Source organism: Erpetoichthys calabaricus, chromosome 9 (genome assembly GCF_900747795.2).
Source record: "Erpetoichthys calabaricus chromosome 9, fErpCal1.3, whole genome shotgun sequence".
Lineage (NCBI taxonomy): Eukaryota > Metazoa > Chordata > Cladistia > Polypteriformes > Polypteridae > Erpetoichthys > Erpetoichthys calabaricus.
This window is the reverse complement of record NC_041402.2, coordinates 122,903,474-122,975,562: the sequence shown is the minus strand read 5'-3', so window position 1 is coordinate 122,975,562 and position 72,089 is coordinate 122,903,474.

Genomic DNA, 72,089 nt, shown 5'->3' with positions numbered 1-72,089 from the left:
ATCATTATAGGAACATGTTAAGACAAAAGCAAACAGTTCATAGCCTGTCTTTGGGCAGGTTATCTGTTCACAAATGTTACAGTACATACCATATGAATAGCTGCACTGCACTATGCACTGATGCTTTTGTCCTTATATACAGTATAGATATGAAAACAGATATGACTATTATGAAAACATATGAAGACTGGCAGTTATGGGTTCAGAATCCATTACAGACACTGCAGGTGCTGCTGGAGTATGTGAATTTCCCCTTGGGATTAATAAAGTATCTATCTATCTATCTATCTATCTATCTATCTATCTATCTATCTATCTATCTATCTATCTATCTATCTATCTATCTATCTATCAGAGCATGACAACATTAAAGTCATAAATAAACAAAAGGATTTACTGGATCCACCCTTGCTTGTCTTCGCATCTCTTGCTATCCGGTGCTGAGCCCAAATGAGACACTCAATTACGAGGGGCTTGGTGATGAGCACATTATGCCTGAATTCTGAATTATAGGAACTGACCCAGTATCCCTCTGGTGGGAAAGATTTATTGACAACTATCACTTGGATCTTATTTTTGGGTTTCTTCTTGTCCGGTCAGTCCCCTTAGAATAATGTGCCATGGGTAACTTTAGCAGCTGCAGAGAACTTTTGTTTGAATGAATGTGTCTAACAAAAATTCCACCTTTGTATAGAAAATTGATTCAGTTCTCTAAAATGTGCTTTGGAATCAGGGTTCTAAAGTATACTGGGACAAAGAATAATGATTGGGTTTATAGCTGTGTCATCTAATCGGGATACCTGTATAATGAGAGGTGTTTTGTTTTGTCATCTGTATTGTATTGACCCCCTTCTTTTTGACACCCACTGCACGCCCAACCTACCTGGAAAGGGGTCTCTTTTTGAACTGCCTGTCCCAAGGTTTCTTCCATTTTTTCCCTACAAGGTTTTTTTTGGGAGTTTTTCCTTGTCTTCTTAGAGAGTCAAGGCTGGGGGGCTGTCAAGAGGCAGGGCCTGTTAAAGCCCATCGCGGCACTTCTTGTGTGATTTTGGGCTATACCCCAGTACCCCATAATAAACAAATTAAAGTCTTTCACTAGGATAGATTTACCTGATTTACATAAAATAATTTCTCAAATGAAACCCTCCACCTGTGCCCTTGACCCAATACCAACAAATTTTTTCAAAGAAGTATCGGGCATGCTTATTGATAATGTTCTTGACATAGTAAATTCGTCATTAGATACGGGGGTCTTCCCAGACTGTCTTAAGACTGCGGTAGTTAAACCCCTACTTAAGAAAAATAATCTCGATCCCTCTGCTCTTGAAAATTATAGACCCATCTCTAACCTGCCTTTCTTAAGTAAAATTCTAGAGAAGGCAGTCATTATACAGTTAAATGAGCACCTCAATAAACATGCTATTCTTGAGAAATTTCAGTCAGGTTTTAGAACAAATCACAGCACAGAAACTGCACTCATTAAAGTAGTAAATGACTTGCGGGTAAATGCAGACAGAGGCCATTTATCTGTTCTCATCCTCTTAGATCTGAGTGCCACATTTGACACCATTGATCATAATATTCTTAAGAATCGCCTTAGTCAATGGGTGGGCCTCTCTGGCAGTGTCTTAAATTGGTTTGAATCCTACCTGGCAGGGAGAAAATTCTTTGTTAGTTGTGGTAATTATAACTCAAAGACACATGATATTCTATATGGTGTTCCACAAGGCTCTATCCTGGGTCCACTGCTCTTCTCAGTCTACATGCTTCCATTAGGTCAGATTATCTCAGGGCACAACGTGAGCTACCACAGCTATGCTGATAACACACAGCTGTATTTATCAATAGCACCTGATGACCCCAAATCTCTTGATTCGCTAACACAATGTCTAACTTGTATCTCAGAATGGATGAATAGTAACTTTCTCAAATTGAATAAAGAAAAAACCGAAATCTTAGTGATTGGCAATAATGGATACAATGAGGCTATTACAAATAAACTGGATGCATTAGGATTAAAAGTCAAATCGGAGGTAAAAAGCTTAGGGGTAACCGTTGATTGTAATCTGAATTTTAAATCGCATATTAATCAGATCACTAGGACAGCATTCTTTCACCTAAGAAACATAGCAAAAGTTAGACCTCTTATATAATCGAAAGATGCAGAGAAATTAGTTCATGCGTTTGTTTTCAGTCGGCTAGATTACTGTAACGCACTCCTCTCAGGTCTACCCAAAAAAGACATCAATCGTTTGCAACTAGTGCAGAATGCAGCTGCTAGAATCCTTACCAGGAAAAGAAAATCCGAACACATTTCTCCAGTTTTGATGTCACTACACTGGTTACCTGTGTCATTCAGAATTGACTTTAAAATTCTGCTTATGGTTTATAAAGCTTTAAATAATCTCGCCCCGGCTTATATATCGGAATGTCTGACACCTTATATTCCAAATCGTAACCTCAGATCCTCAACTGAGTGTCTCCTTAGAATTCCAAGAGCAAAACTTAAAAGAAGTGGTGAGGCGGCCTTCTGCTGTTATGCACCTAAAATCTGGAATAACCTGCCAGTAGGAATTCGCCAGGCTAATACAGTGGAGCACTTTAAAAAACTACTGAAAACACATTACTTTAACATGGCCTTCTCATAACTTCACTGTAATTTCTTCCTGATACTCTGTATATCCAATTCATTATAATAACTATTCATTCAAAATCTGTACTAACCCCTACTCTCTCTTCTGTTTCCTTTTCCGGTGTCCTGTTGGTGGTGGCGTGCGCCACCACCATCTACCCAAAGCACCATGATGTTCCAACAATGATGGATGGATTAAAAGCCAGAAGTCTGTATGACCATCGGCATCAAGTGACTCCGTGAAAAACCCGAACTACAATGAGGACTATTTCATTTATGTTAGGTAGAATGCCCAGAGGGGACTGGGCGGTCTCGTGGCCTGGAACCCTTCCAGATTTTATTTTTTTCTCCAGCCATCTGGAGTTTTTTTTTGTTTTTTCTGTCCACCCTGGCCATCGGATCTTACTCCTTTCTATGTTAACTAATGTTGTCTTATTTTAATTTCTTATTTTGTCTTTTATTTTTCTTCTCTTCATTATGTAAAGCACTTTGAGCTACTTTTTGTATGAAAATGTGCTATATAAATAAATGTTGTTGTTGTTGTTGTTATTGTATCTGTAGTAAGATGGCTCCTATTAGACCTAAAAAGTTAGGGAGTGTTGGAAGATGCCTGAAATACCTTTAATCTCAGGTAAGGTCAGAAGATCTCAGTAGCCAAGGCAACATAAAGCACCTGTCACCAGAATGCAATCAATGCCTTTTATGGTAGCAAAACTTTGACCTTTTTGTGGACTCGAACGGTGAAGGAAGCAGTCAGGCAAGAGAAAATGTAGTCTTCCATGTAATCTTATAAGAAGTACCTTCTAAAAGAGAGGTGTGTCACGCACGAGCGCTTAGGGAGCCGCGGAAGGACTCAATAGAGAGCGCGAAACCCGGTGCCAAAAGGGAATGGCGGGCATCTAACTTTTCTCTCTTTATTTTCTCAGAAAGAAGGAAATGCCGACACCCTGATTTTCCCACAATAACACCACTTCCTCATTCTCCTTCCCTCTGATGACATCATTTTCCCAGAAGACCGTTCGTCTCCTTACCAGCATTCCTCTGATTGGCTTCCGGTCCACCACTATAAATGTTCCCCATTTTCTCCCTGTCAGTGTCGAATGTCGATCTGTACTGGACTGTATCATTACTGCTGGTTTTTTTGTTTTGCATACTGTACAGTATACGGGGCCAGAAGCCTCAACCCTTCATCTTGTCTCTGTGCTTTATTTTTACAGGTGCCACCAAGAAAAAAGTGGCTGAGGTGGACACAAGGGTGTGGGGGTATTTTGGTGAGGCCAAGGAGAATGACATTTGGAGACAAAAAAGTTTTGGCAAATCACTTTACAATTCAATGTCACACTTATAATCACTAACATTGTTTCATTATGCGTGATGAATGCCAACAGCAGACAAATCTGAAAAACTGTCAATAATTCAGTTATCTTAATTAGTTAAAGAATGACAATAAACTCACTGGAAATGACATAACAATATTTTCATTTCTTGGAATTTGAAGTACACAGCCAACATCAATTTAATGTGGGAATAGGAAAATAAACAAAACGGTACTTTGTGGACAGGGCAAGCTGTGAGTGAACACTCCACATTTTTACAGACATGGCAGACCTAACAATAAATGTAAATATGAGAGTAAACAGTTGTTTTTTTTGTTTGCTTGTGCTACATGAAGCTTGAAGGTCTGATAGAACATGGAATTTGGCCACGAATGAGGCAAAGTTTAGAAAAATAAAATTATATGATTTGAAAAAAAGCCATCTTGAAATACCAGTGCACATACTCAATAACATATATACACAATCTCATGTACTGAATCACATAATGGTTTGACAGCAGATGTATATACAAACTATACAAAAAAAATCTTATATGTAACCTTCAGGTGTGTCTCATTTTGGAATTTGTCTGTAGATGTTCACACTTGAAGAGAACCTTGTCCTAAAGCTTAAAAATGTTTTTCATATATTGTCCAATATATTTTCAGCAGCTGTTTAAAGCTGATCATCTGGCTAGAATATTGGACATCTCTGGGTCCACCGTTCTTGAGGCTGATCCTCCAGTTAGTTGTGAACAACCCAATCTCACTGAGATTGCACAGGTGATAAACCAGCTGAGTGTAGGGAAGGCTGCAGGCATCTGTGGTATCCGGGGTGAGCTTCTCCGTGCTGGTGGTAAGGCTGTCCTCCTGGCATTGCAAGCAATCTTTGCTTCCATTTGGGGGACAGGTGTTATCCCAACCGACTGGAAAACGTGACTTGTTGTCCCTATATGGAAAGGGAAGGGTAAGCGCCTGCATTGCAGCAAATACAGGGGGATAACAGTTCTCTCTGTGCCAGTTAAGGTCCTCGCTAGGGTCATCCTCAATAGAATATGTGACCACTTCACCTACCAGCGGCCAGAGCAGTCTGGTTTTATGCCTAAGAAGGCTACCATCGACCATATCATAGCACTGAGGGTTTTCATCGAGCGCAAACGTGAATTTTGGCAGAGTTTCTTTGCAGCCTTTGTTGATTTTCGTAAGGTGTTTGACTCAATTTATTGAGCTGCCCTGTGGGACATCCTGAGACTTCGCAGGATCCCCCCAATGTTGCTGGATATCATGGCTGGTCTCAACACTGATACTGTGAGTGCTGTGTAGAATGGAGGCAGAACCTCTGCATTTTTCCCATTTGATACAGGGGTTTGTCAGGGGTGTATTCTTGATCCTACTCTCTTCAATGCTTGCATGGACTGGGTGTTGGGTAGGGTCATGGGGTCCAGAATCTATAGGGCATGGCTCTGATCAGGGCCCTCGAGAGACTGAGGGGCTTGCGAGTGTCCTGGATAAAAACCAAGGTCCAGGCCATTAATGACCTCTTGGGCACAGCCATCAGCAGTGTGTCTTGTCTGCAGAGAGAGTGTTGACCTTGTTGAGAGGTTTACTTACTTCGGCAGTGACATTCATATCTCTGGTGACTCTCCCTAGAAAGTCAGTAGACAAATTGAGAGAACATGGGGGGTCGTGAGGTTGCTGGAAAGTGGTGTGTGGTGCTCTCGATATCTGTGCAAAAGGACAGAGGTCCAAGTTTTTAGAGACCCGGTTCTTCCTGTTTCGCTATATGGCTGCAAGACATGGATCTGAGATGAAGACTGGACTACTTTGGTACTCTATCTCTTCTGAGAAACCTTTTGTATTGCTGGTTTGACTTTTTTTCAAAAGAGCAGTTGCTCACAGAGTCCCGAATGAAGTACATTACCTGCATTGTGAGGGAGCATCAGGTACGGCACTACGTCCATGTGGTGCAATTACCAGAGGTTGATCCAGCTCGGCTGGACCAGGCCAAGGGGACACCCACATAACACCTGGCTGCAGCAGATAGATGGTTATTTCTGGAGGGTGGAACTGGACCGTGTGTCTGCCTAGGGTGTTGCCAAACAGGATCCCAAGCTGTTTCGTCGTGTGGTGGATGCGGCAATGCTCTGTACCGGTGAATGCTCCCCAACCTGACCTGACCTGTCCAGTATTCCAGTTTGAAGTTAAATGCAAGTGGATAAATGTAAGTAAAATCTATGTGTGTATATGCAATTATAGTATAAAAAGAGCATGTATGTCTTCAGCCACTTGAGAGTTTTATTCATAGTCATATTTTGATTATTTGTTGCTGCTCATTACAAACAAGCCTCTTTAATGTATGAAAAGTAGGTGTATTGCCTGGGAAGTGGCAAACTAAGTGTCCCATTTTTGAAAAGGAGGAAAGAATTTTTGTTCCTTTAACAAACAGATCACACTTAGTCTCAAAGAAAAAAGTCTATATCAGGAACTAAAGCAAGTAACAATCCAACCTCCCACCCAGAAGGAACAAAACAGATTACATCCTGGCCATGGAACAGGGGTAGATGTTTTTGTCTCTGCAGTTATGTCAGGGATCATACACATTTGTCAATTCCATGTACATGTGAGTTGATGAGCTGGCGAAGACCCATGGCTTGCACGCAGTACTATTGCATGACAGGTGCTACAATGGGGATCCGGGGTTACTGCTGAATGCCATTCATTCCTGCTATCTGTGGAATAAGACCTGTGTAAATATACTTAGTGATAAGTCATGGCCATTTAAAGTGTATACAGAATGTGATGCATAAGTGGTGTCTATTGTTTTTTTTTTGTGATTTTAGCATTTTAAGTCTTCTTCATAGTTTGCAGAGCCTTCCATTTGAGCACTTGACATTTGCAAATCTCTCTCTGGCAGATAATGTTATCCTGTTTAGGTCATGGGACTTTAACCTCCAGTGTTCACTGGACAGTTAAGTGTGATGTGGATGTAATGAAAATTAGCACTTCCCAATCTCTGAATATGGTCTTCTCCCAGAATAATATGGTTTTCCCACTGTCCTCCTACAGATTAGAGAAAGCATCAGCTTCAAATGGAGTTTAGCTATCTTGAATTTTTGATCAGGAGAAAGGGCATAGATTAACATAAGGCCAGAAATCTAATTAGTTTACCAGGCTTTGGCAACAAAATGAACATCAAAGCCTCCAATGATGCATTTGATCACCAGTCATTTTAAAACTCTATTTCTCTTCTTGGGTCATGTGTTCTACATAGTGCACAAAAGAATGTGATTTTGAGTGTCAGCAGGCGAAAAGAATCTTGTGATCATGGCTGCTGTGCTCACTCTCTATATGCAGTTGAAAATTTTAGCAGTATGAAATGATCTTGAACCAGAAATAGATTTACAGGAGATCAGTGAGGTTGTAAGGTCATCTAGAAAGGCTGTCTACCAGACACAATTCAGTTGGAGAAGATTTAGGGATACTCAAAAAATGCTGGATAGGATTATATCTCTTGGTTTGCTGGACAATACTGGTATTCTTGTAAAGTATCTGTGAACTGTTGCGGAAGACATAAAACAGTAGTGTGCCCAGCTAAATATTTGGTAACTGTGACCCTCAGTGGAACAAATTAACAGAGACCAAAGTGAAGATAAAGCCAAAGAAGACAGAGTTAAAAAAAAAAGGCAAGAGTACTACAGCTCAGGCTCTGGCCACCATCTTATTTACATATTAGAATTTATGATACAGCTCTTTGCAGTCTTTTTATAACACTTTATTCTCCAGTTCCAAGAATACATCATATATTTAGACTCACAGCATGCATTCGGATCGGTTCTTTTCATCTGACTATTTGCTTGGAGTTCCCTTGAATCTGAAATAGAAATGGGTATCAAGACCAAACTGAAGAGTTTAATAACCATGCAGTGTGGTAGATAATATGTCCCTTTTGAACTGCATGACTTTTAGCAAATTACAACAGGTTTAAATTCACTGTCATGCCTGGCAATAAGGACAGCTGGTAAAGAAGTCCAAAATATTTGGACAAACTCTGACTGCTCTGCTGCCATCCTGCCCACCACCATTGCTACAATGTACACAGACTCTCTGGGCTTTACGCCCCTCTTGTTCTGAACCTATTTGTAAACAGACACCATCTGGATGTAAACTCAATAAGCCCTTGGCTGTGTTTTTTCATTGTGAGGGCATAACTTGAATGAAGGATATTTAAATCATTCCTGATAAGTCTGTTCTCCTGAAGAAACTATTTAGTGTTTACCACTGTTAGCATCTAACTTAACACTATAACTGTCAATGGATGGCTTGTGCTCTACACTTTCTGCAGGGACTGGAGGAGGGAGTTCGTATTATGAGATTTAGTGGGTTCACTGACAAGGCTGCACTCGTGCCTGATAGGCTAAAACACTCATGACAGAAAATCTAGAGAAATAATTAAAATTGTATCATATTACTTCCATCTTAGGTCACACTCTTAATGAGAAGAAAGTGTTAGCTCTTTTGGCCTAATTGTACAATTCATCCTGTTTTGGTTGATACAGGTGAGCCAAATAAATTAACCGTGCCAATAAGTATTTCATAACCTAAAGTAATTCTTACAGTTTAATGTGAAATCAACAGATGTTTTCCTACTTCACTGTGGTAAAATTGGATAAATACAGACACCTTGCTCCCTCATGAGCATAAATGATTCAAAATTGACACAAAACAGTACTGCAAATTAAAAAAGAAACTTCCTTACTGTCTATAAAGTATGCAGGAAAGTGAATTTTTTTTAAATTTAAATATCCATTCATCTGTCCAATATCAAATCCACTCAATTCAGAGTAGAGTTCAGGGCATATACTGACAAAATAAGGTGCACTGTACTGAGGTACCAACCTTAGGTAAGAAAGCTAGCCACATACCAGCTTACACTCACTCCCATGATGGTAATGCTAAGCTTCCAAAGAACACATATGGAGAAAAACCTTCATAGACGTAGTGAAGCACATGCAAACTACATAGAAACAGTGCTTGGGATGTTACCTGAATCCAAGGGAGCGGGGAAGCAGCAGTGCTTATTTCCTGTCACAAAATGTTTAACTTGAAATACTTTCGTTTCTGATTTCTTTACCCAGGGCAGGGACTTTGGTACATACAGTCAAACCCAAAAGAGATGGCCTAAAATGGCATTCCATTTTATTGCTGGGTACTAAAAAAGGATGCAATAATATAAACACATGGGACAATTTAGAAACAGCAATAAGCTCCTTTGTATGTGTATTTTGAAAGTGGGAAGCCATCAGACTCCAATATAAATCATCCCAGCTGGAAATTTACCTTATATTCAAGTATTTTGGAAAGTGGATCTGCTTCAATTTACACCACCATTTTCAATAGTATGGCTTATTAAATCATATTTAAATTACATTATAGACTACTCAACAATGAGTTATCTAATATTAGATAAATTCTACTGATCGGCCTGCAATGTATGAGGATGAATATTGGGCCATTGAAAGTGCTAGTAATCTTCATTAATCACTTCTCTCATACACTCTTGTTTTAGCATGACCTAAACTATCAAAAAAATCAAGAAACATAAATAATCAAGGCCTTACTTTACAGGCATAAAACAACCCCTCATGAACTATAGTCCCACCTGGTTCATAGACTGGTTCAAGTAAAGCTACCATAGCAACTGTGGCCACAGTTCTGTCCCTCTCTGTTCCAGTGCAAACAGAGCCAAGACCTTCAGCATGGATCTGTTATGTTTTGTGCTCTATGGCCTACTGTTCCCAGGGTAATGCACATAACAGACGTAAAGTTAATTTATCTTAAGATGCCTTCATTCCAAAAAAGCTGTCAAAATTCTGAAATGTCTCAGTGACCAACTCTATTCACGCTACCAGCCAACGGAAAAATGCAAGCAGTATGTTAGCTAACACCAACTTGGTGAATGTGGGCATCTGAGTGGATGTTATTTCAGGATAAATGTGATCTGTTTTGCTTATGTGCAGGAGAAGAATTTTCAAGCTAAAGCTAATAATTTTTGAGGCAGCCAATTAGTTATGGGACAAGTTGTTTTCTGGAGAAGGTTTGTTGATTGAGAGATGTGAACATAAACAGCTAAACTGAGATATTTAATAATAAAAAAAGAAGCAGCAGGTAACTATAAACTGCACTGCAACTGTTGTGAATTAAAATTCAAGCAGCTCAAAATGAAGTTCTGACATGGTTTGCCAAAAACTTGCAATGAATATTAGCCTAGCTCCAGGGTACTCGCTTTTGGAAAGAGAACCATCCAACTTGCAGGCTGCAGCAGTCTTCCTGAGTATCATTTTATAACATTCTCAAACCCTCTTAATCCAGTTCAAGGTCCTGAGTCTATCCAATGGGGCACAAAGCAGGCAGCACCCCGGACAAGGCACCTTTCCACTGCTACTTCTCATGTTATTCTCTATCTGGGATTGCCAGAGGGTCAGACTGGGTCCCCACACCTTCACTGCTCTCAGCCTCAACACCAGGATGCCGCAGGGATGTGTGTTCAGCCCGCTTCTCTACACCCTCTACACATATGACAGTGTCCCCACTCACCATAGCAACAAGATCATAAAATTCGCGGATGACACGACGGTGGTTGGACTCATCTCGGGCAAGGAGGGTGAGCTGGCATACAGGGACGAGGTTGAGCGGCTGTCAGAGTGGTGCAGAGTCAATAACCTGCTCCTCAACACCACAAAAATGAAGGAGCTTGTTATTGACTTTAGAAAAAACAAAATTGACATCCAGCCACTCATCATTGGCAGGGCCTGTGTGGAGAAGGTCATGGTGTTCAGGTTTCTGGGCATTGAGTTGGAGGATGACCTGACCTGGAGCACCAACACCAACATCTATCAGACATGGTAGTATCTGTTTATTTTTAAAATTACAGGTGGCAAATGACATAGATGACAGGCAGGCTGAAAGTAAACACTGACACTTGTAAATGTAGAAGCTTCATATTGTTTTGTTATTTGGAAAATTTTTTATTTTAGATCATAGCATCCTCAACAATAACGTGGCCTGCTTCTCAGTCTTTCAATGGATTTTTCTAGTGTAACAGAATGCACATGTTCTAGAATGGGAAGTGGTGTTTTAACAAGCTGTCTGCTACTCTATGTACACTGAGAATATAGAAATGACACGTAATATAATTTTTAATTGGCTTTATGTTATATGATTGCCATTGCAAATGGAAAAGCATTCTATTTGTGCATGTAGAAGACCTTATAATAGATTTTAAAGGATATATTCCATCACCACCTTTCACCAAAGCCTCATGACCAGTCGGTTTCAACCAGAATTATCCTATAGTTTAAAGACTGTCATATTGAATCTAGACTGTCCCAGTGACAATATGGATATGAACGTGTCGTGCAATAGACCTTCACAACATCCAGAGAATGTTTTTACTTTGTGCTCAATATTAGTGAGATTGGTTCTGACTGCTTGTGACCCTGCACTGGAAAAGCAGGCTAAGAAAATACATGGATGGATGGATACAACATTTTTCTTTCTTATTTTTTTAACAATGATTTCCATTTCAAGGTAATAGAAATAACAAAGTAACTATATGTATTAGTAGAATGCATAAAATATATCCTTTTAAATAGCATTTTGCAATAGCTATTGTGGTGGCTTTCAAAGGCACTAGATTGTGAAGTGGTGTGAAAATTGATGTACTATAACTCATGCTAATTGTTAGCTGTTCAGTGTCTATGGTCAAATCGAGCTCAAATTTACTAAACAAAACATTTCTGATTGTAGTACGCAATGGAGGCTTAAAATCTAAGTCCACCCACAAAACACACAAGCAGCTGATGCTCCTGACTGCATGAACAACTCTGCAGGCCTTTCAGTGACTTGTACTGGAGATTAGGTTTCCTGTCAGGAGTAGTTATCTGATTTGTTACAGAGGGAAACACACAAGTTTAAATGAGCTTTCTCAAGGTCAGTTTGAAAGAGTAAATAAATTGAAGTCACTCAGAATGTCTTTGATTTTGAAAATTTGTCAATGCCTTTTAAGTAAGAGTTTCTGATATTTCAGAAATTTGTAGAAATGTACACTCTATTCAAGATATCACAGCAAGAATTAAACATCCTTAAAGAATAAATGTATCAAGTTCCAACAAACTCGGTCTACTAGAAGATTATTTGTTTGCTATAGACAGCTAGACATATCTGATGACAGCAAGAGATGTTTTTGCATTTTAGGTAAACGCACATAAAAAATAAGCAAATTTTACTTCACATTAAAATGAGGAATCACTATTGTATCACTTGATGTGTGAAAGATGCTCAGGTCTTACACACATGTTGCTTTAAGCCCAGCATATAAACAAGGCCCAGTCTTAATGCTTATTAATTTTGAACAGAAAATTACAATCTCAAGGCACCTATCAGCAGCCATACCACTTGCATTTCAGAACTACCTGAAGCTAAGCATGTTTGGGCTCTGCCAGTACTGGCATGGAAGACCAACCAGGGAAAGCTTGGGTTGCTGCTGAAAGAGGTGTTCAAAAGGCCAGCAGGAGGCCCACACTCTTTGGTCTGAATGTGGATATCAATGCCCCAGTGCAGTGACTGGGACACTGTGCTGCAAAAATGGTGTCATCCTTTGGATGAGAGGTAAAACCGAGGTCCTGACTCTCTGTGGATATTTAAGATCCCTGGGTATCCTTTGTAAAGAGTAGGGTGCATCCCAATGTCCTGGTAAAACTGCCTACCATGGCCTAGTCATTCTGGCCCATTATCATCCCACATCTTTAATTGTCTCTGTCTCTCACCACTTCACCAGCTAATAGCTAATATGTGGTGAGTGTACTGGTGCACATTAGTAGTGGCTGAAGTAGCTCCCCACTCACTATGTAAAAGCGCTTTGTGTAGTGAGAAAATTGCTATATAAATGCAAAGAATTATTATTATTAGCATTATTATTATTTTATTCTTCATGTATATTTATTGCTATAGACAGTCAAAGAATAAGATCTAAAATAGTTTTAAGTCTTTAAGAATATGTTTTCTCAGTTACTGCATAAACGGAATGGAAGTGACATGAATCAATGATTTTAAATTACACTTTTAGGTAATGTGAGCCAAACACAGTAGCCAGTCACTAGTGCAGAGAAAGACTGAAATGCCTGTTACACAAGAAGCTGTTTTTAGAATAGCATAAAACTAAGTGTTGGCTGAAGTTGTGAAAATGAGTGTCACTGATATTGAAAAGGCTCCCAAAAATGCTTATTCTAAAGCTATTAGAACTGCAAAAAGAACATCAGACATGTGGCAACCATTTTTCATTGTCTTTGAGACAAAAGGAAAACGATACTTTCAGCATGTGGGTGGGAGTAGTATGAAACATTCAGTCCTGCGCAGCCTTCTACTTAGTAACTTGCAAGATGCTCATTTGGGAGCTGTGGCTTTATATAAATTCTTCGACCCTTTAATGTTTTTATTTAGCTTCTAGTATACAAGATATTTACAGAAGTTAAAATCATCCACCCATCAATTCATTTTTAAAACCAGGTTTTTCCATTATAGAGAGGGAGCCAGCTATTCAGGCACTAGGCTGGAACTTACTCTAGACTGAATGGTAGACCACTGTAGGGAACATTCATCCATACTTATTCTTAAAATCCACACAGATACAGTGAGAATCTGCATCCTCAAAAATGACTCTGACCAAGATGCAAATTGCAGCATGTTCCTGGAACTGTGACTTTATTTCTGGGTGAGGGGTATGGAGCACAAATATACATATATACACTTCATAACAAACAGTGGAGGATAACAGATATTAATTAACATTAGAGTAAAAAAGCACTTATCCTTTCATTCTTGTTGAATTTGGAACATATAAGCAGCTGTACAGATAAAGAGTCTCTGATGTGGCACCCGAACAGGGCTCATGCTGGGCCGGGACGCCCAGGAAGACAGGAGGAGGGCTCATTCCTCCTCCAGACCGCGAGGGGGCGTCCGCCCTGGTTGTATTGGGGGCCACGGGTATAGGGCTTGGAAGCCCAACCCTGTAGGGGCCCGTGGTCACCGCCAGGGGGTGTCCCCCTGCCTGAAAGACCCTGGACCCCAGTACTTCCACCACACCAGGAAGTGCTGGGGGGAAGAAGAGAGGGAACACCCAGAGTGCTTCCGGGAGGACAGCCGGCATTTCCGCCACACTGGGGCGTGTCCGCGGGATTGCCGGTGCACACCTGGAGCACATTCGAATATGGATAAAAGAGGCCGCCTCCCTTCATTCGAGGCTGGAGTGGGTGGAAGCAGGACAAGGTGATAGAAAGAGAGAAGGAGGCGGTCCGAAGAGGCAGAGTGGTTGGCCGGGACTTTGGGGAAGATCGGGGTTTGTGGCACAGTAATTGTAAATAGCATTGTAAATAAACGTGTGTTGGGTGACATGAGCGTGTCTGCCTGTCTGTCTCCGAGCCAGTCTCCACACTGATAAAACAGGAATAAGGACAAGTTTGTCTGCTGCTAAACTTGTTAGCTGTGCCCAAGTGGCTTGATTTGGAGAAAAGATGCCCAAAGGCTCGATGGCTGAATTACTTCCAAAAAGACAACACTCAGAAGTTAAACTTTTACAACAAATACACAGCAGCAACAGCAGCAGCAGGTTAGGCTTTCACCTCTAATCTCTTTTCCTGCTTTCTCATTGGATGTTTACATTTCAAAGTACATTATTCTGAAGCTCATACTGTATACTATCTAAAACAGTCATATGAAAAAATTTGGGAACCCCTCTCAGCCTGCATAATAATTTACTCTGCTCTCAACAAAAAAGATAACAGTGGTATGTCTTTCATTTCCTAGGAATATCTGAGTATTGTGGTGTTTTCCGAACAAAGATTTTTAGTGAAGCAGTATTTAGTTAGTTGCATGAAATTAAATTAAATGTGAAAAACTGGGTGTGCAAAAATTTGGGTACCCTTGTGATTTTGCTGATTTGAATGCATGTGACTGCTCAATACTGATTACTTGCAAAACCAAATTGGTTGGACTAGCTTGTTAAGCCTTGAAATTCATAGACAGGTGTGTCCATTCATGAAAAAGTTATTTAAGGTGGTCAATTGCAAGTTGTGCTTCCCTTTGACTCTCCTCTGAACAGTGACAGCATGGGATCATCAAAGCAACTCTCAAAAGATCTGAAAACAAAAATTGTTCAGTCTCATGATTTAGGGGAAGGCTACACAAAGCTATCTCAGAGGTTTAAACTGTCAGTTTCAACTGTAAGGAATGTAATCAGGAAATGGAAGGCCACAGGCACAGTTGCTGTTAAACCCAGGTCTGGCAGGCCAAGAAAAATACAGGAGCGGCATATGCGCAGGATTGTGAGAATGGTTACAGACAACCCACAGATCACCTCCAAAGACCTGCAAGAACATATTGCTGCAGATGGTGTATCTGTACATCGTTCTACAATTCAGCGCAATTTGCACAAAGAACATCTGTATGGCAGGGTGATGAGAAAGAAGCCCTTTCTGCACTCACGCCACAAGCAGAGTCGCTTGTTGTATGCAAATGCTCATTTAGACAAGCCACATTCATTTTGGAACAAAGTGCTTTGGACTGATGAGACAAAAATTTAGTTATTTGGTCATAACAAAAAGCGCTTTGCATGGCAGAAGAAATCACATCGCATTCCAAGAAAAACCTGTGCTACTTACTGTCAAATTTGGTGGAGGGTCCATCATGCTGTGGGGCAGTGTGGCTAGTTCAGGAACTGGGGCCCTTGTTAAAGTCGAGGGTCGGATGAATTCAACCCAATATCAACAAATTCTTCAGGATAATGTTCAAGCATCAGTCACAAAGTTGAAGTTACACAGGGTTTGGAAAATCCAATAAGACAATGACCCAAAACACAGTTTGAAATCTACAAAGGCATTCATGCAGAGGGAGAAATACAATGTTCTGGAATGGCCATCACAGTCCCCTGACTTGAATATCATCGAAAATCTATGGGATGATTTGAAGCAGGCTGTCCATGCTCAGCAGCCATCAAATTTAACTGAACTGGAGAGATGTTGTATGGAAGAATGGTCAAAAATACCTCCATCGAGAATCCAGACACTCATCAAAGGCTATAGGAGGCATCTAGAGGTTGTTATATTTGCGAAAGGAGGCATAACTAAGTATTGATTTAATATCTCTGTTGGGGTGCCCAAATTTATGCACCTGTCTAATTTTGTTATGATGCATATTACATATTTTCTGTTAATCCAATAAACTTAATGTCATTGCTGAAATACTACTGTTTCCATAAGGCATGTCATCTCTCTATTATAAAAAGAAATCCTGTCCCCTGTCCTGATAGTCTATGATACGTGATCTTCTCGGAAGATAATTTAAAGACCCGCGAGACGAAAGAGACCTGCCACAGTGCGTCTCACGGGAACATAGAACGAGAGTCTTGCAAGACACACCCTACTTACAAGCAATATCAAAAAAAAGACAAATCAGTAGTGTAAAGGCAGTCATGCAGCACACACAGCTCCAGGGCTCTCAGTGCATATAAAGTGTATAAGGTCAATACGGTAGAAATGAATAGGGTAGAAATGAAACATCGACGATTAAACGAAGAAGAAAGAAAAGCGCGGAGAAAAGTGACCCTAAACACATGCAGAGCAGGTTAGAGACTATAAAACCAGTGAAATTAGAAAGGCTCAAAAAAAAAAAATGGCGCTATACACATGTGGAGAAAGCTGCCACAGCAGCTACCCCAACCGAACGCGAGCAGCGTTATACATCCTGCAAGAAAGAATTCAACCACACCCGTGGCCAGAAATAAAAGACAGGTATTGCTATTACAACATCACACGAGACCAGGCAGTGAGCCATCATTTAAAACAAGTCAACAGACCTCTAAGCTAGCAGTTGTTGAATTGCTTTTGGCAGGAAAGCATCATGTGTTCCCAGCTCTTAAAACAACGACAGAAGAGGCAGCTAGCAAGCAGCAAATGATCCAAAGGCATATCCTTAGCGTACGTTCAGCCACAACACCCTTCACAACACGAGCAGTATTATACGTCTGGGAAGAAAGAGATGGAACCTCGCGCGGGGCAAGAAATAAAGAAACAAGTGTTGTTTTTACAAAAGTTTTTAAAGTAAAAGTGAAAATAATGCATATGTAACAATTCACAAGAAAGTAACAATCTCTTTAAATTGTAGATTGCCTGCCTAAGGTAAAGTCATCCCTGATGAATGGGGACGTGGGAATGAGGGGTACTTTCATCGGATTAGCGCAATTTCAGATGTGGTATGGCAAAATGGGGGAGGCAGCTTGATGAATGAGGTCTTCAGGACTTAAAACAAATCCAAATCATATTATGTGATATCATCTAATGTGAAATTCTACTCTGTACTTCTAGAATTTTTATTTTTATATTGTATTGAGGATTTATTCTGTTCTATGTATTGTACTGTACGGCTCAGAATTAAAAGACAATGAGTAAAATGACAAAGTAGAACTTCATAATGACGTTTACAAACGTTGGTGCTAAACACATGCAGAGCAGGTTAGAGACTATGAAACCAGTGAAATTAGAAAGGCTCAAAAAAAAAAAAATGGCACTATACACATTTGGAGAAAGTTAAAGGATATGAAAGAAGGAAAATATAAAAAAAGAAAGTAAAGATCGCAGTAGTGCAAACAAACAAACTGCTTCATTTAACTATACACCAGTCTAACTTTTGTTTTGCACAATAATTACTACACTATTGCACCTTAACACTTAATTCTACTTTATTCACATAATTTTACTTATTTATTATGTTCTACTATACTGTTATCTTTCAATCTATGACTTTTTGTTAATTTAACTGATATTCTTCTAACTATGCACAGTTTTTGATAAGCTGATCAGGATGCATTTCACTGCGTGTTGTCCTGTATAACTATACAGGTGACAAATAAAGAATCTTGAGAACAAAAACAGAGTTTTTCAAAAACAGAGTTTACCGCACATGCATTTATTGGTTACTTTGTTCATGTATATATATTTATCTGTCTGCTTATTTAAAAAGCTACATTTACCCCAGGAGTCAAAAACGTTCTGTCTAGCCCTTGTACAAAAACCTAGACAAAAGCTGGGGTATCACCTTGGTAACCCCATGTACTTTTGGAACTGTGAGAGGAAAATAGCACGACTTTACAGACAGGAGTCCAATGCAGAACTCTACTTACTTTTTTACTTTGTAAAAAAAAATTATTAACTACTGATGATGTAGATTGTTTTGTCTGTGCTGAAATTCCAAACAGTGAAACCTATCCTGACCTCATTAAAAAGATTCAGCATATTGGGACTCGCAAGATTACAAATATTGTTTTTACAGAAGTTCTGAAATAAAAGTGAAACTAATGAAATAGCAACAATTCTAAGAAAAAAAAAATCTTAGAAGTGTGTATCTGGAAAATCAAACACGGGGGTTGGCGAGCGAAGCCCCCTAGTATATTAAAAGGAAGTTGCTACTTTGAAAACTCAGCCAATGATAAACAAAAATCCAAAGAATTAAGAAAAACATTATTTTCATATGACTGTATTCCCATTAAAATCTAAAATACTCTTATAGACTGGTATAAATATGTAAATGAAATTTATATGTGAATATAGCAAAAAAAATAATATATATGCCTGCACGCTCACTTAAAGCACAAAACACGATTATATACTAATTATTGTTTATATTTTCTGAACCCAACAGTGATGTATCAACACTACTATACTTTACATGTACAATAGAATTATATCATTAACATGTTTTACTCTTTGAAGTGAACAAAGCTGGGTGGGTGACTAACCATTCATCATCTAATTCTTCCACGTGAAACCTGAAAACAATGAGGACTGATTGAGGTCATTTATGTTAGGTAGAATGCCTACTGGGGGCTGGGCAGTCTCATGGCCTTGAAACCCCTGCAAATTTAGTTTTTTTTCTCCAGCCGTCTGGAGTTTTTTTTTTTGTTTGTTTTTTCTGTCCTCCCTGGCCATTAGACCTTACTTTGAGCTACATCGTTTGTATGAAAATGTTTTATATAAATAAATATTGTTGTTGTTATGCTACTCAACTACTGACATCATATTATCACACCAGCAAGAATGTAATTATATTGCTCACAGCATTTCCTATATAAGTAAGTATGTTTATACAGTATATGTATTATTATGGGTGTGTGTGTGTATTTGACCTACCATCTACTTCTAGTTAAAGAAAGACTACCTACAGGATGTCCAAAGGCAAATTAGTTTAGTTGTGTCTCTTTCCATTGAAAACATCCAACATGGAGTTCATACCGCACAGAGTATAGTAATTTAGGAATTTGATCCTTAAGTATACATCAGTTATTGTCAATGTCTGGGCATCACACCCATGTTCAAATGTCAGATTGCAGGAAATGTGCTTCAACCACAAGTCATGAAATTAACACTCTCTTTTATCAAGAAAACCAATAGTGAATACATTAGTATACCCTTTTCAGACTGCTGGCAGCTCTGTAAAGACTGCAAGCATGTTTCATCTCTTTGGTGTGTACAGTTATAGCCTTTCTTTCAAGGTAAGTCTTTCAAGAGGGCACAGGGCACGCCTGCACTTGAAGGGGCAATAGAAGCTGACAGCAAAGGTGAAAGGTCAAAGCAGCTTAGTGATACTTATTACCATAACATGATGATGGTGTAATGTAACAAACTAAACTCACAAAAAAATTGTAGGAGCCAGGAACTGACAACAAATGTGATCAGGAAGCAGGCAGGAGGCCAAAAACATCCATAAGCAGTCAAAAAAATAAATAAATTAAAGGGCAGTAAAGATGGAATTGAGCAAAACGTAGCCTCATACAAATTAGCCCTAAATGAGTGAGAGTGAGTGTGCGCATGCGTGTGTCTGAGTGTGCTCCGTCACGCACATTGTTCTCTTCCTGTCAATATTTCGATGATTGCTGTTAGACCCCAGCAATCCTGAATTGAGTCAGGTGGGCTTGAAAATGGATGGATGAATGTTCAGGAGCAAAGACCTCAAGCAATTAAAATATAATTAGTTTCTGATCAAGCTGGAATACTAGTATTACTTGATTTTGCTTCTGCAGTCAACTATATGACATTCCTGCTACTACAATTGTTTTTAAAGACTTTTTTTCAGCACTGCATCATAATTGATGTTCCATTGGCTCATTCAAGGCCATTTGTTGCTTTATATCCACATGCCAGAATCACGAACTGTCTGCTTCTTCACCAGCACCCCTCTAGAGTATAATTAGGCTGTTTATGGGAAGGATGTATCAAAAAGGTTTCCTTTAAGCTGTTAAGAATAAGTGAATCAATGTGCTGGGAAATTCTGTCCAGCTATTATCAGTGTCAATGTTAGCCTTTACTTCAAGCAACCAATCACATCATCACTGGATACATGGAGAAGGAATAAAAATAAACATTTTATATATAGTCATTAAAATTTCATTTATTTGATATATTAAAAAGAATTTTATGCTCATATTTTGTTTAGTGCATTTTTGTAAGCTAACATCCAGACTGCTCATAAACATTACAATAAAAGTAGGCCAGCATCTGGATGCTGCATATTTCCACACAGTCTTTAAATTCTCTGTTTCTTTTTTGATGATTTCAACGTTCATCCTAATCTCCATTTGATAAACCCTCTCATGTGGACACCTATACCATCAAACTAAACATAAAACTGGACATTAAACTGGAACATAAAAGAGCATTCTGAGGCATTTCCTCCTTAACTGCAATACATAAAAGAGAGTAGCTGTGCTGTGATTGTGCCAACTGATTCCTGGATTTTCTTATAAAATGCATACTGCTTTCAGTGATACCAAACAAGCAAAAGAAGGCACTAGCATATTCAACCAAATTGACCATTTAGTTGCTTTGGGTCTTTTTCACTTTATTTGATTTCCTGCACATAAAAATGCTTAACTTTCGAGTTCACGTATGTCAGTTGTGGCAGTCAGCATGTGCCTGACCAGACGGAATGTTTCTATGCATCACTGAATGAATGTGTGATTTATGCTGCTGCTGTAGAGTTTCATGTGGCAAACAGATGGCGGCATTGGACTCTCTTATCTTCCTAACATGCTTGTATATTTGAGTAACTCTGGATGAGTTGACTTTCTTCTTCATAGCAACAGACATACAGCAAAATCCTTATTACCAGATATTACTAAGCTTACTGTCCTCTGCTAGCAATGCATACACAAAACTCACTGATCACTAATAAGCCTTGTAAGTAATGATAAGACCAAAAGGCATGGTGTCTCTGTCAGCTTGTCCAGATAGTGCACTTTTGAAAATAATTCTGTGGATGGGCATTAAGAAAATGAAGAGTAATGGATTATCATATAGGTGTCAGATGGATATGTTTCGATATATGCAAAAGAAAGCTTTTCTGAATGAAGATGACTAAAAGTAAGCTACTCCAAATAGCAAAAAAGTTTCACTTAACCTATTATGGCGGTTATTCTTGGGAAATCTATTCCTTCTGAATCTTAACTGCTTAGTGCACTATGCTTATTTAAAATGCTGTGTTGTGGGGTACAAAATCTGTACATTTTGGTTTATATTTCCATTATATTTTGTTCAAGACAAGACAACAGATGAACTACATTCAGGACAAATCAAAGCATGTCTTTTTTCTCAGTTATACCTCACTTTTAAAACAGCTGTTCCAACAAAGAAAGGAAGACATGTTGGTGGCTCAATTACTTTATGACCAGAGAAAGGATGGACATCTAATTATTTTACAGCCTGGGAAAGGAAGATCTGCCGACACCTCAGAGAACATAAAAGGTTTTATTGTTTGGGAAAATGGACAGTGAATTAATTCTTCATATTGACAGCCAGCCAATCAGAATATCTATCAATCACATCTTGCAAAACCCCCTGGTACAATTTTAGAATAAATATGCCTCATCTGAGGAGTGAGTAGGGAAGTAAGGACGTAGGGAAGTAAGTAAGGAGGGAAGAAGAAGAATGGACGAAGACGTCACTGGTCATCAGAAAAGCATCATGAACATCGATTGCTAAATCAAACGCCGCCCTGGGACATCCATCCTTGACATCTGTAACTTTTTCATAAGCTTTTTCTAAAGACTATATATATCCAGACTTTCCTATCAGCACCTATTTTCTATTATTCTTTGTTCCAGTGGTATTATTATTATTATTGTAATAAGTACCTTTCTATGCTTTGTCTTAATGTCTATAAAGTGATTGAAATAATAAGTTAGATTTCTTTGAGCACCTAGTGCAGCCAGAGATTTGCCATTACCGCTGTGCTGTGAGGTTTATTAAAGCTGTGAGTGAGAGCTCCACTCAGTAGTAGGGAACAGTACGTAAAGAAGGCTTTCATGGCTGATAAATGGTCTATAGTCAAGAGTGCGGAGTCTTTGTATGTTTAAATGTATTCTTGTAGACCAAAAGTAATATTTAGGTCTGAGCTATCATTAAAACATCGTATGTTGTTCGTGCCGATAATAAATAAGTCTCTTGAAGTGCTGAGTGACAGGCTGTGTTATTCCTAAAGCACTTGTGTGATTTAAAGTGCTAGAGGTGAATCAGCTATGTGTGTGTCATTCATGGGGCACTGTTGTGGTTAGGGTCTGTGTGTATGCGTATAGCTATGTATGTGTGTGTTCATCTTAAAGTGCATCAGTAGACCAACCCGATAACGAACTCGACGAGTACACTTACCCTTGAGGGAAAACAGGTAACAGGTAAGTAGAGGGAAATACTACGATAATGCAATGCTGGTACTAATTTTACAGAGTGTACTGTAGAAATGTACATATTTACTGGCAAGATACTATACTACTCTTTACATTATTCTTTGTTATTTTACCACTGGAGGAAATGTTCCGTTTATCCTTTTACTGTGCTTACCCAGTTTAGGCTCAAGAATAACATATGCCTATCCCAGTACATTAGAGCAAACAAGACAGGAAGCAATACCATCAGAAGACATGGTCATTAATACAGGCCATTTCAGAGACAACAATTAAGCTAACATTTCTATCTTCGGAACTAAAACTGGAACTCAATATGGTTGATAAACAAAATAAGTAGCCTGCTCATATTTTCTTAATAAAAAACAATGTTTGTTGCCATAGGTAAAATAATCAGCAGAAAGAGCACACCACCAGGGTGGGAATATGGGGCCCCTTACTTGAAAAAGCCTTAAATCAGTCTACATATGAAGGAATTTTTCATTAGAGGCAGGAGATTCTAAAGTATCTGCTCTGAGTTGAGTGTGGCCACTAGGCATCAGTATCCTTGGAGTGAGGGGACTGTACCAGAAAAGAGTCTTACATTAAAAACAATTGTGATCATTTCCCCTTGGGATTAATAAAGTATCTATCTATCTATCTATCTATCTATCTATCTATCTATCTATCTATCTATCTATCTATCTATCTATCTATCTATCTATCTATCTATCTATCTATCTATCTATCTATCTATCTATCTATCTTATACAAGTAGACTCACAGCACATGAGGAATAAAAGAGACAGGTACAGCCAGGAAGGCATTGGCTATACATAAAAACACTTTTTTAACACAGCATCTATCACTTTAGGTTCAAACATGAATTGATATCAATAAGAATTTATCTTAGTCCTTTTCCTTTGATAAGTGCAAGCTTGCTCGTTTACACTTGTCTGCAGACTGTTCTTATACAGTAATACTGTACCATGAGGGTACAGTATAACACAGTTATACTGAAATCATGCTGATTTGAATTTCTCTTTTTAAATTCTGATTGTGCAACTATGAGTGTGCTGTGTTTTCAGCTGATAAATAAAATAAATATTACTTAAGTTTTTGTTTTGATGGTCTTGTATATTGTCCACTGTTTTTGAACTGATTTATAAACTAACCACTCTTAAATTTTGTTAACATCTATTTACACAGCCACATAATTGTATTTAGGTGGTGATCAAATTTATGTGCACATGAAAGAGTGAGTGTGAGAGAAGAGCACTCCTAAGCAAATGCCAGTAAAGTGAACAAGCTTTGCATTGGAAAAAGTTAGGCTCATATGGTGGGTGTTGCCTGTTATTGTTTCGTGTGCTTTGTTTAATAATAATTTATCTCCTCCTGTTGATATCAAGATCAGTCACTCAAGAACTTTGGAGAATTTAAATATTTTGTAAAATGAAATAACTACAGCCCATAAATCTATGGCAAGCTGATTGCAGGATACTGTCCCAATATTGATCAAAACTATTCCGGAATGCCAAGTTTCTTGTCTGCCACATTAGTACATGTAGAGGACATGACTCAAAAAACAAGGTCTGTATTACACAGTAGGAATTAAAGAAACTGCACAAGGGAGAATTCAATGGAGTTTTAGAATAAACTACAGTATCTTTCTCATTCTATGCAATTTCTTTTCTGTAACAGAAACATGAGAATTCTTTATGCCAGAGGTCCCTGATAGTGAGGTTTCTTAACTAGGCTGATCACAAGACACTAATCAAAAAGCCTGGGCAAAAATCATATTCTATTTGATGATGCCACACAAATTCACTTTTTTCAAGATTTCAGCCCAGCAAAAGAACCAGCGTGGAAAGTAATGACTGCAATAATGAAAAGAGAAATATGGGCCTGCATCTGTTTCATGCATGTTCTGATTTGATGATTGGTTCTGGGTTTGTATATTGATGGTTTTGTAGGTGAAAATACTGTGAGTAGGTTACAAGACATGTGCTGTCACCTTGAAAGGGCAGTGGTTATGTGCATATTCTTTAAACTGTTTTATTCTTCTTCTTTCATCACTTGTCCATTTCTGTCTTTCTTTCATCAACCTTATGCCAAACTGAATAAATGCCTTTTGGAATGCCCAGGCATTGGTCATAATGTTTAAAGATCTAGTGGCCTTGATTTTCTGTAGTGAATTCAAATAATGCTTTAATGCAGTAATCTAATTTATTAGCTAAAGATGGTTCCTAATTAGGTAACAGAGGTTATTGTGTATGTTACGTAGATTAAAATTTTGGAACATGTCATATTTTCATAATATGCGATTGAACTGTGCCATTCGGATAATGCAGGCATGCCCACATGAGGAATTACATGATCCTGGTTAGGGGTTAACACTCTGTCTTTGTTTTAGCATTTTAACCTGATTATGTTAAGGTTTAAGAATTAACTGATTTTTTGTAGGTTGTAATCATTTGTACTCACTAATTGCACTACACCTTTTTTCCTGTTAAAATATTCATTTACTATATTTATACACTTTTTTTCCCCAGTGTATCTGCTAGACATTCCTAATTCTTAAGGTGCAATTATAAATATGGAATATCATTTTAATTTTGCAGTACCTATTTCTTATCAAACCTTACACTGTATGACACACACAAATAATAAACACATTACAAACCTTAAAAAAAGCCACAAATGTTGCAAATACATTTATCAAGAAGATGCAAGGCTAATATACTTAACACATTTACAAGTAAAATAGAAAAATGTTGTTAAGCTAACAAGTCTATTATGTACTAAGCAGCAATTTCAAATTCATCTTTATCTAATTGAAAATGTGAGCAGCTATACTTAACACAAACTCGCACACTGGCCAAACTCAGGCAAATGGTGTCTGTTTTAATTAGAGGACCAAAGAAAAAAGTCTGAATTCACTGAAAAAACAAATTACCAGCGGCCTCATGCATAACGCCGTGCGTAGAATTCGCACTATAACATGACGTAAGCACAAAAGCGTAAATGTACTTACGCACAAAAAAATCCAGATGCAGGAATCTGTGCGTTCGCCAGCTTCCACATTCTTTTGCTACATAAATCCCGATCAGCATAAAAAAGTAACACACGTGCATGCGCCTGCTCCCAGAATTACGCCTCTTTGAATATGCAAATCAATATAAATAGCCCTTAAGCTCAGCCTTCTGTGAAAAGACAACGGGAAAAGCATGGGGGGAAAATATAAGAATTTCAGCGAATACCAACTGGAGGCAAAGAAAAACGTACTACAGTAATCCCTCCTCCATCGCGGGGGTTGCGTTCCAGAGCCACCCGCGAAATAAGAAAATCCGCGAAGTAGAAACCATATGTTTATATGGTTATTTTTATATTGTCATGCTTGGGTCACAGATTTGCGCAGAAATACAGGAGGTTGTAGAGAGACAGGAACGTTATTCAAACACTGCAAACAAACATTTGTCTCTTTTTCAAAAGTTTAAACTGTGCTCCATGACAAGACAGAGATGACAGTTCTGTCTCACAATTAAAAGAATGCAAACATATCTTCCTCTTCAAAGGAGTGCGTGTCAGGAGCACAGAATGTCACATAGATAGAGAAAACAATCTCTAGCAAACAAATCAATAGGGCTGTTTGGCTTTTAAGTATGCGAAGCACCGCGGCACAAAGCTGTTGAAGGCGGCAGCTCACACCCCCTCCGTCAGGAGCAGACAAAGAGAGAGAGAGATAGAGAGAGACAGAGTTTGTTTTTCAGTCAAAAATCAATACGTGCCCTTCGAGCTTTTAAGTATGCGAAGCACCGTGCAGCATGTCGTTTCAGGAAGCAGCTGCACAAAAGATAGCAACGTGAAGATAATCTTTCAGCATTTTTAGACGAGTGTCCGTATCGTCTAGGTGTGCGAACAGCCCCCCTGCTCAATCCCCATAGGTCAGGATCAGAGAAAGTCAGCGCAAGATAGAGAGAAAAGTAAGCAATCTAGCTTCTCAGCCATCTGCCAATAGCGTCCCCTGTATGAAATCAACTGGGCAAACCAACTGAGGAAGCATGTACCAGAAATTAAAAGACCCATTGTCCGCAGAAATCCGCGAACCAGCAAAAAATCCGCGATATATATTTAAATATGCTTACATATAAAATCCGCGATGGAGTGAAGCCGCGAAAGGCGAAGCGCGATATAGCGAGGGATCACTGTATTTGTTGGTTTAAACAGTGGTATAATCAACAAAAGGAAGTTGATCGAGTGATAGAGTGTCGGAGAAACTCGAAAGCTCAAGTTCACAAAGTTGCACAGTGCCCGAAATAAAAAAGAAGTCACATATCAAAGTCGCCATGAAAAGGTGAGTCGTAGCCCACTGTCTAAGTGTCATATGAAAGCTTATTAGGGTACAGACAAAAAAAAATAGGCACACAGTGGGAAAAAAAGCACGAAATGTCAACTTTAATCTCAAAATGTCCACTTTAATCACGTAGTTTATTTTGCCATTAAAGTAGAACATCATAAACTTCATCTTAAAATCATTTAATTTACTAGTTTCTCAAATCCCATCGTAACTAAAGTAGCACGTTAAATGCTTTGTTCTGTATTTGATCTTCTATGTGCTCTATGTGTGTGAATCACTACCTGCTTCTTAAACAGGCTTTCTCTTTCTCCAACAGGACACAGAATCCATTACATTCGTGATATTACAGCTTTCTGAATAATTAAAATAATGAGATGTATACGGGATATCTTTTTCATGATGATAGGAATGAAAGCATGTTATTAGATAGATAGATAGATAGATAGATAGATAGATATCTATCTAATAACATGCTTTCATTCCTATCATCATGAAAAAGATATCCCGTATACATCTCATTATTTTAATTATTCAGATTAAACATGGGAACATGATGGAGCAGTACTTGTTCATGTCTCACACAAGTTGCTTGCAGCGCCATGCGTGACCTTCAATGAAATAATTTATCACAGCAGTACTGTCTCTTTCAAACATACTAACCTCCAATTCTTGTCCTTACTTTTCTTTCTCCAAATACCCAATCGCCACACAATCAGCTCTGTAATAGACGTTAAGCCATCTGTAAGCTTAGAACGATGATTCTTCAAAACGTTTAAGGAACATTGAAGTATCTTCGTAGTACGTGTTTAATTATTCTATCTATCTATCCTACCAGTGTTGCGCCAGCCCAACAAGAATAAAGCACGAGGTATAGAATAATCCATGAACTAGCCAGCACTGCGGCACCGTGTCCTCACATGTTTGATTATTAACAATATAGATTATTTAAATGAAGTTAAAGTTTTATCTGTATAATATAATCAACATATTTTGCTGCATTTCATCTAAAAAATGATACCGTCATCATATGTAAATACGCGCTTTATAAAGTGGCGCAGGTTGTGCAAGTTTACAGTGAGGTAATTGTACTTATAAGTACAAACAATTCTACAAGGAGCAATTGATGGACTGACTGAGTACGTTTAAAATTCTTGGGCTAAAACTGTTTCTGAACCACGAGGTCCATACAGGAAAGGCTCTGAAGCATTTTGCCATGGCTGAGGCAGCGTGTGCTTGATGCTGTATCCCGATAATTCTCTTTCCGATCAGCTGCTGCTGTGATTCCAAACTCAGATACAGTGATATAAATACTCCGAGTGGTTCAGTGAGAGTAATATGGAAAAAGATGATCCTCTGTGGCAACCCCGGGAGCAGCTGAAAGAAGAAAAAGAAGGTGCAGCGAGAGTAACAACGCTAAAGCAGTTATGATATTTGGCTATTTCCTGGACCATTATATTGTTACAGGTAAATTACAATCAGATGCATTACACTAATAAACAAAATGCAGTTAGTTTCAGTGTATTTATAAAGCCGCGTCAGGAAAGTGGATCTAAGAAAGAAAGGGTGACCACACAGGAACAGTAGCACTGTTTTGACGCTGGGTGCCGCCAGTCTGCAAAACCGAGCAGAGAACTTGCGTACGACAGGGTATGAGCTATCGTGGAAATGTGCGTGGCTTTATGCCAATTTAAAGTTTTATACATTGCGATTTGAGTATGGAAACGTTCGCACGTAACATTTTTGTGCGTATGCACCGTTTATACATGAGGCCCCAGGACCAGATAATATTTACCCTCAAACTCTTAAGGAGGCTAGTGAGTACATATATAAACCCTTGGCACACATTTTTAGGAAGTCACTGCATACTGGGGAGATTTTCAAGGACTGGAAAATGGCAAATACTATCTTGTTATACGAAAAGGTTGAATAGGCAGATCCAAGCAACTATAGGCCAGTAAACTTAACATGCATCACAGGAAAATTAATGGAAGGAACTAAAGGAAAGATTGAACAACATGTGCAAAAACAGGAGTTTCACTGAAGAGTCAGATTGGGTTCAGAAGAGGGAAGTCACGTTTCTCTAACAGGCGTTAATTCTATGAGGAAGCAACAAAAGGATATGATCAAAGTGGAGCTTATGATATTATTTATCTTGACTTTCAGAAAGCATTTTTATAAGGTGCCACATGAGAGCATGGACAGTAAAAGAAGTTTGAGTTCAAGGTGTAGTGTGTAGATGGATGCAAAATTGGCTCATAAATAGGAAGCAGATGGTTATGGTTCAAGGATCCCTATTAGATTTGGCTGATGTTAAGAGTGGCATCCCACAGGGGTCAGTGCTAGGGACGCTTCTATTTTTAATATATATAAATGATTTGGATAGGAATATAAGCAACAAGCTGATTACATTCCCGGAGAGCCATAGACACTTGGAATAAGTTACCAAAATAGTATGGTAGACAGTAGGACTTTAGGGAATTTCAAATCTAGACTTCATGATAATTTGAAAGAATTAAGTGGATAGAAGTGGCAGGCTTTTTTGGGCTGAAGGGCCTGTTCTAGTCTAGATTGTTCTAATGTTCTAATTAAAGTGTTTTTTCTTGCCATTTGTCTAATTGCACATAATGACACCTCCAAATTAACTTTTCTTAGTTTATTACTTCACTTTTTTTAATGTAAAGGTTCATATTCCAGTTTTCACTCTGTCTCTGATAAAGTGTGCCTTAGTGCTCTCTGTTTACTGAAAATTCATAGAAAATAAAGATGTGCACTCGCTCAACAATTGTAACACCTTGCGTAGAGAAACACTTCAACTAAATTACTGTAAAGCTTAGAAAATCAGATGCTGAAAAAATTGTTTTTTGTGACTGCTCAATTTACTGATCACCGATCTAGTCTTCTGTAGTAAAAATAGGCAAATTTAGATTGGCAGCTGATCAATAACAGCATCAATCTTTTTTAGTGAAAAGTAAAACAAAACATTGTAATATTCACAAATTTCTGTGAATATGAAAACATTTGCAAACAGTAAGTAGCATTTAGATTTATCACAGAACAGTGCACATCAGCAGTCAGCACAGATTCTTGGCATCTTTACATTGGCACTTTCTTTTTAATATGTTGTATGTGCATCTTCCCACCTTGCACTGTAATTCTACCAGGAGCAACAGGGACCAACAGGGATACCATGACATGAGAAGCTATCCAAATTCAGGGTGCTACTAAGCATAAAACTATTTCAGCATTTAATCAAAACTAGCCAACCCGTGGCGTAGCATACGCTGCATAATTATGTATTGATGGATGAACACTTCCTGAAAGACACAGTTCTCCAAATGGGGTGGGTCTGAGGATACGACTGTAAGTGAATGCAAAGATGGAACTATGGGGAGAGGGCGGGGAAGCGGGCCCGAGAGGTTTCGGGTCCTAACCGTCCAACGACGGGTCGGCACAATCAGTAACGATCCTTCTGCATGTTCACCTACGTGTTAGGACATTTACATCCTCTAGATAGGCAAGTTCGATCATCTGATGCCCATTCCGCCCCCGCCATTCTAGTCTGCCGATTTCTTAAGTCAACTCTTAGTCATCGTTCAGTACGCACTGCCTGCTCATGTGTCCGCCTCCAACTCCTCACCTGAATTGCTTTCGTCTGTGTACTGTCCACATGCACTTGTGAGTCACGTTGACTGTTCATTTTCCACACACCGCCTCAGTCGCATGCACCTGTGAGCCACGTTCGGGCCGGGTGAGGTTTCCCGTGTTGAGTCCAATTAAGCCAAAGGCACCACACCTGGTGGTGCCCTTCCGTCAATTCATTTAAGTTTCAGCTTTGCAACCATTCGCTACAGTTCACATGCACCTGTGAGTCACGTTCGGGCTGGGTGAGGTTTCCCGTGTTGAGTCAAGTTAAGCCACAGGCTCCACACCTGGTGGTGCCCTTCCGTCAATTCCTTTCAGTTTCAGCTTTGCAACCATACTCCCCCCGGAACCCAAAGACTTTGGTTACCCAGTTGGGTGCCAGGCGGGTCATGGGAATAACTCCACCAGATCGCCAGTCGGCATCGTGTATGGTCAGAACTACGACGGTATGTGATCTTCTTCGAACCTCCGACTTTCGTTCTTGATTAATGAACACATTCTTGGCAAATGCTTTCGCTCTCGTGCCATGGTTGGCTGTTTAGTGAATTGTTGGTGGGCAGGGCTCTGTGAGTTGGTAGGCGTGGCTGTCTTGCGTGCGTCTTGCTTGCCATGGACTTAGTGAATTATATATATAGATGAGCAAAATATCAGTTTTCAATTAGTTAGAAAAACAAAATCTTAAATGAATTAAAAATTAATATACATCTATATAAATAGTTTGTAAAAATTACTGTATACTTAGATACTTCTCAGAATATGTATTATAAAGCTGTCCACTTCATCAGCCTTAACTTCTTTTTGCACTCTGGGAGAGGTTTCTACATCAGTGGCACTTCATTCAATTTGGTTTTGTTGTATGTGCATCCTCTCACCTAGTTCTGCCTCCACATATGTCAGTTTCATTGACTGTCTCTTTTCTTGCCTTTCACAATGGGGTAACAGATCCTGCCTCAATGTGGTTACAGTTAACTATGAAGCAAGCTTGTCTTTAAGGCAAGTAGTTTATGTTAATGTTATTGTTATGTTATTAGCAAACATTTGTAAACATTTTTCAAATACATTTTTAAATCAGATTTGACATAAGTCAAAACCATTATGGCAAAAAGAAATTTAAAAAAAGGTACATAATAAAGCCAGTGAAAAACAACAACTCACATCAGGTTATTTGCCATAGAATGTGATGTGAAAAGATTGCAATCAGTGACATTGTGAAAGGCTCAACAAGTCGAATCATTATAGTCACATACTGTCTTTCTCTGGTAATCAAAATGGATCTTCCAACAAATGAGGTATTGCATTTAGCGTTAATTTACTGTTGACATAAGCAGATGTTCGCCCAGGTTGCCCACAGCCTTGGCATCTCCTTCTTGAACCCAGACATCTATAGTCATGACAGGGGTGATTAGAGCAATGAGGACACAGAAACAAGAAACAAAGTTGGTGCAGATATGATCAGTGTATTCTATTTACACAAAATAAAAAGCACTGTCCAAAAAAATTGTGGTACAGTCTAATAAATAATGCAAAAAAATAATTCCATAAACTTCAGTGGGGAAGTTAAAATTAATAACAATAAATATTAATTTACAGGCAAGGATATCAGAAGTGCCTTTGCCGCCATCCTAGTGCTACGAAAGTGGTCCACTTCCAACTCCCATCCTGGTCACCTTCCATCGCTGTCCACCTGGACATGCTGAGCTTGACTCTGTCTACATGCTGCCACCATAGGCATTTGTGAAATCCTTAGAAGCAAACAACCATTCCTGCTCTCCACTGCGCAGCAGGAGAGATCCAGTCCACCCTTGCAAAGTTTCCCACAGTGCGTCTCTAATTTCCCTTGACCATTTCGCTGCCTGCTCCAATTCAACTCTGCTTACTCTGCTCATTCACTTTACTTCCTCAATTTCTTTTCTTCTCCCCTTTGTTCTTCTCCTTTATAATTTGTGGGTGCAGGTGCCTAATGAAGCTGTTTGCATTTGCACACAAATGGCCAATCAGTGCATTTCCCAAAAGAACACTCTGGGGCACACAGCATTGCAGAGGCACCCACCCATACCCACAACCCAAGCCAAAATGATTTATATATCTAAAACTCTGCACAGCACACAGCTCCTTAATTGCTTCACCACACAGCTATCCAAAATGTAATGTTAGACTTGTCATTCTTGCTTGGCTTGCACAGGGTGAAAGGTCATCAACATTTCCTCAGGAATAACTGTTTATCAACGCATAATGTTCTGCCTTACTTATAACCTATGATGCAATTCTGCATGTGCTACATGTCAAATACAGCAGCAAATCTGTCAGCATATGAAATACACAGACTGCAGCAGTTTGACTTAGGGAAAGCAGAACCCACGTAATGGCACACTTTGGACAGAGGAAGCTGTGAATGAAGAGCACATTTTCACAGCCCCTTCAAACCTGACAATGTATGTACTCTAAATACAAGAATAAACAATCAACTTTCTTTGCTTGTGTTTCATAAAGATGTTGGCACGCATCCAAGAATGTACAGACTCAAGTGGAAAAGTCTGATGGAAGGTGAGATGTGGCCATGGAGAAGACACCATTCAGGAAAAAAAAAATCATTCTGATTTGAGTATGCATCTCCTGTCAAACCATTACATTAGTATGTGGTTCAATATGTGTGACTGTGTGTGTATACAATTCAATATGTGCGCCAGCATTCTTCATTCAGCGTTCTCCATTATTCAAAATCAGAATAATGGTGGCTGTGTACTTTGTATTCCAAGTTGTGTGAAAAACATTTTGATACCATTTCAAATTAGTATTAGTTTTTTACCCCTCCTCGAACCGCCACCTTATCGTGGTGGAGGGGTTTGCATGTCCCAATGATCCTAGGAGCTCTGTTGTCCGGGGCTTTATGCCCCTGCTAGGGTCACCCAAGGCAAACTGGTCCTAGGTGAGGGATGAGACAAAGTGTGGTTCAAAAGACCTTCTATGATGAATAAAAAATTTGGATGGCGTTTTCCCTCGCCCGGACGCAGGTCACCGGGGCCCGCCATCGAGGGGGTCTGGAGCCAGGCCTGGAGGTGGAGCTCGATGGCGAGCGCCTGGTGGCTGGGCTTGCACCCATGGGGCTTCGGCGGGCACAGCCCGAAAAGGCAACGTGGGTCCCCCTTCCCATGGGCTCACCACCTATGGGAGGGGGCAAGGAGGTCGGGTGCAGTGTGAGTTGGGTGGTGGCCGAAGGCGGGGACCTTGGCGGTCCAATCCTCGGCTACAGAAGTTGGCTCTAGGGACATGGAATGTCACCTCTCTGAAGGGGAAGGAGCCTGAGCTAGTGCGCGAGGTTGAGAGGTTTCGGCTAGATATAGTCGGGCTCACCTTGACGCACAGCTTGGACTCTGGAACCAATCTCCTTGAGAGGGGCTGGACTCTCTACCACTCTGGAGTTGCCCCCGGTGAGAGGCTTCGAGCGGGTGTGGGCATACTTATTGCCCCCCGACTTGGAGCCTGTACATTGGGGTTTACCCCAGTGGACAAGAGGGTAGCCTCCCTCCACCTTCGGGTGGGGGGACGGGTCCTAACTGTTGTTTGTGCGTATGCACCGAACAGCAGTTCGGAGTACCCACCCTTTTTGGAGTTCCTGGAGGGGGTGCAAGAGGGCATACCTTCTGAGGACTCCCTCGTACTGCTGGGAGACATCAATGCTCACATGGGCAATGACAGTGAGACCTGGAAGGGCGTGATTGGGAGGAATGCCCCCCCCGATCTGAACCCGAGTGGTGTTTTGTTATTGGACTTCTGTACTTGTCACGGATTGTCCATATCGAACACCATGTTCAAGCATAGGGGTGTTCATATGTGCACTTGGCACCAGGACACCCTAGGCCTCAGTTCGATGATCGACTTTGTGGTCGTGTCGTCGGACTTGCAGCCACATGTCTTGGACACTCGGGTGAAGAGAGGGGCGGAGCTGTCAACTGATCACCACCTGGTGGTGAGCTGGCTTCGATGGTGGGGGAGGATGTAGGTCAGGCATGGTAGGCCCAAACATGTTGTGAGGGTCTGCTGGGAACGTCTGGAGAGCCCCCTGCCAGAAGTAGCTTCAACTCCCACCTCCGGCAGAACTTCGACCACGTCCCGAGGGAGGTGGGGGACATTGAGTCCGAATGGGCCATGTTCCATGCCTCTATTGTTGAGGCGGCTGACCGGAGCTGTGTCCGTAAGGTGGTCGGTGTCTGTCGTGGCGGCAATCCCCGAACCCGTTGGTGGACACCGGCGGTGAGGGATGCTATCAAGCTAAAGAAGGAGTCCTACCGGTCCCTTTTGTCCTGTGGGACTCTGGAGGCAGCTAATAGGTACCGGCAGGCCAAGCGGAATGCGGCTTCAGTGGTTGCTGAGGCAAAAACTCGGGCATGGGAGGAGTTTGGGGAGGCCATGGAGAACGACTTTCGGATGGCTTCGAGGAGATTCTGGTCCACCGTCCGGCGTCTCAGGAGGGGGAAGCAGTGCAGTGTCAACACTGTGTATGGTGGGGATGGTGCACTGCTGACCTCGACTCGGGATGTTGTGGGTCGGTGGGGGGAGTACTTCGAAGACCTCCTCAATCCCACTAACGTGCCTTCCAATGAGGAAGCAGAGCCTGGGGACTTGGAGGTGGGCTCCCCCATCTCTGGGACTGAGGTCACCGAGGTGGTCAAAAAAACTCCTTGGTGGCAGGGCCCCAGGGGTGGATGAGATACGCCCGGAGTTCCTCAAGGCTCTGGATGTTGTTGGTTGACACGTCTCTGTAACATCGCATGGACATCAGGGACAGTGCCTCTGGATTGGCAGACCGGGGTGGTGGTCCCCCTCTTTAAGAAGGGGGACCAGAGGGTGTGTTCCAACTACAGAGGGATCACACTCCTCAGCCTCCCTGGAAAAGTCTATTCGGGGGTCCTGGAGAGGAGGGTCCGTCGGATAGTCGAACAGGAGGAACAGTGTGGTTTTCGTCCTGGTAGCGGAACAGTGGACCAGCTCTACACCCTTAGCAGAGTCCTGGAGGGTGCATGGGAGTTCACCCAACCAGTCTACATGTGTTTTGTGGACTTGGAAAAGGCGTTCAACTGTGTCCCTCGGGGAATCCTGTGGGGGGTGCTCCGGGAGTATGGGGTACCGGACCCCCTGATAAGGGCTGTTCGGTCCCTGTACAACCGGTGTCAGAGCTTGGTCCGCATTGCCGGCAGTAAGTCGAACCCGTTTCCAGTGAGAGTTGGACTCCGCCAGAGCTGCCCTTTGTCACCGATTCTGTTCATAACTTTTATGGACAGAATTTCTAGACGCAGCCAGGGTGTTGAGGGGGTCCGGTTTGGTGGACTCAGGATTGGGTCACTGCTTTTTGCAGATGATGTTGTCCTGTTTGCTTCATCAGGCCGTGATCTTCAGCTCTCTCTGGATCGGTTTGAGGCTGAGTGTGAAGCGGCTGGGATGGGAATCAGCACCTCCAAATCCGAGACCATGGTCCTCAGCCGGAAAAGGGTGGAATGCCCTCTCAGGGTTGGGAGCGAGATCCTGCCTCAAGTGGAGGAGTTCAAGTATCTCGGGGTCTTGTTCACGAGTGAGGGAAGAATGAAGCGGGAGATCGACAGGCGGATCGGTGTGGCGTCCGCAGTGATGCGGGCTCTGCATCGGTCTGTTGTGGTGAAAAAGGAGCTGAGCCGTAAGGCAAAGCTCTCAATTTACCAGTCGATCTATGTTCCTACCCTCACCTATGGTCATGAGCTATGGGTAGTGACCGAAAGAACGAGATCGCGAATACAAGCGGCTGAAATGAGTTTCCTCTGCAGGGTGTCTGGGCTCTCCCTTAAAGATAGGGTGAGAAGCTCAGTCATCCGGGAGGGGCTCAGAGTAGAGCTGCTGCTCCTCCGCATTGAGAGGAGTCAGATGAGGTGGCTCGGGCATCTGATCAGGATGCCTCTTGGACGCCTCCCTGGTGAGGTGTTCCGGACATGTCCAACCGGGAGGAGGCCCCGGGGAAGACCCAGGACATGCTGCAGGGATTATGTCTCACGGCTGGCCTGGGAACGCCTTGGGATTCTCCCAGAAGAGCTAGAAGAAGTGGCTTGAGAGAGGGAAGTCTGGGCATCTCTGCTCAAGCTGCTGCCCCCGCGACCCGACCTCGGATAAGCGGAAGAGGATGGATGGATGCATGGATGGATTAGTTTTTTACCTAACTGAAATGGCATTTTTTGATTTTTTTTAATCATGAATAGTGAAACAGAGTTAGTTTTCAATGAATATTTGCTAGTTGTCTGTAGAAGAGAGACAGCATTTCATATCTGAGCATCAATGCTTAACATTAGCAATAGCAGTTCTACACCTACTGTATGTACCAGCATTCAGATTACATTCAAATTGCATTGTTTGTGACAGTAGTAGGAAGTCTTTTGTGTAATAAAAAGCTAAACATCATCAATCACATTTTCTTAATAGAGTTACAACAACATGGGCATTTGCAGTGCAGCTATTTAGGAAAGGTCAAGGAAAGACAAGAGCATGACATGCAGACTGATGAAATAATTAAAAATTTTAAAACACATTGCACACTGCTGTAATCCACTTTATTTCTAGTTCTAATAGAAGCCTCTGTAAAACAATTTTCTTTCTATTTTCCCCATTATTTTCAATACAGACCCAACTATATTTCTAACTTTTAATTGCTTGTTTCTCTTGCTGAGTTAATTTCTCATCTTTTTCAGACCACAAGTACAACTAGTCAACGTGTTAATTTCTGCTGCAACATCTCCTCCCCAAATCTGCTTAATGGCATTTTAATTCTTCTTTACGTCAGAATGTGAACTATTGCCAGAAACACGCTTCGAAACTAGAAGAAATTAAATCCATCAGTTCTCGTTGAGTGTATGATTTGTCGAAGTATTTTTCTGATTAGCTTATAAAATGACATAAGATTGCTGCGCTGGAATTTGCATTTCTCATCTTTAGAAAGCACATCTTCCTATAGTCGATGTCATGCATGGCTGTAGACAGGAATTACATTTTCAACTTTTGCATAGTGCTGAATGTATCCTATGACAAATCCAGTAAATTATTACCACCGCAACGTGACCCCTTTCTTATTTTCAGATCATCAAAAATAGATGAGGGCTTACCTCTGTGAGTCTCACTGAAATTGATTAAGTACTTCTTTGAATTATTTTCGGACACCCATTTCTCACCAATCACTTCTTTCTAGTCTTTCTAACTCTTCCTAATCATACTGAGAAGAAAGGTTCTCAAAGAGACACCCCTTTATCAATGAAAGAACTTAATGAGTATAATGAGTAAAAGAAGATCACCAGGCCCTGGTGGGCCTTTCTGTAGAACTTCTGTATGTTTTTTGCCAGCAGTAAAGTAACTCACTAATGTTAAATTTTGCTATTGCCACAGCAGAAATAACCTTCTTTATTAATATGGCAATTATTTCACTTTTATTAACACAAGGTAAGGAAACCTGTGATTGTTCAAATTTCTACTTATTGGCAAAATCTGATGCCAAGCTACTGAATGTCTGGCCTGGATCTTCAAAATATCCACAACCCAAAAACATTCTGGATAGATTGATTTTATTTATGCCCTTGATTTTCTACTTCTATCTCCTCCTTTCAGTTTCATGTTTCTAACTCAGTTCCCTCAACTGATAATTTCTTATTTTCTGAAATATTTCTTTTCTTAGATCACTCTACTCTCTCCTTTAGTTTAAACAGCATTTTATTCTTGGGTATTACTGCTGTTTAGCTGTTATTGGCATTTTAATGGAAAGTCCCTAATTCTGTTTATCATGATTTCATGGAATTCTTCCTTTTATAACCCATTTCCTCTTGAAGTATCTACATTAAGGTTCATTTGGTCTTCCTCTTCTAATATTAGAAAGCAGATGAATGTTGCTGAGCTACTGGGTTGCTGAGTGGTTGGTGGTAAATGACATGGTGGACCCATAAGCAAGAGAACTAACTTTTTATTTTTTGCTCAGTGAGGGACGTATTACAGGACAGAGGTGCGTTGTGTCTTTTTTTTAAATGCACTTTTCAAAATGTCAACATCAACTTGGGACAGTCCGGAAAATGCAAATAAAAACAGAAAGCAGTGATTTCATATTTCTCTTTGACGTAATCTACCACAAACTGTACAAAGACAAGATAATTTAATGTTTAGTCTGATCTACTTCATTTTTTCAGTAAACACACATCCATTCTTGCCATTGGGGGCCTGCAATACATTCCCAAAAAGCTGGAATGAGGGAATTTTAGGGCCAATAATAAGTTATAAAAATAGAATAATGATTTCAGTTGAAACAGATGATGTTCAACAGGTGATTGTAATCATGCTTTGGAATAAAAGCTGCATCCAGGAAAGACCTTCACCTTTAGAAACAAAAATGGGCCGAGGATCATCAATTTTCCCACATATACATGAGGCAATCATTTAAAAATATAAAAATATTGCTTCTCCAAGACAGACTGGAAGGGATTTTGGTATTTCCCCTTCAACAGTGCATAATATACTTGTAATTTAATGATTCAAGTAATGTGGAGAAATTTCAGTGCATAAAGGGAAAAGGTACAAGCCTACACCGAGTGCCTGTGATTTCACAGGCAGCACTGATCAATAAGTGATATAACCGCATGGGCCCAGGAGTACTTTGGCAAATCTTTACCAAGTAATACAATACATAATTGCATCCACAGATACCGGGTTCAACTGTACTGTGCAAAAAGGAAACTCTGTGTTAACAGATAATAGAAGTGCTGTGCGACTTCTGGACCACCAGGGGCACTGTTCACTGGCTGACCCTGCAACAATTTCCCCTCTGGGATTAAGAAAGTGTATCAAACCAAAATCAAAAAAATAAATCACATTTTAGAGACATGCATTGTAGTTGGATAAGTCAACACTTCAGGTCTTTTTTGGTAAAAATGCACATCGTGTTCTCTGAACCAAAGATGAAAGGGCCATCCAGACTGTTACAAGTTCAGAAGCCAGCAACTGTGATGGTATGGGATTATGTCTGTGCCCTGGGCAAGGGTAAATTGCACTTTTGTAAAGGGACCATTAATGCTGAAAAGATTTTGGAGCAACATGTGCTGCTTTCAACATAACGTCTTTTCTATGGATGTCCATGCATATTTCAGCAAGACAATGCAAAACCACAGTATGAAGACCCCGTACTGTTGCACACCTTAAGATTTGTTTGTAAGAAAAATTGGACAAAATTACACCTAAACCACTCAATAAATTTGTGTCTTTATTATCTAAACTTTTATTATTATTCATTAGTTGCAAGATCAAATAATTGGCTGCTATATTGTTTTCAGGTCAAAGATCATTTACTATAATTTATTTTCTGTAACTTTTTGGGGGGTTGTATTTGTATTTATGCATTTCTATCTTGCATTTCCTATGATGGACAGGCTTCCCATTCATGATTGCTGGAAAAAATGGTTTTAAAAATAAATAGAATTAATACAAAAACTGGTATTGTTCAGCAAACACAGAAATGAACAACAACAAAAAAAATCACTTGCTTTGATTTTGCTGTATAATTAAATTCACATCTTAAACTCACATTGCCTGCATAATACCAAAGCAGTTTTTGTTGGACTATATGACTTGCCAAAGACCAAGCAGGGCACTGTATATAAACATATATAAAACTTTACATACATAAAAAGTGCATGCTTGTCACAAATGATTAACATACTAACTTAGCTTATAATAAGTCTTGTTATGCTTCATTAAGTGAATCCTCCTGGTACATTCAGCACAAAGCTCAACTACAAAGCATCCTTTTTCAATCTCACTTCAGTCAGCCAAGGGATATTTTTAATCTTAAACAAATTCCGACAGTTCTTTAAGATTTATGAGCCAAGATAGAAGATGTAATCTCTATTCCACTAACAGAAAACAGTTACAGCTCCATTGTTTCAGAATTAGTGCAAGTTGTTGGGTGCGGCTGTAAATATTCTTATGCTCGAATCACAAACATACAGTTAAAAATGTGGAGCAGTTCTGCTTATACTAAACACATTTTGGTATGTAAACCACTAATATTTTACTCTGCAATATGAACTTAACAGTTTTTGCCTAGTGAAGATAAAGTGTAATGCTAATGGTATGGTTTCAATTAAAGCTAATGGTTTTAATTTTTCTTTCTAACTAACAAACTGGGTACTCCTCATTAAACAATTAAACACAAGTATATACATGACTAAGGTAAATTTAGACTTAAGGCTTATTGAAAGAAACTGTGCAATACAAAGGCCAACATGGTCTTTAGACTAGAACAACAGCCTATATACAAAACAATCAGGGTAGAGACCTTTACTGATTAATAGTGTAAAGTGACAATAATTCAGCTTATTCTGCTTCCATATTACTGTTCCACAAACGATCCATCCTAAATAGAGTCAAGTTACTCAATTGAACCATTAATCTACCCTATTAAGAATCTGACTGCCAAAGTATGATGTTTAGGTTGATTAACACCATTTCTCAATTGGAGGTCAAAAGAGAGATCCCAGGGGAAAGAAGTCTGGAGAGTAATGAGACAGATCAACAGAGACAGTAGGCCACCCAGCCACAAAGTTAGAGAGGGCACTAAATTGTGTTTGCATGCTTTGTGACTGTTTTTCTTTTCACATGAGAATGAGCTTATGGCAAAATAAAAGTAACCCTGTTTTTTATCCTCATCCTAGTCTCAGGCTTAAAAAAAAGGAGAAAAAAATTATAAATTTTATGCTTCAGTGAAGTCAAATTTAATGTACTGTGTTAGCAAGTATCAAGCCAGCTCTTTAGCTGTACATATTAAAATAAGGTATACCTTGAAGCACAATTATCTTGTTAGCTGCTTTGTGAATTCCTTTTAAACATCTTGTACTGATAAAAAAAATTATGGTCAATATTTTGTGATTGAGCATACTGTACCTAAGGTGAGGTAAAGAAGGCATCTATGGAGGTGGTGCAATGGTAGCGCTGCTGCCTCGCAGTAGGGATATCATTGGTTTGCATCCAGGGTCTTCCCTGTGTGGAGTGCTTTGAATAGTTAGAAAAGTGCTGAATACATGTAAAGAATTATTATTATTATTTACCATCATGAATCTGCACACTAAATAAATAAATATTTTTATAGATCTATCTTCGAGACCTGATTTTTCCATTATAGTGTTGTGGGGGCTGAAGCCTATTACAGCCGGAGTTTGTGGCAGAAGCCAACTCTGGAGAAAGCACCGCACATACAGTATACATTCACTCAAATAAGGCCAGTTTTGGAGATGCTAAATAATACAACTGGAATGTTTTTTGGTGTAATACCATGCAGACAATGGGAAAACATTCAGCCTCACTACACAAAGAGAGTAAGTGGGCTACAACTGAAACACAGACCTCTTGAGTGTTAAGTAATATATGTCTGCATGCTGATGAGAAAAAATAAATTAAAATGGAAAGAAAGCAGGAAACTGAGCACTGCAGTCTAATATTCTTTGTCAGGTATGTACTGTATCTGGCACTGAGTATGAAAGAAAGAATGTCATAGGAAATTAAAGCAGAAGAAAGCCAGCAAAAAGTGATCATGTGAAAAGATGGAGAACAAGCTAGTGTTTCGCTGCCTGAGGAATGTGAGGATGAAGTATCTCTGAAAAAGTTCAGCTTTTGTTGTTTTCCTTTAACGGGAAAACATCAAAACTGATTGGTGCTATTATGATCAAGAGAAATGAAATGTGTGACAATGGTTTCAGAGATGTCTTCAATCCAGAATGTTCTTCTTGTTTCCTGAAACAAGCGGTCAGCAGTCTCCCTTTGATCTCTATATTGCAGGACATTTTCTACAACACGGTGGCGCAGTGGGTAGCGCTGCTGCCTCGCAGTTAGGAGACCCGGGTTCGCTTCCCGGGTCCTCCCTGCGTGGAGTTTGCATGTTCTCTCCATGTCTGCATGGGTTTCCTCCAGGTGCTCCGGTTTCCTCCCACAGTCCAAAGACATGCAGGTTAGGTGCATTAGCGATTCTAAATTGTGTGTGCTTGGTGTGTGTGTGTGTGTGTGTGGGCGTGTGTTTGTGTGTGTGTGTGTGTGTTTTTGTGCACCCTGCGGTGGGCTGGCGCACTGCCCGGGGTTTGTTTCCTGCCTTGCGCCCTGTGTTGGCTGGGATTGGCTCCAGCAGACCCCCGTGACCCTGTAGTTAGGACATAGCGGATTGGATAATGGATGGATTTTCTACAACAAAAAAATGTAAATAAAAACTTTGGAACCACTTAACAACTTTGTCTCCATGCATCCCTATCTGAAGCATTCTGTGCCATCAGACCACGAACTTTCAAATCTGATGTCTCTCTATCTAAATTCCTGCCTTCTCCTCAATATTCTTGGGTTTAGTAACAGCTACCAGCTTTTCTAATACAGTCATCCAAGAGTTTCTCCATAATACATCTGACCCATGCCATTCTGCAGACTTCCCCATTTGTTTTTCTTTCTCTTAAGGAAATCTCCAGCAGCTGTCACAACATATTCATCTCTGTTCTGATGAGCAGCTCCTCCTTCTTCTTTCTGATGACCACTATTTCACCATCAGTAGTTGGACTACTGTCTTCTATAACTTAAAATTACAGATTCCTGGTAATCTTTGATCATTTGTCATTCCTCCCACGCCATTCTATTTTATCCATCCTGCTCTAACTCTGTTCTTTATTGCTGTTTCACAATCACCTTCTGCCTCAAACACTGAACTCATATATATATATATATATATATATATATATATATATATATATATATATATATATATATATATATATATATATATATATATATTTGAAGTAGTTCACATGTGTTTCTTCTGTCTACTGCATACATTTCCAGTATTTACTCTTACATTATAAATAATTTGTAAAGAACCATAGTATATATTAATTTGCCACATAGTACTGAGAAAAGCGCTATATAAATGTAATGAATTATTATTATTATTATTGTGTTTTCTCTGTTGTTCTCCCTAAGCTGCTAATCTGTTCCAGAAAATCCTTATACACACACCAACAAATGTTTCTTTAAGAAGTTAGACCCATTATTAAAGTTATTAATCTGGAATTCTAAATAGCCAACTCTAAAAAGATCTAAAGCAGGAAGAGGCGAGTTTGGCACTACTGTTTGCCCTGGCCATCGGACCTTACTTTTATTCTATGTTACTTAATGTTCCCTAATTTTATTTTCTTATTTATTTTGTCTTTTTTCTCTTTCTTCATTGTGTAAATCACTTTGATCTGCATCATTTGTATGAAAATTTGCTATATAAGTAAATGTTGTTGCTGTTGTACCAAGCATTCAGTTTTATTACTGGGCAGCAAATTTATGCACAATAAAGAAATTGGAAGAAATTCATGAGCTTACGCCATCATGGGTGACAGTGAAAAACAAACCTTGTTCTAAATCTTCTTTGTACACCCTCCTATGTGATTAATCAAAAATTATTACTTTCAATTTACTATCAGTCCAGTCGTACACCAATTACTTAAAATATTTAATCAATGTGGGATGCAGTTCAAGGTGGATAAGCTCTTATCTGCTGTTCCAATTCACAATAATCACCTTTATCAAGCTACTGAAACCTACGCAGTATTTAACCATATGGAAAACACTAAGGATTAAGACACTTTGAGATTTTTATATACTGTATATATATATAACACATTTGCATCTTATGAGCAATTACTCTCCAAATTTAATTTTCCAGCTACACACTTTTTCTCCAATATACAAATTAGAAATTGTGTGTAAAGATACCTACCCAACTTTCCACATTTTATCTAATTATATCTATAAATAATTAATCTAATTATATCTATCCCAGAGGCTCTGCTGATTAGTCCTGACGAAGACACAAACAGCATTTCAGCAATATATATAAATATCTGAAATATATTTATACCCTTCAACAATTATAGGGAACAGAGGAGACAAGGTCCTTTCAAATAGCATCTAAGAACAGGGGTGGAACTCAGCCATACATAGAATACACTCTAGTTCTATGTGTGCCAAGGATTCCATAATTGAATCAAAAATCTTTTTTCAATCACATTTATCTTGTTTAAAATTGACCAAAATATAACCAGGGCAAGATCCAACTGGCAAGTGTTGTTATTTAACTCCAGCATCACTAGGTCACATGTTTTGGGAATGCATTAAATTAATATAATTTTGGACTAAAATCTTTACATACTTCTCAGACAGTCTTGGTGTCACAATGAGCACTAATCTGTTAACGACGATAAATGGTTAATTTCTAGATAAGATTAAAGTGCTTAGAGCAGGGGTGGGCAAAGTCATTCCTGGAGGGCTGCAGTGGCTGCAGGTTTTTGTTCCAACCCAATTGCTTAATAAGAAGCACTAATTGCTCTAGAAACACTTCTGCTTCATTTTAGTTATCTCCCTCGTTAAGATTTTGAACCCTTATTTCTTATTTAAGTCTTAAACAGCTGCATTCTTGGTTTTTAATTGCTCCTTATTAGCAATAAGATGCAAATGACAAAAGAAACCAGCAGTTATCCATTTCGCTTCTTACCCTTTACACCTGTGTGTATTTATCGTGCACTATTTGGTTTAATTAAATACTTGGAAGGAAAGAGAATAGAAAAAAGTGAAGGATTGAGAATTACCCATCCGTTTTACACTTCAGAGTATTTGGATGATATCCTTAGAATGGAAAAAAAAATCTAGGATATGAGAATGACTTGACATAGCAGAGTTAAAGCACTAACAAGCCATGAAATGTAATTATTGGCAAGGATTGTTTTCTAATTAAGCAACTGGGTTGGAACAAAAACCCGCAGCCACTGCGGCCCCCTAGGAATGACTTTGCCCACCCCTGGCTTAGAGAGAAAACGATTATAATTGTCTGAAGCACACTACTTGCACACACACTTATTTTGCTCAGGTACAAGAATCCCAGCTCACCTTCTATAACTCTGTGGGTAAGCAACATTCTATATTATCTCAAATTAGAAAATATGTTCAAAACATTTTAAAACACAGCAAGGATTTATTATTATAATTTTAGAATAAGCATGCTGGGCCCATGATGAACTCTTATGGTATTAATTGTTCTATTATATAGTATTTAAAAAGTTAGACGGTGTTTGTCTGCTTGTGTCTCTCTTTTTTTCAATTCTCTCTTGGGTGGGGTTAAACTTGTTTTGTTTTATTTCCATTGTATTTCTGTTTTGACATTTGATTTCTCTAAATTGATTTTTAAGTAATTTGTGGTATCTGTTATTATTTCTTTGACTAAGTAGTACACCATTGCAATGTTCGCTTTTTCGAAAATGAAAATAACAAAGTGAAGCAATTTTTTAAATTTAATACATGGAAACAAATGCTTTAAAACTTACCAAATATATCCATTTCTGATGCTGAGTATTGATTTGTAACTTGAAATTACACACATATTTTAAAACAGCAAATCCATGTTGTTTTAGGAAGGGTAAAAAGAAAAAAAATATTTTTATGAGATTCATCCATTTCAAAAAGGAGACCAAATGAGTACTTCATCTCCCTGCTTGTCTACCTCCACACCACCTTTATAGTCGCAGGGGCATGGTTTACCCAGCACATACTTTTCAGCTCAGAAAATTGTCTCCAAGTGTTGTTACTAAAATTACTGAATGTTATGCTCTGATGTGAATTACGGTATCTTTTCTGAAGACAACTAGACAATACTCACAGAAAAATATCACACTTAAAGTCACTCACAAAGATCAGAGACAAAGTTAAAAAACTGTCAGTAGATCACTTATATTAGTAACGGACTGTGTAAATCATCTGCAGCAGGAGAAGGATTGCAGATACATAGATTTTAGCTGCTGGATGGGAAATGGGACAGCACTAGTAGTGGTGTTCAGTAATTCTATAATGATCATTAAAAAGTACTCAAAGCTCTTTAAAAATTGCTATGAATCATAACTAAAAACTACCTCATTGTGAGTAAATGTCTACCAAGAAAAAATAGTGAAAGGTACTAATTACAATACTTTTACACACTCAAAAATGTACTTATTTTCTTTACTATCATATCCTCACAACAACAGCAATTCAACATGCCCAATAAAAACTGTAAAAATAACTAGTCTGTGGCACTTTCATTTCTTGAGTATGTTTTTATTGTATATGCACACAACACACCACAGAAAGTGGGTAATGCTGAGAACTGATTAGCGTTGTCAACTTATTATCAACTTACAGATGGCTTTACTGTTTTCAAAAATCCAAGGCTTTAATAAAAATACAATGTAATGTAATCTAGTTTAGATATATTGTCATGCGTAAAAAAACACAACGGAAGTCTTATAATAATAAGTAGCACACATTCTGACTTGTTTCCATATGAATAAAAGAGAAGATGGCATGAAAGATGATATGCTCACAGACATGGCAGACCTAGTAACAATAGTAGGTTTTCTTGCTTGATTCTAACACACATCCAAGATTGCACCAAGGCTGTGTTAATGGTCACCAAACTTTTTAAGCCCAAGATCCCTGACCTTGTCCTTAGTGAAGAAAAAGACTGCCCAGATTGTGCTTCTAAATTGAGGCTTTTATTTAATCAAATTGTATTTGAATTACATGAAATGCTTTAGTCCAACTTTCAAACTGATCTAACTAAAATAACACTGTAACTAACATATCAAACTGACAACAGCTGTGTTGATATATGAATTTTACATTAGACCATTAATTTTAGTTTCATTATTTAATTCCAACACAAAAAATACAGTAAAGGTATGTGGCACATTTTCCATCGGTATGAGGAAATTAATTTGTTAGTTGCAGACAAAAAAACAAAACAAAACTTATAACTAATAGTTATGCTTATCCGCTGAATAAAAGCTGGATGAGAAAGTCCTGATTTTACATTTCTCATTAGTATTTTAATAAGTACAACTATAAATCTGTGTAACAACCTAACTTTGTGCTAACAACATTCTTAGTGCAATCAAATCCAAGCACATTTTACAATGCCTCCAGAAAGCAAAACTGTTTCAGTCACATTACTTACTCGTTCAATATGATGGCTGTGCTTGAATGATGTCTGTGAGTGCTTTGTAGCTTGGCTTATAGCTACAAGCAGCCATTCTGAAGCAGTCAGTGTGGTAGCTATCAGCATGGTGGCTCCTGTACTTTGATATTATTATTTCCATTTGTGAAAATGCCATTTCACTGAGATAACTGGATCCAAAGCAGGCACTCACTCATAGTGCACATGCAGTGAGGAGACGAAACTTCTTTCTGCTGACAAGTCCCCAAAAGTCACTGTCTCTTGATCTGGATTTCAGCTCCATGCCAACTCCATGTTAACTCCACTTGGCAAAGCTAATGCTTGCTGGAAATTGTCTGCTACCTGTGCTTTATCAATAGGTGGGAAAGGGTTTGAGATGAATGCAGCAATGTCTTCCATGGCTTCTAACTCAACAAAACTCTGCTTAAACTCTGTTGTCACTTTGTCCAAGTAAGCAGAGTATTGCTCAGAGTGAAAAGTATCCTTGTGTTTTATGCCTTGTGACATTTTTTACAGGTTGGGAAAGTGTGTCAGCCTCCCTTTCATTAGATGTGTGGACCAAACACCGAGCTTTGCCTTAAATGCTTTCACTGCACTTAACATGGGAGGCAGGGGTTGGTCTTTTCCCTGGAGCTCATTGTTGAGTGCATTTAATTTTGCAGTTAAGTCTGTCAGAGACCAAAGGTCCAGTAGGCACGCTTTATCTGACAGATCCTTGTGCTCATTGTTCCTTGTCAAAAGAAAAGCTTTTATCCCCGGCAGAAAGTCAATAAATCGCTGCAGAACTTTGCTGAAACTCAACCCCCGGATGTCAGCATGGTGAAGTAAGTCTCCATAAACAACATCAAGCTCATCCAGTAATGCCTAGAATAAGCAGTGCTTGAGAACTTTTGCTCGTATTAGGTTTATCAGACTGACTACCACTGTCATTACATGAGAAGAGTCCACAACCTTCCCAGCCAAGGCCTGTTGATGAATCACACAATGATAATTACCGAAGTCTGGACAAAAAAAACAGCATGCATAATGTGCATTGCCAGGGCCGCATCAGTAGTAGTTGCCACTAGTTTATAAATAGGGATGTCATTTTCACTAATATATTTTTAAACACAGTGTAAATGTCCATACCTCTCATTCTCTCTTTAAAGTGCAAAAGAGTGAGGAAGTTGACCTTTGTAGTAGAACCCTGAAAAGCCATTCTGACAAATACAACAAGCTGAGCTGTGTCCATTATATCCATGGATTCATCGAACTGTAGTGAAAAATTTTCACAGAGTGAAAATCCACGTCCTCTGACAGTGACTCGTCCCATGTTTGTCATCGTTGCAGGACCAAGCGATACACCATGGAGTGCAGTTTTGATGTCATCTTTGTTTTTGAAATGGCTGAAAATGGTCTCTGCTGTAATGTCAAATGTTTCATTCAATAAATCACCATCTGTAAAAGGCTTCTTGTGTTTAGCCAAAAGGTGATTTATTCAAAATTATGTTTCAATACCAACTTTATTTTGAGCAACAGGTTTTGTGAAAATTGCTGGGCCTTCAACTCTGATAACAGCTTGTCAACTTTCTGAGCACGGATCATGCTCTTTTGCGAGTACTTGTCCTTAAATTTCTCGTGGTTGGTGTTGTGGTGCCGCTTCAGATTTCCTCTTTTAGAAAGTGCTTGTTTTTGGTGGCACAACATAATTACACATTTGTCTGTCACCATGGTAAAAAGAAATTCCTCTTCCCATTCTGGATGGAAATTGCACGCTTTCATTCGGCAACGCGCTGTCAGCGCATGCTACCAACCTCTCTCTGTTCTTTGGTGGAACCTCCACCATGCTATCTATCGAGTGAGTGTCATATTCAGTACTATCTAATTGGTTACTTTAATTCAGCACCTGCCATAAGGAAAAAATAAAAGTGGATCAAGAGAGAGGCGCTTGCAAAACTGAACATTAATCAGACGTAATGCATTTGTGTATTAATTTTTCTGTTTCTGTTCGGAGTTACAGGGAAAGTCTCAAAGATCTACCAGTCGATTGCGATCAACGGGTTGGCGACCTCTACTAACTGGAAGGCCCTCTGCAATGTGGAACTTAACTGTATATATATATAAACATATATAAAATATGATTTGAGTACAGTGATCCCTCGCTATATCGCGCTTCGCCTTTCGCGGCTTCACTCTATCGCGGATTTTATATGTAAGCATATTTAAATATATATCGCGGATTTTTTGCTGGTTCGCGGATTTCTGAGGACAATGGGTCTTTTAATTTCTGGTACATGCTTCCTCAGTTGGTTTGCCCAGTTGATTTCATACAAGGGACGCTATTGGCAGATGGCTGAGAAGAAACCCAACTTACTTTCTCTCTCTCTTGCGCTGCCTTTCTCTGATCCTGACGTAGGGGGTGTGAGCAGGGGGGCTCTTCGCACACCTAGACGATACGGACGCTCGTCTAAAAATGCTGAAAGATTATCTTCACGTTGCTACCTTCTGTGCAGCTGCTTAGTGAAGCGACATGCTGCACTGTGCTTCGCATACTTAAAAGCTCAAAGAGCACGTATTGATTTTTGACTTTGTTTTTCTCTGTCTCTCTCTCTCTCTCTCTCTCTCTCCCTGCTCCTGACGGAGGGGGGTGTGAGCTGCTGCCTTCAACAGCTTTGTGCCGCGGTGCTTCGCATACTAAAAAGCCAAACAACACCTATTGATTTGTTTGCTTTCCTCTCTGTTTCCTTTGAAGAGGAAGATATGTTTGTATTCTTTTAATTGTGAGACAGAACTGTCATCTCTGTCTTGTCATGGAGCACAGTTTAAACTTTTGAAAAAGAGACAAATGTTTGTTTGCAGTGTTTGAATAACGTTCCTGTCTCTCTACAACCTCCTGTGTTTCTGCATAAATCTGTGACCCAAGCATGACAATATAAAAATAACCATATAAACATATGGTTTCTACTTCGTGGATTTTCTTATTTCGCGGGTGGCTCTGGAACGCAACCCCCGCGATGGAGGAGGGATTACTGTATTCGTCATAAGAGAAAAATATGATTTAACTACATATCTATCTATCTATCTATCTATCTATCTATCTATCTATCTATCTATCTATCTATCTATCTATCTATCATATTACCATTGGCACATATTTTGAATCATATAGTCATAATGGGGCGGCACGGTGGCACAGTGGGTAGCGCTGCTGCCTCGCAGTTGGGAGATCTGGGGACCTGGGTTCGCTTCCCGGGTCCGCCCTGCGTGGAGTTTGCATGTTCTCCCCGTGTCTGCGTGGGTTTCCTCCGGGCGCTCCGGTTTCCTCCCACAGTCCAAAGACATGCCGGTTAGGTGGATTGGCGATTCTAAATTGGCCCTAGTGTGTGCTTGGTGTGTGGGTGTGTTTGTGTGTGTCCTGCGGTGGGTTGGCACCCTGCCCAGGATTGGTTCCCTGCCTTGTGCCCTGTGTTGGCTGGGATTGGCTCCAGCAGACCCCCGTGACCCTGTGTTCGGATTCAGCGGGTTGGAAAATGGATGGATGGATAGTCATAATGGTTTGACAGTAGATAATTTCATAGTACCTATGGACACCTGTGCCGCTATATCAGGCACTCAGCACACTTCAGCGTTAGCATCATTTATGATAAACCTTGCCAAAACATATGTGACCTGAGGCCACAGTGAGGATATTTGCTATTGGTGGGACACCTGAGGAGACATGCGAACAGGAAATTTATACTTACCTCAAAACAACCAAGTACCAAGAATCTGTGATAAAATTTATTACTTCCAGTTTAGTTTAGTAGTGACATGCATGTCTCAGAAACACAGAAAATACATCTCCTTAATTCAAAAACATTGCCACTGCAAAGGGATATATTTGGTTAAGTATCAAAGCTTTTGTTTTCATATTTCGGATTTGTGCCCAATCAGCTCCATTTTAAAATGCAAGAACAAGCTAAGAATTTTTTTAATTTATAAAAAAATGCTTCAATTTAAAATACAGTTTCATGTGGCATATTAATATGTACTGTGATTGTGAAGAAATAACTTTGACTTCAAACTTATTCTTTAATCTTTTATGTTCCAGGGCTCCTTGCCAATGCCACACTCTTTCTGTATTTCATTTTCCAAATCTGCTACTATGGCTAGACGATCAGCAAGAGCAGATCTAGCAACTTTCATTTCTGATGTTTTTGCTTAGTACGTCCATAAAAAGAGATGGATGAGGGATCTTAAATGATGCTAAAAGAATTACATATCAATTAAACTAATAAGCTCATCTTTAGGGATGTGGAAGGAAAGCAGGAGTGTCTGGAGTAAAGCCTACTTAGAATATCATGCAAATAGAACACAAAAAACTCTGAAAATCACAAGAATACAATTTTTACAAAAAGAGCTCAAGCAAACCCTGGAATGAAGCAATGAAATTCACAGCACCTCTGTTTTTCTATATTGTTTTACAAGGTACATAAAGTTAATGTATATTTAATTTATTTTTTTTCAAAAATAAAACTAATATGTATAAATTGTTAAGCAAGAAAAGAATTTAATATATTTTTAAAGTAAATTAGACTAGTCAACTTCTTGTATAAGAACTGTTAAAGTTGTGCAGGGTACTGAGAAAAGAGAAAGTGTGTACAGCAAAGTTAAGCCAATGAGATAATTTCCAAATTTGTTTACGAATTTGTTTTAAACTATATGATAGTATAAAATTACATCTTAAAAACTTCTAGTTAGCCACACATTCCCATTTCCTAAAAAGAACATACAGTGGTGTGCAGCAAACATGTTGATTAATCTTGTCAGTCGTTTAAACTATAAGAACATAAAATGTTTTGAGAAGAATAGAACATTCAACCTAATATAACTCCTCACATTGTTCTTTTTTTTAACTAAGGAACAACTGCAGCAAATAGAACTTGATGTTTTGTACCCAACATTGGTCTGCTTAGTTGTGCCTGGTAAGTGCATTCTTACTCTGTATCAATTTTTTTGTGCTTTGTCGTTTACTTATTGGCGAACTTATCATCATTCACATGTGACAGCATTTAATGTAACCAGAGTAATGATTTGTTTTTACTAATTACTAGTTACTAATGTCACAGTCTTCAATTTGTACAAGAGACAAATTAACTGGAAAAACTGTATTTTTATCATGTTTTTGACATATAGTCATATGAAATTTATGGCTGACTAAGTTGAGGCCATTTGTACTTATGGCCAATGTTCCCTCTAATTTTTTTTATTTTTTTTAACTGATGAGTGGGTGTGAATAATAGATGAGATGGTACTTTCTCTTTACAAGTGATTTTTTCAATCCCACTACATTACAGAAGCTTTCCCCATGAAACATTGTTCCATCACCATGAAACACCAACACATGAATGAGGAGTTTCAGGAGCACAGCTGCACAGCAGTTTAGGAGTGAGCTGCATGATAACAGCTGGGCGGCAGTTCAAAAGTGCTGCGTGGGACCCTGAAAAAAAACTGCTAAGAGTTGAATATCGGTTTGTGCTACTCCGCACTGGCAGTTAAGATATGTGTACTGATGACACACACCAGAGCCTCAACTGCAATATCTGTACACTTTGTAACCGATATACAGCCAATTTGACATTGGCTGGTCCCAAATGGAGCCTTAACTCGGCACATGACCTTACAGAGTTTCATTTGCTTGCAGAAGTGAGCATGAGGATTGATTTCATTTTTTTGTCAAATAAAATTTGTACATGTCACTACTATAAGACACTTGAACCAATATCCTGATACAAAGTTGATACCTTTCACATGTGTCCTTTTATTCCTTAGCTACATATGAATGAGCCATGGCGTACAGCAGAGCACATTTATATGTCCTGTGATTCAAGAGGCAACTAATGCAAGATATTATTTGCAAAACATAAGCAAAGGCAAAGAATGAGATTTGATTTACTGTATATTTTTTTTATGATTAAATAACCAGCATGAGGATAAAGATGTCCCGTGTAAGTGGCCTGACTGGTCTAATTTTTACAGCGATAGTTCAACAGGCACAACTGCAGTAACTATAGCAAACTGACTCTACCACAGGTGTTCCAGATATTTATTTATTGATCAGTATGAACTCTGGGGGCTGATGCAAGCCTCAACACTGTCATGTCATTATCCTTTAGATTATTAACTGGAAATTTCACCAGGATGTAGCTTTTTAGAAGAGACTGAAAAATAATGATATATATACATTGAAACAGGAGTCTAACACAATTTCATGTGTCAATAAATACAAATCAGGTACCAGAACAGCTGGAAGTGGAAACGATAGATAGATAGATAGATAGATAGATAGATAGATAGATAGATAGATAGATAGATAGATAGATAGATAGATAGATAGATAGATAGATAGATAGATAGATAGATTATTAATCCCAGTGGGAAATTCACATACTCCAGCAGAAGCATACTGATAAAGAAAATATTAAATTAAAGATTGATAACAATGCAGGTATACAGACAGACAATAACTTTGAATAATGTTAACGTTTACCCCCCAAGGGTGGAATTGAAGAGTCATATAGTGTGGGGGAGAAACGATCTCCTCAGTCAGTCAGTGGAGCAGGAAAGTGACAGCAGTCTGTCGCTGAAGCTACTCCTCTGTCTGGAGATGATACTGTTTAGTGAATGCAGTGGATTCTCCATGATTGATAGGAGCCTGCTCAGTGCCGTTGCTCTGCCACGGATGTCAAGCTGTCCAGCTCCGTGCCTACAATAGAGACTGCCTTCCTCACCAGTTTGTCTAGGCATGAGGTGTCCCTCTTCTTTATGCTGCCTCCCCAGCACACCACCACGTAGAAGAGGGCACTCGCCACAACCGTCTGATAGAACATCTGCAGCATCTTATTGCAGATGTTGAATGACGCCAGCCTTCTAAGGAAGTATAGTCGGCTCTGTCCTTTGTTACACAGAGCATCAGTATTGGCAGTCCAGTCCAATTTATCATCCAGCTGCACTCCCAGGTATTTATAGGTCTGCACCCTCTGCACACAGTCACCTCTGATGATCACGGGGTCCATGAGGGGCCTGGTCCTCCTAAAATCCAGCTCCTTGGTTTTGCTGGTGTTCAGGTGTAGGTGGTTTGAGTCGCACCATTTAACAAAGTCCTTGATTAGGTTGCTATACTCCTCCTCCTGCCCATTCCTGATGCAGCCCACGATAGCAGTGTCGTCAGTGAACTTTTGCACGTGGCAGGACTCCAAGTTGTATTGGAAGTCCGATGTATACAGTAATCCCTCGCTACTTCGCAGTTCACTTTTCGCGGATTCACGACTTCGCGGGTTTTTAAATACAAGTGATTGCCTGCCTATCGCGGAAGTTATGTTCCAGACCCATCAGCAACAGGAGAAAATCCGCGATATAGAAAGACCATATAAATAAACATTTTTATAGTTTAAGCCTTAAATACCCATCCCACATGCTTTAAACACATGTAAACTTATAAAACACACTTTGTTAACACATATGATATGTGGATGTCGGGCTAAGGATATGAGTAACATCTCACTATTATAAAACATTTTAACTTCACGCAAGACAAGACAGTGAGACAGGAAAATAGGTGATGTACAGGCTTTTAAATTATTGACACGCAGAGCCACAAGCAGCACAAAGCCAGCACAAAGTCCACTTCTCGTTAGCGTTCATTCAGCTCCCCACCCCCTTGACAATGCGAAGTGGTAGGAGCGTACTGCGCCTCCGGGGAGGGGGGTTTGAGCGAACGTGCATTCAGCCCTCACACACCCCCACTCCTCCTCCTCCTTCCAAACGCGCAGAGCGACAAGCAGGCATTTTGGCAGAAGCAGCACAAAGTCCATTTCTGCTCTGCTCAGAGTTCAGCTGCCCCCCTTCACAAAGCGAGTGCAGACACATTGACGTCTGATCTCTGCGTGCAGTGTGCAGTGTTGGTCTGCTGTGTTTAAGAATGCAGAAAGTGTTTAAGAGCATAGGAAGTGTTTATAAGAACGTGGGAAAGGTTAACAAGAGAGTGAGAAAGGTTTATAAGAGTGTGGGAAGGGTTTATAAAGCCTTAAAATATGTATAAATAATAAAATAAATATAGGTCGCTACTTCGCGGATTTTCACCTATCGCGGGGGGCTCTGGAACGTAACCCCCGCGATAGGTGAGGTATTACTGTATAGGCTGAACAGGACCGGAAAAAGTACAGTCCCCTGCAGCGCTCCTGTGTTGCTGACCACAATGTCAGACTGCAGTTCCCGAGACGCACATACTGAGGTCTGTCTGTAAGATAGTTCACGATCCATGCCACCAGGTATGAATCTACTCCCATCTCTGTCAGCTTGTTCCTAAGGAGCAGAGGTTGGATAGTGTTGAAGGCGCTAGAGAAGTCCAGAAACATAATTCTTACAGCACCACTGCCTCTGTCCAAGTGGGAGAGGGATCGGTGTAGCATGTAGATGATGGCATCCTCCACTCCCACCTTCTCCTGGTATGCGAACTGCAGAGGGTCAAGGGCGTGACGGACCTATGGCCTCAGGTGGTGAAGCAGCAGCCGCTCCATGGTCTTCATTACATGCGACATCAGAGCGACAGGCCAGAAGTCATTCAGCTAACTAGGATGTGATACCTTTGGGACAATATGAACCAAGTCATGAGCCAACAAGGACTGAAGTTATAGACCAAGGGATTTCTGGCTAAACCTAAGCCAGACCTTCAGTTGATCACGAGTGTCCAAGTAATCATATAATTATATAATTCAGCCATTTCTTATGTGACTTCTGTCTCTCAAGGTCCCATTGTAGTCACCACACTGCCAAAATCAATGGCACCAATTTCATGATAAGAAGTCACATTTAATACTTAGATGCCAAGGTAGATAATTTGAACCCAAAATTCAAATTTCAGCATTCTACAACATGTGAATTATTTTGAGGCTTATAAAGAACAAAGCGCTCAACACTGGCTTTTCCACATAGTGGGACTTTACAGTTCCAAACTATCTATTTCTAACTGTTCAAGTAAGAAGCCTCCAAAGTACGACGTTTTCAACATTGAGACTAAATTGGATTTATTTCTTGAAAATTAAGCGCATACCATGTTAGGTTTTTTCAATGAATTTTCACAATTGCAAAGGTGCTTTTAACTGGTGCAGATAACTGGCTTTTTGCTTTAAAAAATGTAGTCACCATATGAATTATTGTAGTTATGATTTACCAGGTGCAATATTTAAACTGGTGAATTTAATATGAATATAGTTTTATACTTTGTTTATATTTTATTTTAATGATAAGTTTACAAAGATTGCTAATTTTCATTAAGTCATTGAGGTCTCAGATAATAATAGTGATGTATTATGAATGGAAGAAACGGTATACTCTCATTATCCTTGTTATTCTATTACTAAAGTAACACAATATTTATTCAAGCAATTAAATGAATGCTGTTTTTTGGAGACAGCAAAATCTGAAAATCAAATTAAATGTTTTTATAATTTATAATTAAAGCCATTGTTTTTATTGAAAAAAAACAAAACATGTTTTGTAACTGATTTGTAAAGGAAAAAAATAAGCAAAACAGGAAAGATAATAATGAAAGAATACACAATCAATAGGATTAATAAGAATTTTCTTCAGAAAATATTTTACCATTAGATTATTTTTAGTGATTAATTTTTGAAAACCAATTAATAAATTATTGCTTAATGCAATGAGAGTGTTCGAACTGTGTATTTGTAAATTTACTCTGATCACAACAATTATCAAATCAGTTTTATTCAGAAATAACCTAAAAAGTGTGTTCTAACCAACTTCATCATGAAGCTGTAGAGGATATGAAAAAGCAACTCACAGTTATAAAATATTAGATAGTCAATAAGAATACAGTACTTAAGAAGGGAATACAATAAATTAGTAATTTTCCAAGTTTTGCTACACTGTTCATTTACTTGTAACATCAGTCTAATAAGAAAATCAGTTCAGTTGGATCAGAATTCACAAATACTGGGACTGTAAGTAATTTGTTTGAATATAACATACAGTAAAAAAATACCATGACCTTTAAAGGTTCATTAGATAGATAGATAGATAGATAGATAGATAGATAGATAGATAGATAGATAGATAGATAGATAGATAGATAGATAGATAGATAGATACTTTATTAATCCAAAGGGGAAATTCACATACTCCAGCAGCAGCATGCTGATACAAGAAAAAAAAAATTAAATTAAAGAGTAATAAAAATGCAGGTAAAAAACAGACAATAACTTTGAATAATGTTAACGTTTAACAGGGTGGAATTGAAGAGTCGCATAGTTTGGGGGAGGAAACGATCTTCTCAGTCTGTCAGTGGAGCAGGACAGACATTAGGAAAGTTTCAAAAGGTTCAAATAGAATTAAACACATGGAAAGCGCAGTCCAAAGCCTCTAGTTTACAAAAAATATTTGGAAGGTTTGAATGTATTTGCTTGTACAAATCTGATGACTCTTTTCCAGTAGCTAGATGTGTAATCTTAGGTTTCCCATCATTTAATATTATGCATTACCTCCACGTGCTAATAATTTAGACAATCTGCTCAATTCCACTGTGTGAGCCAACGTGAATTTTTCAACAAAAAATGGTTGTTATGCAGGGTCTTTAAGACTGTAATGACCTCACTTATTTTAGTGATTACCTTCAAGGAAAAGATAATTAAGCAGTTAGTATACTGTATATACTGCAGCCACGACGGCTTGGCTTGTTCAAGTGTCAATCTGTGAAATATGATCAATCTCTTTGTTGCTGGCCATGCATTGCTGGAGCCATTACAAGTGTGGAATTGTTTTGTAACTGAGTGGGTTTAACTATTTTTTCCTTTTACTTAATGTGCAATTTGTTAATAAATTAAAAGCCTTTTGAGATCTGGTATGTTAATCAAATTTGTAGTTCAAAAGCATATGCTATGAAGAAACTGTGCCCAATGGTCATATAGCATGAATGATATATTGAAGAATGTACAACTTTACATACTTGTGCTGAAGACAAGCTCATCCTAAGCCTCTGGAATCTGCTGCCAGGAGATTGGTAATGTGAATTACTTAACTCTATGAGTTTAATCCTTTTTGTTTTCACACTTAGTGAACAAGACAATTATCTTGTGTAGCTTAGCTGTTCTGTTGTTTTTAGACAGTCCTCTTTGATTTTTGGTAGACTCTGAGCATAAAAATGTTCAGCTACTTTTCTAATTCAAATTTATAATATATAAAATAATAAAAATATATGTTAACTCATTAAAATGCAAATTGTAATATGAAATATTAAAAACATTTTTGCTTCAATTAATTTTTTGTGTTTGAACAAACCAAGCCACTCTTTTTCCAGCAACTGCCTCCAGGCCCTTCAGGAAATTTGCCATGCTCTGCTATGCCAGCCAACATATATAATTTTTCCTATGTGTTTTGGAAATAGCTATGGGTCTCCTACACATAAGCAGTGACTTGTATAACCTGTGGGATGTCCCCACTTTGCATTCTCAATACATTCACAAACTACCTAAACAGGCTCCTCTTGATCTGGAGAAGAAGCCATTCTTCTATGAGGCGCTCCTTACCATGCCAAGGAAAGTAAGCCAAGTCTTGTATGTCCACTGTCATTCTTTCAGTCTCAATTTCAGGGCTAGTGACCATTGCTAAAGATAAGAATGTAGATTGAATTGTAAATCAAAAGCTTTGTTCAATATCACATGTAAGTTCTGCAAGGCTGCCAGAGCAGCAGTGATTCACTGATTAATTTTACACTTACCACTGAAGTAATTTATGAAAAAGGTCCTGAAGTACTTTAACTCCACCATTTGTGGCACTTACTGTACTTTCAAGTTCAAGAGGACATATAATTTTTTTGGAAAGGATCATGGCTTTGGATGTGCTAATTGTCATTCCAACTTTATCACACTTAACTGCAAGACATTCAAGTGTGAATTAGAGATTCCTAAAATTAATACTTGCTAACACTCAGCTTTACCTTAAAATCCTATTTAAATCTATAACATATAACATAACCATCTCAATACAAAATAAATTTTCTCTCTGCAAATACAGTAGTGTCTCTAGAACCCCAAACTCTTGCACCACCTTCCACAAGACACTGAAGGGTAGGGTCATCTATCTGGTTAGTTTTACCATATTTGATATGTTGTTACAGTAGCAGTTCTGCTCAGGATGAAAGGAACCACAGGTGTAGATTTTTGTGTGTGTATTTGCTTGTCTGAGGAGTCAATTACACAAAGGTACCATTTGCAGAACTAGTACTAAAGTGGAGCAAGGTGGAGCTTTGGTGAGCCGGTGTTGGTCTGATGCAGAGAGACATTCGAGATGTGGGTGGAAGCAGCCTGGTTGAGAAGCCAAGTCCTGCTCCACTTTTGCATTACACATTCATCAGGGACCCCATGCTGAATCATTTGTAAAGTACTGGCTCCATGTACCGGGGCAGGAAAGAAGCCACACTATTCCTTCTGAATTAATGTTCAGATATAATATATAGTTCTAGTTCAAAAGCATAAGCATTCCAAGGGAGAAGGAGGATTGTGATTCCTGCTGTTATACGATTTATCTAGATGATAGTGTAATGAAGATATTATTATATAGGATCATATCTTGCAATTGTAATATTACATCACACAATACTCATATATACAACACATTTAGTATTTTCAGATAATCTTATTATGTGTTTGTGTTTTTATATTCTTTATAATATATATACATCAGATGATGCTAATGTACAGTTGGAAGATGGTCATCAGTTGCCACTGATGTCTCTGCTGGCCTCCATGAAATGGGTTTTACGCTCCAGCAAGTGCTTTTCTTTAATCCGTTCTTTCAAAACTAGCAAGATATCATGTCTAAATGAAAACTTATAGCTGAAAAAAGTAAAATATTGAAAAAAATGATAGTAAAAGAAAGAAAAATAAACAATATTTAGGAAGTGGACCTCAAGGAGAATGGATGGATGGTCCTCAAGGCTGCTTAATCTTTCATATTTTGGTTTCTATTTGATCACTGCTGAACCCTGCATGGGCAACCTTTGTTTTGTTCACTGGTCTTGTTAGCTTCTCTGTACATACAGGTTACATAAGGTATTCCTCCTTATAGTTTGATGGAGAGTAAGAAAGTACAGTGTGTGTGTGTGTGTGGTAAGTAAAGGGACGGGCCTATACTGCACTGTATATAAAAATAAAGTAAAAATATGGTAAAATGAAACCAAAAATGATATTTTAATTTTATTCTCATGTGGATAACAAATTAGATAAAGACTTATTAAAAAAATAAATAAAGTGAAAAACTTTTAATTGAGGTGATAAAAAACATAAATAAATGTGGACAATAATACAAAGAAATTCATAATCTTACAAGCGATATTTGTGCATTTTTTCAAAATCCAGCTAAAACTGAATGCACAAGTAGATGGATATTTACAACTATCTGTATTCATACATAAGACACATCCGCAGTGTGCAGTGAACAAGATGTTACACCAATTTCTAATCACACTTAAGTGTGTTTATAGACCAGTGGTTTCCGATCACCATGTGGCTGCAGGGTTTTGTTCCATCTAGTTTTATTATCAGTGAATCAGAGTAATTCTTATTCTAATTTATATCTTTGATTAACAAGCTGATTTTTTTTTCTTATACGCTGCCTTTACAAATGGGCAGAAAAGGAGATTTACTTTCATAAGAAATTTTTATTTCCTGGTATAGCTTTTAGTTGTTAACTCATTTTTTATCATTTTCATATTCACTTTCATTTGTAGAGTTTGCTCTTTTAATTACTGTATATCCTAATAATGACAATTAAAGACAAGCATGGAAAATGACACTGAATTCTGAAAGGTCACAGTTCCTTCAGTGTTAGATTGATTATTAAGAATCAACAGCTAAAATAATCAGAGCAACTAGATGAAAAAAATCTCACCCTGCTACTCTTTTTGAAAGGCGGTATAAGAGAAGAAAAAGAAAAAAAAGGTAATTAAACAATGAGATCAATAAGAAAGAAAATGACTGATGTGAAACTGGATGAAGCAAAATCCTGCAGTCATAGTGGGGCCCCAGGACTGAGATTGGAAACCACCATTCAGACACCAAAAAATCTTATGCTAAGCTGTCGTTTTCTTTTTATTTCTAAACTATACAGTTGTTATAAAAACATTTAACGACTCCTATTGTAATATGTATAAGAAAGCTAAATGATCTAGCAAATACAGTACAATGACTGATATTGCAGGTAATTATTGTTTTTAAATACAGATTGGTAAAGAGGTAAATGTGGTGTTATGCTTTGCTGTCTACATGATGATTAAAGCTCTGATGTCCAAACATTCCAGTAAGCCACTGTTAAATTTGAAACAGTATTTAGACTTGTTACATAAAAACAGTAACAGTTAATATAGCAGCAAAATTTCTTGACAGAGTAAAAACAAACTTCAAATTTCACTTATTTCACGTAACATGAGATAGTCCTGTATCAGGCACTAAAGACTGAACTATTGCATGCAATAAATATGGATATTAGTTATTGATCATACCAACTCTAGTTCTGGGATCCAACACAGATAAACTGAAGAAGAGATGAAATAAAATCACATTGTCTATGAACCCCTATCCAAGGTAAAGTATTCCAAAGTAAGTAAAAGCAAACAGTAAGTGTAAGATAAATCAGTACATAAAGAGTAATAGGACACTTCACTGCTCATGCAGAAAACATAACTAGAAGGCAAAACTGACAAAAGACAAATGACACTGAGGCAAACATTTTTAAATTATCACTGAAATAATGACTATGAATAGGAGATAAAATGTATTCAATTAAAGCAGTGTTGCACTTCATTTTAAATACAATGTGAATAAATTTAATAATAATCTTTTCACTGCCTTATTATGGTTTTGAATTTCAACTTTAAACACCATTTTTGTTATCATTAAGAAATCATCTCAGATAACTTACAAGCTCTAATGTATGAATAGCTAGTGCAGTACAATTCTGTCATAACTGTAAACCAAATAAGAATTTTATCTACAGTGTAATTTTACAATAAAGCACATCTCAATATTAATACAGATTTAATGGAATGCTTTGTACTCTGCTGAATACGACACTGCACTCTAATCTTTCCTACTTTATGGGGCAGAAAATAATTGTGAAATGTATTGATCTTTATCAAAAATCTGCCAAGCAAAAACATGTTAACAGTCATTTTCACAAATCACATTTAATGCTTGCTTTAATCATGTAGATTATGTAGCAATTTAGTTTTTCATTACCCTTTTTGACCTAAGCTTGGTAATATTTTTCATAGAAAGAACATTAAATAATAAGTAAAGCTTGGATTAAGCAATAATAGGTATTTCAGAAGCCCCCTTACAAAAAGACTAACTTGAAATATTTTTATTATGTATTCATAGCATTTCTGGCAGGAATATCACATAGTTTTACATATGTTTTCCTTGTAATATTCTGTAATGATAGTGTGTAAGTTTTATTACCCCATTATCGTTTGTTGATTTAATTCACCAATGGTAAAATATGTTATTCTTGTAGCTAAACATTGCCAGGCTAAAGACCTGCATGGTTCAACAATGTGCTGTGATAATAACCTAAATACAGATAGCGCTTTGAGTACTGAGAAAAGCGCTATATAAATGTAATGAATTATTATTATTATTCAGACAGAGCAGTGCATTTCAAGTTCAGTCATGGGGGACACTCACAGCTACAGACTTTTACTCCAACTGATTTCACAATCAGTGCATCATTCTTACTTTTAAATTATCTCATTGTTTAGTTATCTAGCCTACAAATATTTCTAAGACTTTTTAAAAAATATTTGTATCCTTTGCTTTAGCTTTAAATGCTTACTTTTTCTTTTGAAGCTTTCATTTAATTTAACTTTTTCTGTAGAGTTTAATCCCTTAATAGCACCCAAAGGCTTATGATTAGCAATGAGCACTGCAAACATGGGTGTAAACAACACTGAGTCTAAAGGATGGGCAATTGACTGCTCAGTAAAAAAAATGTTTCTTACAAATGAGCAGATGAGTGAACATGGTGCTGGAATAGTTGCTCTCCTTCAGCATTCAGTGTTGTTAGCATTTGAATACAATTAAGGGAGCAAACTGTATAGAATAAAGGTGAATTAAAAAGAAAATAACAAAAGAGCTTCAGGATTTTTCCTTGTTTTCACATAAATAAATATTCTGTATTTCAGATTTTATAAAATATGAGAATAAAATACATAAAACTACAAAATACAAAGTGGAATCATACAGCATGACTTCATACACAAGTAAGTTACACATAATATATTAGAAATAAAATTATCACCAGCAAAAACCATGACATATGCATTGCCATTTTTAATTTCAATTATTGCAAAGGAATTCTTGAATACCATACATCCAAAGAGTAACATTGTTGATACCCAGTAGTTGCATCTAAACAAACTAAATGCACATATAGGCAATGTCAGATCTGAAGTATGCATTTCTTTTCCTATTCAGTGTATGTCTGTATTACTCAAATACTTTTCAGGCCACAAAACAAATGTGTTTTTGCTGACAATAGTCTGTAGGTTAAAAAAGATCAACTTGATTATCAGCTGAAATTAGTTTAAATCTCTAGAGCAAAAAAAAAAAGTAATGCATTCCACAGTATCTTCCTTCTTATAGCTGACTAGAAATGTGAGCCCTTTGAGATGGAAGTAAGTGACTTGAACACGCTATCCTGTTGCAGCGCCTGGGGTGGAAGGTCAATACATTAAAAAAAAAAGGGGCGGGGGCAGCAGACTCAGCACTCAAGAGGATATTTGCAACTAGAACAACATCTCTCTTTGGCTGCATGTAGCCATTGGGGGACACTATTTAATACTTTGAGAATGTACTGTGCCAGATAACACATGGTGATCTTCAAAAGGAGCAGATGATTCAAGCTTGTTTATTGGATTTACTTTCTGCACCCAATTTTCCTATTACAGGATCATAAACAACAGAGTAAATTCTAAGAGCACTGGACTCAAGGAGGGAAATTCATACTATTTTAAGAAAATGCACAACACAAATACTACTGACTGAAGACAAATTCTTTGCAAATTCAATTGCATTTTGTTTTCTGTGCAGTTATGCATGAATGTTCCATTACCAGTTTAATTTTACTTCTTGATTCTTCCATCCTGTGGCAGAAGCCACAAACTATCCCTTTAGTAAGTTCCAATTAGCTACACACACCCCACCCAGCACAGGGTGTGGATAGCCAAATCTTCAGATCCTTTAGTTTTAAGACACTTGTAAGACATAGTGAAAGTGGAGCAGCATGGTGGGTTCACAGGTTCGGCTTTCTGGGATCAAATCTGCACAGTTTGTTGCACTTGTTGAGTCTATACGTGCCTCCCAGTATCTGCATCAGTACTTTAGTAGCATGAGTCAGTGTGGTTGTATGTATTGGAGGGTCCTGTGATGGCTGATTCAGCCTCACACCCGGCACTTCTAGCACAGGTTCTGTTCTCATAGGAACCTAAATTGAATTAAACAGGATTGAAAACCTGGTGTTATGTTCTTTTATATACATGAGGTTATACTGTTGAAGGTGAAAAACAGATTATCCAGCTTTGGCCTTCCAATTGACAAACACTGAGATTATAAAAAATATTTTAATTATTATTTTAGTCTGTGATTTATATTAAGATGACTCCAAATTTATATGAGCCTTGCTGTACAATGAACCTGAATAGGCATAATTGATCTGTGGAAGGTTAGGGGTAAAAAAAGGCATGCCAATATATTATTCCTGTAGCTGACGATGGAGACTTCACTGAACATCAACTAGCAATGGGTTATCTGAGTTTGTGTCCACATATATTCAAATGTATTAATGTAATAACAGTCTAACATTACTCATGAAGATTCAAATCGGCCGCACTACTTTCTCAACACTGGCATATCTAACCAAGATGTTTCAGATCTCTCTGGGTATAACTTCCCAAGTTTCATTAGTGATTTTTCAGATTTATCACATAATTACATACAGTATAACGAGTCATTATAAACCCACTTTCATGGTCATGCATTAATCTGTGTTTCCCTTTTCCAGTGACTTTAAATGGCTACTGTATACCTGTCCCTCCAAACTACATATTGCAGGCTACTACTACTGATAGTCTCCTACACTTCACTATGTGGCTGCAGGAAAGAGCTTCCTTTTCTTAACACAGAAGTCCCATTACATATAGCTTATCAGTAGTCTGCCACCATAACCTCACTTAGGGCAAGAACTTATACTTTCATGGTATGCCCCTTGCTCCTTCAGCTACTTCTCATTTTCATGAATAACAATAAAAATAAAGCTTCAATGGTTAATACTAGGTGGCGCAGTGGGTAGCGCTGCTGCCTCGCAGTTGGGAGACCTGGGGACCTGGGTTCGCTTCCCGGGTCCTCCCTGCGTGGAGTTTGCATGTTCTCGCCGTGTTTGCTTGGGTTTCCTCCGGGCGCTCTGGTTTCCTCCCACAGTTCAAAGACATGCAAATTAGGTGGATTGGCGATTCTAAATTGGCCCTAGTGTGTGCTTGGGTGTGTGGGTGTGTTTGTGTGTGTCCTGCGGTGGGTTGGCACCCTGCCTGAGATTGGTTCCTGCCTTGTGCCCTGTGTTGGCTGGGATTGGCTCCAGCAGACCCCCGTGACCCTGTCTTCGGATCCAGCGGGTTGGAAAATGGATGGATGATTAATACTATTGTATGCTGACTTATGGAAAAAATAAGACTATCTTTTTTATATTTGATGGGCCCATAATAAGCAATAATTGGGACGACAATCATCATAATGTAACATTAATATATAATATTAATAGCAACCATTATATTTGAATTAATTCCTAATAAGCACAACAAAAAGACTGCAGGTTCAGATCTGACTGTAGATTAACCCTTAATGAAATCATTTAGCCTAACTTTCATGTAATTACACCAGAGACCTTCTTTGAAAACTCTTTTCTGCTCTCCAGAACATGTTAAGTGAGTTGGGATGCCATTTATAAAATAAAGAGATGTTGACTGAAGTCATAAATGACAGGTGCATGATGTTGCCTAAAGTAAGATGAAAGTTCTGACCTTGGACAGAGTAAACTTTACAGTGCCCTCTGTGGGTCACCACTAATCAAAGGGATACAAAGCAACGGAAGTCTCTGGGTTTGCAAAATTCCAGCGTCACATACAATAACAGCCTCTGCTTGTCTCCATTCCCGTATTAAAGATACTAATTATGGAATATGACTGCAGTGTAGCTGGTTTAAAATTATTTTGTATATGAAAGACAGAAGAAAAAAACAGTTTGGGTTGCTGGCTTGCTTTTCCTTAAATTATACATCTACAGGCTTAGTACAAAGAAGGTAGAGTAGAAACTTGCAAATCACTTTGAACGGGAGCCATACAGCTTGACAAAACATGAATGATGTTTTATTACAGTACAAGATTACAAGATGCAGACTTTAAAAGAATAAAATATAGTCAAGTGAGAACGATAAAGTGGTTTACTACCTAAAATCATGATTTAAAGGGTTGGGGGAAGAAATTTTTACAGGTCCCACACGGAGGTAAAAAACTTTAAGAGCAGCTCATCTGTTCAGCTTTTTAAATTGTTAGCTACACTATTTAGGATATGGAGTGCAAAAGTATAAACTTTATTTAAAATAAAAGTGAATCAGATTTTCAGAATTGAATTGATTGGGGAAAAGATGCTGGATTGTCTCTAGGTAACATACTATAATATATATAGTTTTAATATCATTTACATTGATTGTGAGCATGAAGCACTTCCATTTTCAAAAGATAAGAACAACTGTGGAGATTGCTGGTCCCTCAAAGTTTATATGGTTCAAGATATGTGCAAGATGAAAATTGTGTGAAGCTGTTTACGCCTAAAAATGTTATTAAATCAGTATTTTTTACACTCACTACAAGAAACAATAAATATTTGAAGAGAACAATAATACAGTTATCAACTAAATTTCTTGCACATTAAAAACATACTGTAACTGTACTATCTGTTTCTGACTGGAAAAATTACTTACAGAGTGCTTTTATTTTTCTTTTTTTAAATTTTTCCAAGTAATTTGGGTATAATTAGTAGTAAAACATATTGCATCATTACATAGTAATTCACATATGACAAAAGAAAGAGACAGTTCTGGAATACAAATGGCATAAAGCTTGGTACTTTGCATTTTGCAGCACGTTAAATGCTCTTTTAGACTCATGTATGACAATAAGACGATTGCTATAAAAATGATTTGTACACTGTGTGTGTATCCTATACAACAGTCAGGTTTCTCTGTAGGCTGTAAGTACTTTTGAACCTTTTGTGATGGATGCCCGGCGAGAGTTTCTGGCCCTCACCCCCAGGCCGCCAGGAGGAGCTCTCCCGACAGCATGGACGGGCCCCGAATTCCAGCAGGGCCTCATGGACTATGTAGTTTTTATGCACAGCCCTGCTGGATACCTTGGGGACCACCGGGAGTCGCTGTAGGGAGGCTCGTGGACTCATATATGCCCTATAACCCGGAAGTGTGTCATAATCCCATGACAGGAAGTAATGACGTGCTCCCGGGTTGAAGATAAGGACTGTTTACCCTGACCCGGAATGAATAAGGACTTGTGGGTAATGGGACAGAAACACCTCCGGGTCAGGGGGTATAAAGGACTCTGGGAAAGCCCAGACATGGAGCTGAGCTGGGAGGTAGGGTGGCTAAGTGTCTGGGAGAGGAGGAGTGAGTATTGAGAGAATTGTTGTATTTATATGAGTAGTGTGGAGTGGAGGGTGCTTGGTGCACTGCATTATAAGAAAAGAAAGAAGTCTTGGACTTTCACCTGGTGTTTGGAGTGGTACCTGAGGGTTAAAGAGGTGGATCAGAACCTCAACTGCTACACTGGCGTAGTCGGCAGGATTCTCTGGTCGTCTGTTGGCAGAAAACCTGCGTTTAAAACAAATATTGTGCTAGCAGAGTACCCTAAGAAGGTAGCGGCCCCGAACACGGAGGTTGAAACACCACCCACTACAGAAAGCGCTGCGACTGTAAGCCTTGCTGGACTTCGGACCACGATGGGAAAAAAATCAGGGAAAAAGAATGGGCGTACTAATTGGGTACAGACCCTAACAGACACCGAGAAGACCTGGACTTACCTGACTGGGAGTGAGGAGGACCGGGCGCTGATAAGGGCTGACCGAGCCCGAGCAGCACAACAGCAGGAATCCCTAAATGGATTGGGAACACTGCTGCCAAGTGTGGAGGTATGTGCCGGGAAAACGCCCGAAGTGTCGGGGAATTTTTATTGCTATTTTGCAGAAGCCTGCCTCCAGAAAGCAACCGGTGAGTCGGATGCCTGCCTCATACCTCGGCAAGATGGCCGCGATACCCAGAAGGCAGGCCAGGCTAGGAGTCAGCCGGTGACAAGCCCATTCGAGGACAACAGCCATGTGACCTCGCGCGATGGATGCCGGGACGGAGAAGGTCAATTGGGGTCCTTCGGTGAGGTCGTACGTTCCCCGACGGGTCCGAGCTTCCTGAAAGGGAAGGGGGAGGCGAGCAAAGTAGCGCCGAATATAAATAAGGTTAAAGAGGAGCGGGATGTGACTGAACGGTCTGCTGGTAAGTTAGGAGAGGCAGATCTCAGTTGGCCTCGAGTGGCCACCCGCCCCTCTAAAGACTCCAACTCCCGAGAGCCTTTGCGTGACCCAACAGAACACGTGCCAGGAGTAGATGTGCTCATTGGGTCCTGGCTGGCAGGTAAGGCGAAGGCGGAAGCAGAATTACCTCCGGCCGAATGAAATAACTTTGTGGACGTACGGGATCTCGAGAAGTACCTCAAGCCCGTATACAGTTTCTTTCAGGGCTTAAAGGAGCTGAAGGAACGCGTGGAGGAGCTGGGAGCTACAGCCGAGGCGCCGCTGAAAGGACTACAGGAATACCTGCGGCAATTAGGCCGAGAGGCCCCGGTCTTGAGTGATTCGGCGGTACAGGTAAGCCGTACCGTATATTATAAGGGGACGCAGTGCGATGCGGGCCCGCAGTTAATAAGTAGCGGGTGTCAAGTCACTGCGAACCCGACAAGGGATTGTGGCACGATAACTGAATGGTCGGGGGGAGGACCGAATGAGCCGGGGCAAGCATATGACGTGGCCTCCCGGAGCGAGTCGGACCTTAAGACCCTTATTGACTCCTGCATTGGCAGAGCTGGGACTAAAAAGGAATGAATGATGATGTATGGACCATACATGCAGACATAATCATTTTGATGAGAACAGGCCATTCAGCCCCACAAAGCTCACCAATTATATCCTCTTAATGTCTCCAATCATTCATACCATGCATAGCATATGGCAAAAAAGATTTGTCTCACCGTGAAATGTGTTTAGCCATGTTGCATTTTCCCTGTGGGTCGAAAAAAGTGGTTTGAAAAAAACAAAAAAAAAACATTCCAAAAACTGAATTTGAAAGGAAAATCATTTGTTTTCCTTATCACTACCTATTATGGTGTTCTATTTGACATAATCTATGTAGCATGATTTGGGCCAGCAAGATGCACTTGATTTTACTATGTAAAATTCACACAAAAAATAGATCTGAAATAAACGGTTCAATGTGTCTTATAAATGCTTATATTTGCATTTTTGAAAAAGCGAACACATACTGTTGTCATACTGCATATCGGCATTAGGTTTGCAATATTAATCAACAACCAGTATTACATGCTTTTTGAAGTAAGTAAAATATGAAGAAACTTAAAAAAAAACACACACAAATTAAGCAATGGACCTAAGCCACGATGGAACAGAATGAACTGTGATTTTTTTTCTGTAGATGATGGAAATTCTGTTATTCAGAATGTCATAGAAAGAAGGCAACAGAATACTGCACTTTTAAGTGAATAAAAGTAATTAGTAACTTTGTTTTTCGTTGGTAGACATTTTATTATACCCACTGTATAATGAGGTAGTGTTAAATTTGGTCTTTGTTGCCAATGCAGAGTTGAGATTTTTAGAAGTTTTTAACTCTGAATGAATCAACTTTAAATCTCCTTTATAACATTACCAAATACAGTGGAACCTTGGGTCATGACCGGAAGTAATTTCCCCCCATAGGATTTAATGTAAATACAATTAATCTGTTCCGAACCGTACAAGCTGTATGTAAATATATATACGCTCGCTCGCACTCTCTCTCTCTCTCTCTCGCTCGCTCGCTCGTGCTCTATCTCGCTTGCGCTCTCTCTCGCTTGCTTGCGCTCTCTCATGCTCTCCTGCTGCACATGGAATGCACAGGGAGAGACTAAACACGTGCGGAAATCATCAGCGCATACGAACCGGAAGGGAAACTGGTTTGTTCGTCACCCGAGTGTGTGGCTGTGAACAGATGCAAAAGTTTGGCGAACTTTTTGGTCGTAACCTGATTTGTATGTGGTCCGAGACGTTCATGACCCGAGGTTCCACTGTACTGCTATTGGTGATGTCCTGTAATACACCGTTCTGGTGCAAACTCTTTCAGGCCATAAATCCCTCATCAGCAATCCCATCGTCTTTAAGCCCTCCCTACTGTAGATGCTTTCCATGGTCCATACTCACATGAGTCTCATATTTCTAAACCCTAACAAAGTTTTGAGCAACAACAGAGTACAGACCATAAGATTACAAAACACTTTTCCACATTCCATTAAAAGATTTACACCTGAATATATGCTGGAGCTCTTCCTACATTTTCCATTCCCTTTAATTTGAAGGCCAAAGGAACACATATGCAGTTTTAACAGCTCCTTAACTTTGCCATCCATAACAGTCTCTATTCATAATCACCCAGTACATGGTCCATACATGATCAGAATTCATAATCAACTTAATCATTATGTTGGTGGACATCACTCCTTTCAAATCCCTTTTATTTCAGGACTGTAGGTCTGTGTGTTCATCTATAATAATAAAAGGCAAAGCCCTCACTGACTGACTGACTGACTCACTGACTCACTCATCACTAATTCTCCAACTTCCCGTGTAGGTGGAAGGCTGAAATTTGGCAGGCTCATTCCTTACAGCTTACTTACAAAAGTTAGGCAGGTTTCATTTCGAAATTCAAAGCGTAATGGTCATAACTGGAACATATTTTTTGTCCATACACTGTAATGGAGGAGGCGGAGTCACGTATCGCGTCATCACGCCTCCTACGTAATCACGTGAACTAAAAACAAGGAAGAGATTTACAGCACGAGTCACACGCGGGAACGAAGGTAAATGACGTTAATTTTTGACTGTCTTTTAATACTGTGTAAGCATACATATTAACACATGTGCAATT